General features: G+C 41.5%; 3 protein-coding genes across 3 annotated transcripts; all 3 read left to right on the top strand.

Annotated features, from left to right (window-relative positions):
* Positions 1-340: 340 nt before the first annotated feature.
* On the top strand, positions 341-4,803 carry LOC121989463 (acyl carrier protein 2, mitochondrial-like). The gene is made up of 2 exons (XM_042543538.1): positions 341-627; positions 4,387-4,803. The coding sequence occupies exons 1-2, from the start codon at positions 421-423 to the stop codon at positions 4,561-4,563; spliced, it is 384 nt and encodes a 127-aa protein (XP_042399472.1). The 5' UTR covers positions 341-420; the 3' UTR covers positions 4,564-4,803.
* Positions 4,804-5,437: 634 nt separating this feature from the next.
* LOC121989464 (gibberellin-regulated protein 5-like) lies at positions 5,438-6,296 on the top strand. Its single transcript, XM_042543539.1, has 4 exons — positions 5,438-5,582; positions 5,662-5,739; positions 5,822-5,855; positions 5,945-6,296. The coding sequence occupies exons 1-4, from the start codon at positions 5,517-5,519 to the stop codon at positions 6,124-6,126; spliced, it is 360 nt and encodes a 119-aa protein (XP_042399473.1). The 5' UTR covers positions 5,438-5,516; the 3' UTR covers positions 6,127-6,296.
* A 30,880-nt stretch (positions 6,297-37,176) lies between these two features.
* On the top strand, positions 37,177-40,325 carry LOC121989465 (BTB/POZ domain and ankyrin repeat-containing protein NPR5-like). Its single transcript, XM_042543540.1, has 2 exons — positions 37,177-38,049; positions 38,682-40,325. The coding sequence occupies exons 1-2, from the start codon at positions 37,603-37,605 to the stop codon at positions 39,678-39,680; spliced, it is 1,446 nt and encodes a 481-aa protein (XP_042399474.1). The 5' UTR covers positions 37,177-37,602; the 3' UTR covers positions 39,681-40,325.
* The last annotated feature ends 31,764 nt before the right edge of the window (positions 40,326-72,089 follow it).

Consider the following 72,089-nt stretch of genomic DNA (forward strand, 5'->3'; position numbering starts at 1 on the left):
TCAATAAGTTTCTCAATGTCACCCTCCAATCACATTTTGTATGAGTTTCTCTTAATAGTTTACAAATTTATTTTGATTGAATTCGGGAGATTCACAAATCAATGGCTGTAGAAATAATTTGATAAAAAAGAGACTGAGTGAGATAATAAATAAATATTAAATGAAAGTAACACTAGAAATAAGACAGGTTGTGACCTCTCGCACCCAAAGCGAGAATCATACAACTAGACTAAATGCCCGCTGTTAATTTTATGTAAAGTTATATACTTTATAATATTATTATTGTGAGATTTTGAACAAAAATATTTGAAACGTTAAGGCAAAACATAAATTTGGAAAAAGAAAAAACTATTAACCCTAACTCGATCCAGTTCACTTCCGCTTCCATCCACGCGATCGGAGCTTTCCCTCTCCTTCGAGATGGCGGCCATGCGGAACGCTGTCCTCAGACACCTCCGGGTGAAAGTGGGTTATCCTTTTCCGGCACCGGCGGGGACCGTCTCCTTCGCGGATATCCTTCGCCGCTACTTCTCTCAAGACGCTACGGCCTCATTCCTTGATAAGTCAGAGGTTCTCGATCGAGTCATAACCGTCGTCAAGAGCTTCCAAAAGGTCGATCCCTCCAAGGTACGCTACCTAATCATCATTCAAGCAATGCTCGATTGAATCCTTAACTTTTTTCGTTAATGGAATTGGGATTAATGGAACTGGGATTTGTGAATGAGTTCTGAGCTTTGACGAATTTTCCGCAATATATTCTATTGTTTTATTTTGTTTTGGAACGCCCATTATTTTTAATCATTTATTTCTTAATACTTTGAATAAACAGTCATATTAACATTATTGCCGTTGGAGCAACGTGAAGTCTCAAATCCGCAACTTCCAACTGTAACACTTACTGATAAATACTTAAAAGTTCCATGACTTTTATGATTCTAATAAATTGTCAAAATCTTCCTTGGATAACTTGGAGAGGACAGTCAAAGATGGAAAAAGGAAGTTACTTACAGTTTATTAGCATTCATGGTGGGATACGACAATGAGTCTCTTTCTTGTCTGAATATTCTACCCTTTAAACTGGATTTTTTCACAAGACTTCCTGCCAAAACAATGCATTTTTGAGTATGAAACAAAGTTATATCATGTCTACTTTGATGGTAAAAGAGAGTTAGTAATGTGATAAGGTCAATTCTTGAAGATGAGGGTGTAATATTTAAAGATGGTGGTAGTGCGAGAAATTGCAAAAAATGATTATTTTAAGAAGACATTTTAAAGGTTTTTAATATTTGTATATTCAAGTACATGAATATAAGGTAGAAAAATTGAGCTAGAAAAAGTACAAATTTAATCAGGTTTAATCATATGATAATTTTATGCCAACCTAAGAAATATGGAGGAGAAAACCATATACTGAATTACCAAAGCTCTAAAAGGAAATTAAGATATCGAGGTAATATTAGATCTATAAAGCTATAAAGCTTAAAACCATAGAATATTTGTTGATTTTAAAAAGTTAATATCGAAAGTATTACTTAACTGTTTATCAAGGACTCAACAAAAAAAAAAAGATTTCGAATCAAAATTATGCAAGTTTAGGAATCATATATATGTTTGGAACATTAATTTATCACGATTAAAGAAGCTTTGAAAATGAAGGTATGTACAAGTGTTGATGTAGACATTGTATTGAGGTTCAGAAGAGGCTAGAAGGTTAGTGTATAATTTGAGTAACCAAATTAGGCAATAAAATTTTGAAGCTTAATAAGATGTCTAAAGAATGTTGGGTAGAAAATTTTAGTGTTGAGTTTATGATTGAAAAAACTAATGTTTGAACATTATTCTGATTATAGAGTAATAAGTTGATGTGTTTTAACATTGAATTTTTTGAAGAATCCTTGAAAAAAGGGATGAAACATAAAATTATAATTAATTTATTAATTACTTAGAAGATCAATTATAGAAGACATTTATTTAATAAATCATTAATGGAAAAAAATAATCAAAAGATACCTATTGATCGTATTTTGTATTGAAGCAAGTTGGAATTATGCCCAATATTGTGAGTTTTAATTGTGCCTATTGATCACGTGTGAAAAATTTGGAAACAATCACATTGGACAACTGATGAAGGGTGATATCCCTGCCCCTACCCTCTAACACACATTGACCAAGCAATCTGGTAGGGGTGACCACATGCCCTACTTGTTCTCATTGAAAGCTTGAGCATCGATTCCAACAACTAGGTAAATGGCTTGCCATGTTAGCTGCCAGATCAATAGGTGATGTCTTGATTGGGACACAATAATATAGATAATGTCGCATTGAGATATATGGAAAAGTTCTGTGGTCCAAACACAAACTCAAGGCCTATATAGGTAGTTGGGGAGCAGAGAACAAGATTTTTGTCCTCTGTGAGTAGTGATAATAGAGTTAGACACTTTCTTTCTGCTCTTTTCTCCCAAATTCGACCACTCACCTTGGTCTCTCGCTTGGTCCTACATCCATCTGTCACGACCCTTCTACATTTCTACTTTTGACTCAACCCTATAGCAAACGTGCTTTGATGGTAAGGTTGGAAGGTCCACATGATTTGAGAAACATCACCTTAACCTTAACAGACATAATTGTAACCATCACATGGCATAGCTGAGTCTCAATAATGTAGATTAATTATACCTTTAAGTGGAAAATCAAATGTGATTATTTAAATATATTGGAAGATGACTGAATTCAAGGTGACTGATTTTTTGGCACTAGAAGTGAAAGGTTTGAGGCTTAATTGAGTAAAAACAGAATATATATGGAATTTAAGTTTAACAATATTAGACGTAATGAGATAATTGTTAAGATAGGAGGTGACAATTTGTCTGGAACTCTTTAAGTATGTAGGATCATTTTTGTAAAATGATAGAAGGATTGAGATAGATGTCTTTTTGAAATGGAGGAGGTCGTCAGGTGTTTTATATAATCATAAAGTATCTTTAAAACTTAAAGGAAAATTCTACAAAACGACGACAGTTAGACTTATTATATGACGTTGAATGTTGGGCTATGAGTCTATGACTCGAACACATGAGCAAAAGATGAGAGTTGCAGAGATGAGGATGTTAAAGTGGATGTGTGAACATACGAGGATAGACAGAATAATAAATGAGATCATTAGAGAGAAAGTCGGAGTTGCATCTATTAAAGGAAAACTCACACATTTAAGTAGGTACAAATACGTACTTAGACGGCCAATAAATGCAGTTAGACGATATGAAACTATGACAAATATGTATACTAAACGAGGAAGAGGAAGATCAAAAAAAGACTTAGTTAGTAACAATAAAACAAGATAAAATTTATTTAAGTATAGATGATAATATAGTAGGGGATATAGTCCAATGACGTAGAAGGATCCATATAGCTAACCCTAGCTCGTGGGATAAGGTTTAGTTGTTGTTGTATTGGAAGATGACTGATAGATTATATAATTTGACAACTAAATGCACTATATTGAAGGTGTGGGAGGTAGATGGAGGCTAAAGAAAATTCTTATCTAATATAATTCAAATTGTTTCAAATAATCCAAGTTATTATCAGCAGTATACCCTTACATAAAATTACATCAATGAAATAAGATTCATATAGCATGTAATAAATTTCAAATAGCTGAGACACACTTGTAAGTAAAATTGGATGCTTGAAATTTTACACCTATTGGATGTTACAAAGGGTTTTGGTGCCTATGTTTTATATGCAGCATATTGAATTGAGTATGCCCATCTACAAATACCACCTTTTCTTGGATGCCTTCCATTTTCTTGATTTTTTTTTTCCTGTGGGAATTACCACAAGGCAATAAGTTCAGGTGTATGCAAGGGAAAGATTTAAATTGACTGAATACTGAAGTGAAATGATGTATCTGGTTTGAGAGAATGCTAAGACACTGTATCATTTGAATGTAGATTATAAGAATTGAATTATTTTCCATAATCTAGCACATATCAATTTTATGGATAGAGGTTGACCGAAGAAATCCTTAGTCAATATAATAAAAACTAATTTAATTAACAGAGATAGCTTTGCATACAACTTAATAGAGAGAGAGAGAGAGATGAAATTCATGTAGCTAACCCTAGATATTTAAGACAAAAAAGGTTTAATTATGATGATATTGAATCTCGAACATCCTACTTTGTATTCTCTTTAGGAATCATTTTCATTCAATAATAATTTCATAACATATAATGTCAGGGTTTCTATTAGTACTTTTTGGCCGGTTGATATTCATGGATTTTTTTTCTTGCTTATTTTCAATTGTCAAATGATGAAGGCCTGTGACCTTCAGTACCAACGTAGTATGTTCCTATGCTGATCTATTTTGTTTTTGGGTCTTGGTAGGTCACTCCAACTGCTCATTTTCAAAAGGATCTAGAGCTCGACAGTTTGGACACTGTTGAGGTTGTGATGGCTTTTGAAGAAGAATTCGGGTTTGAGATTCCTGATAACGAAGCAGATAAGATTGACTCGATTAAAGCAGCTGTGGATTTCATTGCTTCCCATCCCCAAGCAAAATGAGATTTTTGATAGTGCGGAATGTTAATATGAACTGTTTTTTTCCTGTTAAACCTGTTGCAACTGGCAAGGCTTGACCTTTTGCCACCAGAAGATGGAATGATTTGGTAATTTCAGCCACATTGGACGTCTGTGTAATCGTACAAACTAAACTCAGAGCCTAGCTTGGAACTTGATGCTCAGTCTACTACAGTTCCAAATAGTCTCTTGAGTTTGGTATAAATGATTAAATTCTCTTATCTGCGTTCACTAGTGGTAGCTTCTGATTTGTTATCTTAGTAGTAACTTTGGTTGTCAAAATTTAATATAATTATCAATCGTTGTCATCTGAGCTTGAGATCGCATTACTAATGCTCTAAACTTGGCGTTCTACGTGGATTTATAATTTGGATTTCAACAAAGTGTAGACTGAATTAGTATGGAATGAGAATTGCCCTCATCCTGCGTGGCGGCTCATCAACATCCACTTGTACGCAATGCAACCTCATTTTGTCGTTTGCCAAAACTTGGCTTGGCGTTTATCAATAAATGATCGCACTAAGTTCCAACACCCGATCACGAGCTACTACAAACAACCCCTGACGATGGCTACACGGAGATCCGAAATTCGAAAACCAAATGTCATATCTATCGCTGCCGAGTGTGGACGATTTTCAGGTTCACGAGACTGCGATAGGAACCATGAGCAGGGGCCGTCCTCCGTTGATAGACTTGTCCTCTTCTCGCTTTTGTGCATCCATTCACGTGCTGTGGAAGCCGCATCCTTTTGATTCCCACTGCACATGGATTTATATCATTGATGGTTGATCTTTGTAGCGTAGTGTGCGATTGATGAAAGTATCTTTTAGCCACAAGCCAATCGGCAAAGGCAGAGGCAACCAACCGCCTATATATGCATGCGAAGGGTGGGAGACTGACCACCTTATCGTTTCCTTTGTCATCGGCACCAACAACCCATGGCAACCAAAGTCTGTCTCCTCCTCTGCATCGCCATGCTGCTTTCTCTGGTCGTCCAAGGCCAGGTCTATATCTCATCCTCTACTCTCAATGCTTTAAAGAACTGCTGCAATTTTGCATAAACCATTAATTCTTTCGGTGCAGCACAAGTCGTCTCCAGCCCCGATTGCACAACCTGGGAATCCACTCGCCCCGACTCCACAGCCAATCAAGTTCCCCATGGTGATCGATAAATCATGCATCACTTCTTCGTAGCTAATCTTATGCACAGATAATCACTGTCATTGTTGTTGTTGGGTTGCAGTATGGAGCCACTCCAGGAAGCCTCCAGCCTCAAGGTAAGTACTGATAAACATGTATAATCCTCGACCATAGAGAGCGAACTGCGCGACTAATGGATGATGAATTCATTGTTAAATGCATGCAGAGTGCTCGGGGGCTTGCTCCGGGCGGTGCTCGGCGACGGCGTACAAGAAGCCGTGCCTGTTCTTCTGCCAAAAGTGCTGCGCCAAGTGCCTGTGCGTGCCGCCGGGAACCTACGGCAACAAGCAGTTCTGTCCCTGCTACAACAACTGGAAGACCAAGAGAGGCGGCCCCAAATGCCCCTGAAATTAAACAATTTGAATATGTATGCACATAGCCCTCCGAATATCAATGTGGCCCATCCAGCCTTTGAATTTTCAATTATTATGTTTCCTTTCTTCGTGTTCTATCTGGAAAACTGCTACCCTTGTAAGATGAGAAATTATCATAGAGCGATTGGGGATTTGGGGGATGTAGCTCAGGCCACATATTTCATGGTGACTATCGACCAACTCGCTTATGGACCAATTCCTCATAATTAGAGCAAAATGCGATAATGTTTATACGGTTCAGTATCGTCAGTTCCCTGGACTAGATGCAGAACATTTTATCCTAACGCCCTTTACCTGAAGAAGACAACAATTCTTCATAGTGAAGCTTGATTAGAACTAGATCCTCATGTTGCCTAACAGCAACTTAGAGCCTCTGGAGGACATACGTAACAGTCTATAGTACTGCTTTTTCGGTGAAGAGATAATCTTTTGAAGCCTTTACTGCTTTCGCCGTGATTGTATTTGTCAGTAGAATAATAAATATAAAGATTCTAAATTTATATAGAATTGAATAAACTACTGGATCAAATTATAACGGAGGAAAATGTGAAATTGTAATCTTGGCGGCTCCTATAGGACGGTTTCATACTTTTTGAAAGAGGATACATTATAATGACATTTGCTCTAGTAGCGATCCTTTATATAAGAAAGATTAAGCACCTAATACAGTATTTTATAATCGTTGGAAATGGATCCCAAATCAAATCACAACTAAGTCATTTAACAAAGTGTTAATCTATTTTGATATTTCAATATGCTTAGTGTCCTAAAAAAAATATTATTTTCAGCAATTTGTATGATTAAAACTTAAAAGCATCCTAGGTAGATAAATCAATAGTTGTCTTGTGGTGAAGATGACTTATATCTGAACTAACACGGGGCACGGTCATATCGGATTTGATGTATGTGTTGAAAAACTTTGTCACATGGTTGTGTCATCAAACATGGTCTAACCGTGTTTGGGTCTATGAGAATGGGCATATTCATGGCACTGCCCAGAAGCTTGGCATGGCCGTGCTTCATCAGGAGTCAAGTTTGTGCGAGATCATTGTTATTGCTTGGTATTTTTGATTTAAAATATCATGTATGACTTGGATTGTATAAATAGAATCATTGTAACCCTAAAACATATAGAGAATTATAATTGAAGCATTCTTTGGTCGTTTTGTGGAGTAGGTACATCACTGAACTACATTAAACTTTTTTGTCTTCTCTCAGTCTCTCTTTTATTCTCTTTGGTTTCTCTTTTGTAATTTTTTTTCACAATTATTGTGGCACAATCTCAACAATTAGTATTAGAGCTCAAGATATCATATATGAAATTTCTTCTGTGAAGTTTGATCTACAAAAACTTCGACAGAATTAGTAATTTTGAATTATGACATATGAGGGTTAAAAATCTACTAGTGCAACAAGGCATGGTAAAGACACTAGGTGAAAAGAAATCAGATGGTATGGAGAAGACAGGTTGGGAGGAACTATAGGCAAAAGTGGTGACAATGATCATACTTTGTCTAACGGATAACGTGATGTATCACGTTATGGACGAGGAATCATCAGTGACAATTTGGTAGAAACTAAAAAGTCGATACATGTCCAAGTCGTTGACAAATAAATTCTATCTTGAATAGAAATTATTTGGGTTTAAGATATCAAAGGGCACATGGTGTTAGTATAGTAAGTTTCATATGTAAGTATAATTGGTTGTCTGATTTATGTCATAGTTTGCACAAAACCTGATTTAGCGCATGTTGTTAGTATAGTAAGCAAGTTTCTTTCAAATCATGATCGATAACATTGGGATGTAATTAAGTGGATTTTTAAATACTTGAGGAATACTATAAATTATGACATTGTGTTCAGTAAACAACAGAGTGATACTTTAGTTACAAAAATATGTGGATGTAGGCTATGCAAGAGATTTGGATGACAGAATGTCTACTACAGAGTATGTGTTCACTATGGCAGAAGGACCTCTTTATTGGAAGTCTATAGTATAATCTATAGTTGTATTGTCCACTACTGAGTCAGAGTACATGGCAGTAGCTGAAGTAGCCAAGGAAGCCTTGTGGCTTATAGGATTAGTTAGCAAACTAGATGTTCAACAAGGTAAGGTCAAGGTGTATTGTGATAGTCAGAGTGCTATCTATTTGGAAAAGAAGCAGGCGCATCATATAAGGATCAATCATATCATATTTCACAATATCAGAGAGCTAATATCTTCCAAGAAAATACTACTCGAGAAGGTCCACACTTCTAAAAATGTTGTAGATATGTTGACAAAGTCAGTTACTGTAGAGAAATTCAAGTGATCCAGGGAGTAATCAGTAGGTGCCACATGGATAAGAGAGAATTGGTGAAAACTACTGAAGTAGCTCCAAACAGGAAATTCTCGGCTTCGTAGCCTTCTCGGACCTCCTAGCTCCACTGCCTTCTCAGGCCTCCTGGCTCCATAATCTCCCGGCCACTCGGGCCTCCCGACTCTACAATCTCCCAGCCACTCGGGCCTCCCAGTTCTAGAGTTTCTCGGTCACTCGAGCCTCTAGTCTGTTGGAACAATTTAGGTGTCTTAGGTTTTGATGTTTGGGTAAAGTTTAAGTTAGGTTTATTGTTATATTTGATATGTATTATGAGTGTGTAAGATGCAAGTACAATAAGGAAATTCTAAGTATGATCTTGGCAAAAGAAAAGTCCAAGTGTGATTTTGGCAATAGTGAAAGTCTAAGGATGAGTCTTGGTTGTATAAGTCCAAGCATGTAGTCTTGGCAATGTAAGCCCAAGTGTGATTTGGCAAAAGTTGAAGTCCTGGAGGCACATCCTCTTGGCAAAAGAAGACCCGATAATAAGGACAAAGCTGAAAAATGCTCTTAAAACTAAAGTGTGAAAGATAGGGAAGCATCTGAGGGGCGCAAGGTTGATGGAGGAGGCTAGAAGGCAAGGTCAAGATTGTGTGAGCGAGGATGAGTGCATGAGAAAATGTGCTCGAGTAAACCTTAGGTTTAGGGTTTACCAGTCGACTGGTGTATGTACTAGTCAACTGGTGGTTAGACTGGGAGAGTATTTCTATTCTTTCAATCGAAGTGGACCAGTCAACTAGTCATGACACCAGTCGACTGACATCAAGTCGTTGGGTTATAACGGTCGAATTCCATAGAGGACCAGTTGACTGGAGATATGACCAATCGATTAGTAACAACAGGAACAACTTTGCTATTATCCCCAAGCTCTATTTAAGAGAGCTCAGAGTGGCTGGTTTGGGTGTCAAAATTAGAGGTGGCTAATTCCTAATTAGAGTCTCCAAGCTCTCTTGTGAACCTCTTGTTCTTGATCAAGTTGTGGTGAGGTTTCTCTACTGACAAGGAGGTTCGAGCTAGCCAGAGTTCTGAGGCATAATCCACCGACAGATTGAGGGATCGTCCACCTTATGGACATCCGTAAAATAGGAGCCCTAATTTTTAAACCAAGTAAATGAATGTGTCAGTGTTTGTATTTCTTCATCATATTTAGCTTTCATACTTGTTATTTTATACTTTCACTATGCTAACAAGTGTAGGAAGCGAACAAAGTGGGCGATCGACTATTCACCCCCCTCTAGCCGGTGTCAAAGGTTCCAATAAGTGGTATCAGAGCGAGGAGCACTCTTGAAAGACTAATCATCAGAAGGAACACGCGCTAGAAGAAGATGGAGTCGGAAAGTCCACTAGGATGGGATATTCGGATCCTACCTCCATACGATTGAGAAGACTTCAAGTATTGGAGGAAGCGTTTGGAGACTTTGTTCCAAATGGATTGAGATCATTGGACCGTGTTGGAAGTTCCTTTCGAATCTCTAATGGACAAGAATGGGAAGCGTTTCCAACCTCAGTATTGGACCGAAGAGCAAAGACAACAATCAGAGACGGATAAAGAGCTAACTAGAATTGTATTGAATTTATTGCCTTCTAATATTGTGTTACATGTAGGTGAGTACAAGTATGCTCATGAGCTATGGAGCAAAGTGATTGCTCTTCATGAAGATCCTACACAAACACAAGAAGTGCAGAAGCCTAAGGAAAAGAGTTCATTGGTCCAAGAGGAGGAGAAGGACTAATCGGATGTGGAGACGAGCTCAAAATCTAAAGAAGATGAAGAAGTGAGACCGTCCACATCTTCAAGTGAGGAAGAAGAGTCCAAGACAAGTGAGAAAGAAATCATGACAGTTCAACTCTCAACCTCAACTACCAAGAAGAGCGGAAAATTACATATCAAGTGCTTTGAATGTGGTGAGATGAGACACTACAAGAGTAAGTGTCCATTGCTCAAGAAGGAAAGGAGATAAATTCTAAATCCATTAAAATTACTTTAAGAACTAATGTGGGTTATAGTGATAGAGTCAAGCAGAAGAAGCACATAGGGTGCTTTATGTGTGGTGAGCGTGCTCACTACTGCATGAAGTACCCAAGGAGAGGAAAGTTCAAGAAGTTGGCACACTTCAAGAAATGGGAGAAGAAGAGAGGCTCATGTCAAGGGAGAGCTTCAAGAGTAAGAGAGGTATACCCTAGTTTAAATTTGAATTCAAATTTAAATTCTTCTATCCATGGTAGGAATAATTTTTATTTACCTATACAAAATCATGATTTTAGATATAATGATAGGAATAGGGTTAATGTATGTGATAACCCTCGGAAATCATTTTCAAATGATAGAACTAGCAAGAAACAACCCACCTTACCTAAGTAGAGGAAGGTGGTTGAAAACCTAGGTATTAATCCTAAAAAAGAGAGACATATGCCTAGGAAGGGTAGGTTTAGGAATGTCTAAAGTGGACATGTTGATTTTAGGATTAGAAACCTAGAATTAGAAAATCAAGTTTTGAGGGAGAAGCTTGATAGGGTAGAAAAAGTCCTAGGTAAATTCATTAATGGATCTAAAGGACTTAATAGGATGTTGGGTAGTCAAAGACCCAATCGTGATATATCCAATTTGGGATATTGGTCTTTATCAAACAAGAGTAAGGAGAATTACCCATGGAGCACTTTGGTGGGTATGCTATAGTAGAGTCCTCTAAGGCTAAAAAATAATTACATGCATTGATTGTAAGTGAAAATGGCAAGGGGAAATCCTCCAAGGCTAGAGAAAAGTCATATGCTAGGGTGTCATATGATTATATCAAGGAAAGTTCAAAAAATGACAAGAGAAAGACATTTAAGGATAAGGAGAAATAAACCAAGGACAATATGTCTAAGGTTAAGAAGGTCAAGTTTGTAGGTCAAGTGTCACCCGAGGTGCGCCAATATAGCCTAGCCATAGTGGATGAGTCACCTAGGGAGGTGGCTAAAGTTAAGAGCTCTAAGGAGAACTCAAGGAGTCAAGTTAGGACCCATGGTCAATAGATCTTAAGTGAACCTTATTTGGGATTCTAGATAGGTCATAAAATGTGCCAAAGTAGTTTAGAGATGGACTTGAGTCTCAAACGTAGGAAATCGACACATATGTGATGTGTTTCATGCATGGAAATATGATATTGGGTTCATATTGTATGAAAATTTATTTTGGATGTATAGATGCTATATAAATTAATGGTCGTGATACATTATGATTTGGTATGAGCAGATGCATCAAGAGGAAGTCAAAACTAGGACTTTAGATCAATGTTCAATTAAACCATTTAAATAGTTTTAGATTTTGTGTCAATCTTGAGATCCAAGACATATATATTTTTAAATATATTTTTTCCAAGTAGATATTGGTAAAATAGATCTCTCCATAAAATTTAGAGATTTTTGGAGGTCTGTGAAATTTTTTGTGTATTTATGAAATTAGGTTTAGAATGTTATTTAGGGCTGAAATAGGTACCCATCGACTGGCTCAGACACCAGTCGACTGGTAACTATGTTCATCAAGCATAGAATAGTTTTGAGAGGTTATTTTGATATGATCAATCGACTAGGGCCTATGACAGTCGACCAATACAGGTTGAAAATGTTTTCAGCAATAGAAAATGACCAAAAGGATGATAAATATTTATATAATCATATGGAGGATTAATACATGATGTTTATGGTCATTAGAGGTTAAAGAGTCCAATAATTGAGATATTATTGGAGCTCTTTTTTATGTGTGGCAAAGGGGAAGAAGTGTTAGATTTAAGTGTGAAATCTATACACTTTTACAAGAAATCCTAGCTCAAGGGAGAGCTTAGGTGGAGGAGGAGCGATAGCTTATGATCCGGTGATAAGGCCGGGGGGCCCTCATGAGGGAAAGGTCAACGACACGTGGAGGTCAATGGTCAAAGGGGGGTCAACCCCATGGGCTCGACGAGCGGGCGGGACAGGCCGATCACTAGGCAATGACCTTCATACGAGAGAACAACCATCTGGCCGTGAGCCCAGATTTACAATGAATAAAATAAGATCATATGGCCGAACGGATAGTCCGCTCGGCCGAGGTGCAAAGAAAGAGTAACGGCCGAGCAGTCTACCCGCTCGGCCAGGGTGTCAGGATATGAGAGCTGAGCAGGCGATGACCCTGAACCCTCCCGGAAGGACGACCACCTACGCCAGACCAAATGTGAATATCCTAGCCGAGCGGTTTGATGGTCGATCCGGGAAGAGGAAGTCAAAAAGTATGGGACAGTGTGGACGTCATCTTAGTAACCTCTGTCGCTGACAACAGGCATGTTCGAGGACCAGGCCATACTCAGTATCGTACGACGAGAGATTCTGCTGTCCCATCAAGGAGACGCTCAGACTGTAACAGTATGGTGTCAGACATGCTCTTCTGACAAGCCCATGCTGCGATATGGTACAGGACACGTGTACACCTCGGGTTGTGTGCACCAAGCTCCCATAGCTCTATATAAGGCCCCTTAGACTTCACCGGAGGTATGAAATCTATGATCCTGGAAGCCACCTTCTTGTTTTTCGTTTGCTTGACTTGAGCGTCGGAGGGTCGTCGCCGGGAACCCCTTCCCGGCTCGACTTCTTTGTAGGTTCGTCGGAAGTCGGTGCAAGTGGTCGGAGATCTACGTCAGCGGCCGGAGAACGCCACGTACTCAGCGTCCGTTGATTCAGCGACTCGGACAGGATCAATTTGGCGCCGTCTGTGGGAACGCTCCTGAATCCGATCGGAAGCAATGGATGAAGCTGGACAACCGCACTCGGTGATGCTCTCGACAGAAGAACTAGACGCTCTGATCGAAACACGAGCAGTTAAGCTTGTGGAACAAATGTAGAAGTCGCAGGCCGAGCGGATTGAGCAGCAAGCAACATCAGCATCAGGAGGCCGAGCGGAAGCACCGCATGCCACGATTCCATTTCATCGGGCCCTATTTCGCACTCCTGAGGCCGCAGCAGTTAATCGTGATCGAGGATCTTCATCAGATGAAGTACCAAGATGAGATAGCAGAAAAGGCAAGGCTCCCCGAACGGATGCCTCGCCCGAACGGATCAACCGTCAATTCTCAGAGGCCATCCTGCGGGACCCTCTGCCGAAGCACTATGTGCCCTCGGCGATCGGTGAATACAACAGTACTACCGACCCGGACGATCATTTGGGTAAGTTCGACAACACCGCTACCCTTCATCAGTACATAGATGGAGTAAAGTGTCGAGTTTTCCTTACCACCCTCTCGGGATCGGCTCAACGGTGGTTTCGGAGGCTTCCGGATGGATCCATCACAAGTTTTAAAGACTTCCGCACAGCCTTCCTTCACCACTTTGCAAGCAGTCGGCGTTATCAGAAGACTAGTGTCAGTCTGTTTGCCATCAAACAAAAAGCCCGCGAATCGCTCCGAACCTATATCCAGCGGTTCAACAGGGTGGCCATGGATATTCCTACGTCCACCTCGGAGACTATGATGAATGCCTTCACACAAGGCTTCGTGGACGGGGATTTCTTCCGATCGCTCATTCGGAAGCTACCCCGAGACTACGACCATATGCTACACCGGGCCAACGAATACATCAACGTGGAGGAAGCCCAAGCGGCCCGAAGAAAGGAAACTCCAACCGAGCGAGCTCCCCCTGCCGAGCGGAAGCCGCACACTGCTTATCAGCCGCCCAGAGGACCGAGGGCCGAAGCAATCCGCTCCCCCCATGCTAGGTCCCATGTACAAGAAGTGGCTACAGAGCGGCCCAGACCGAAGAAAAAGGTATGGACCCCTATGTTTTGCTCATTCCACCGGACGGACACGCACAACACAAGAGATTGCCGTAGTCTTCCCTTGATCGCTCATCCCGTTCCCCGAAGCGGCGGCCGTCGATCGCCATCATCCGACAGGCGACAGAGAACTCATGAAGCCGATCGGACGATATCTAACCGCCGACAAAAGACAGACTCCCGAGCAGCATCATACTCCCAGGCGTGAGAATCTCTGAATGTCTAGGGAGCGGCCTAGGCCGTCCGCTCGGGAAGAAGAAAATCGAAACAACACTTCCCGAGGCGAAATCAACATTATAGCTGGCGGGCTGACCGGAGGAGACTCTAACCGAGCAAGGAAGGCCAGCGTCAGGTAGCTCCAGATCCATGCGGTCGGCTGCAGCCAGGAACGGACGAGCGGACCCGAAATCAGCTTCGGACCCAAGGACTTGGAGGGAGTCGAAGTGCCGCATGACAATGCTCTCCTCATCAAAGCGGTAATAGCCAACTATACCATTCACCGCGTTTTCATTGACACAGGAAGCTCGGTCAATATTATCTTCAAAAAGGCTTTTGACCAACTACAAATTGATCGAGCCGAGCTGCTGCCCATGACAACCCCCCTCTATGGGTTTACGGGCAACGAAGTACTGCCGGTCGGACAGATCCGGTTGGTCACTTCGCTGGGGGAGGAGCCGCTCAGAAGGACGCGGACTGCAAACTTCGTGGTGGTAGATTCTCCATCAGCATACAACATCATCCTGGGACGACCGGCTCTCAGTGAATTCTGAGCGGCCGTCTCCACCTTCCACCAGAAAATCAAGTTCCCAGTCGAAGACAAAGTGGGAGAAGTACGAGGAGATCAACTGGCAGCTCGGCGATGCTACGTCGAGATGGTACGAGTAGAAGCCAATTCTGCTCGGAAGGTGCCCCGGATTGAGGTAAACGCCATAACTGAAAAACCTCCCTCTTTGGTGTATGAAGAAAAAGAGGAAGTGCAGATTCACCTGACCCGACCGGAGGCCACCACGTTCGTTGCGGCCGATCTGGAGGCGAGTCAGAAAGAGGAAGTGATCAAATGCCTCTAGAGAAACTGTGATGTCTTCGTCTGGTCGACGCACGAGCTGCCCGGAATTTCGCCGAGCATAGCGCAGCACGAGCTACATGTCCGACCGGGCGCTCGGCCGGTGAAGCAGAGAAAAAGGGATTTCAGCGCTGAACAGAATGTCATCATTCGAGTGGAGGTTGAGAAACTTTTGCAAGCCGGCCACATACGCGAGGTCCAGTTCCCGAGCTGGCTGGCGAACGTGGTACTAGTCTCCAAGCCGGGGAACAAATGGAGAGTGTGCATCGATTTCCGGGATCTTAACAAGGCGTGCCCAAAAGATTTTTATCCTCTGCCCCGGATCGATCAACTGGTGGACTCTACAGCCGGTTGTGAGTTGATATGCATGCTCGACGCTTATCAGGGCTACCATCAAGTACCGCTCGCCCGAGAAGATCAAGAAAAAGTCAGCTTCGTTACAGCCGACGGCACCTACTGCTATAATGTGATGCCGTTCGGGCTGAAGAACGCGGGAGCCACTTATCAGCGCTTGATAAACAAAGTGTTCAAGGAGCAGATCGGGCGAAATCTGGAAGTATATGTGGATGACATTCTCATCAAGTCCGTCCGAGCGGTCGACCTCTTTAAAGACATGGAGGAAACTTTCCGAACGTTACGGAAATATGGAGTTAAGCTGAACCCTCAGAAGTGTCTGTTCGGAGCAAAAGGCGGGCGTTTCTTGGGATACATAGTGACCGAGCGGGGCATCGAGGCAAATCCCAGCAAAGTGAAAACACTACAAGATATGCCGCCCCCAAGAAATCTGAGGGAAGTGCAGCGCTTGACCGGTCGGATAACTGCTTTGTCCAGATTCATCTCCAAGACTGCCGACCGAACCCTACCTTTTTTCAAAATCTTGCGCAAAGCCACTAAGTTTCACTGGGACGAAGAATGCGATCGGGCGTTCGAAGATCTGAAAACATACTTGAACTCTCTGCTTGTGCTAGCCAAGCCAGTCATGGGTGAGCCACTTTGTATCTATTTATCTTCAACTGAGCAGGCCGTCGGCTCGGCACTAGTAAGGGCGAGCGGAGAAGAACCTGTATATTTTCTAAGCCATATTTTAAAAGATGCTGAATCTCGTTACACTGGACTCGAGAAGCTGGCTTTTGCTTTGGTCCTCGCTGCTCGGCGCCTCCGTCCCTATTTCTTGGCTCATACTATCATCGTCCGGACAAATAGTCCATTGGGAAGAGTGCTGTTGAATCCAGAAGCGTCCGGGCGGCTCATCAAATGGACAACGGAGTTGAGCGAATTCGACATTCAGTACCAACCCCGTTCGGCGATAATGGCGCAGTCCTTGGCATATTTTATAACCGAAGTACAAAAGCCTGAGCCCGAGGCTATGTGGAAAATATTTGTGGACGGATCGTCCACTCGGCTCGGGAGCAGGATTGGCGTACTACTGCTCTCTCCACAAGAAGAAAGGATGCACTTATCCGTCCGGCTGGATTACAAAGCCACAAACAACGAAGCAGAGTATGAAGCCCTTATAGCTGGCTTACAAGCCGCTCGGCATGTTGGGGCAGGTCGGGTGACGCTTCATTCGGATTCTCAGCTGGCCGCTCAGCAGCTCTCTGGTACTTTTGAAATTAACAACGCTCGGCTAAAACTCTATGCGGAGGCCTTCGAAAAGCTCAAGGCCAACTTCAAAGAAGTCATTATCCAGAAGATACCTCGAGCGGAAAACCAGGCAGTGGACGAGTTAGCCAAACTTGCAAGTTCAATATCACCGGTCGTCATCCGACAGCCAATTGAACAAGTATCTCTGGTGGCGCACGTCGATCGGATGGAGGGCCTCACATTTCCAAGTGATTGGAGGACACCCATCATGGAGTTTCTCCGCTCGGGTGCTACACCTTCCGACCAGGTTGAAGCCCAGCTACTGAGGAGGAGAGCCGGTCGGTTCACCCTCATTGGAGATCAACTCTACAAGAAGGCTTTCTCCCGCCCGCTTTTGAAATGCATGAGCTCGGAAGACGCAGCGTACATCTTCCAAGAAGTGCATCAAGGATCGTGCGGAGGGCATCCGGGCGGACGATCGCTGGCTAAGAAGATCCTGCTGGCCGGATACTTTTTGGCCAACCCTGCAAGCAGACGCCGCTCGGACCGTTGCGACGTGCCTTTCTTACCAAAAGTACCATAACTTCTCCCACCGACCGGCGGAGGAAATGAAAGCAACTACCGTGTCCTGTCCGTTCGACCAATGGGGAATGGATATCGTGGGTCTGTTTCCTATGGCGACCGGGCAGCGGAAATTTCTACTAGTGGCGGTCGATTACTTTTCCAAATGGGTGGAGGCCGAGCCGCTAGCCAAGATCACCGAGCAGATGGTCAAGAAGTTTATCTGGCAACACATCATCTGCCGGTTTGGCATCCCTCGTCGACTTGTTTCTGATAACGGGCGGCAATTCGCGGGAAAGTTGCTCGAAGATTGGTGCAAAAGCTATGGCATCGAGCAACACTTCACGTCTGTGGCGTACCCCCAAAGCAATGGTCAAGCCGAAGTATCCAACCGGGAAATTCTTCGCATTCTGCGCGCTCGGCTCGACCATTTGGGAGGAAGCTGGGTGGATGAAGTGTCGGGCCTCCTATGGGCCATCCGAACGACCCCGAAGGAGGGAACGGGCGTGACGCCATTCCAATTAGTCTATGGGGGTGAAGCAGTGATTCCAGTTGAAGTGGGTGTCGAGTCCGCCCGGATCCATAACTATGATAATGACAACGCCGAGCGGAGGAACATGGAGCTGGATTTGGTCGACGAGGAGCGAGCCAAGGCGTCCGTCCGGATGATGGCGTACAGGCAAAGAATGAAGCAGAACTATAACCGGCGCGTGATCCCTAGAGCATTCCAAGTCGGCAATCTCGTCTGGAAAAAAGTAAAGCCGGTTGGCGACGTCGGTAAGCTAGAGGCTCCTTGGGCGGGCCCCTTCAAAGTCACTGAAAAGCTCTGCTCAGGTGCTTATTATTTGGAGGGTGAAGACGATCGGCGGCTAGATCGACCATGGAGCGCGAATCATCTCCAGCCGTATCGAGCTGGGTGAGAGGTGCGCTGATGTAATTTTATATATGTTTTGGTCGCCTATGTCCTTGTAATGCAGGAAGCAGAAATAATTGAAGGATGACAAATAGCTTCGCCGAACGGCAGTGTCAAAATTAGCCTTAATGGCCGTCGAGCTCCGACGTTAAAAATTGAGAGACGAACCGGTGTCTATAAACCCGCCGGTCGGAAGACTGTCGAGCTCTGACGTTAAAAATCGAGAGACGAACCGACGTCTATAAACCCACCGGCCGGAAGACCGTCGAGCTCCGATGTTAAAAATCGAGAGACGAACCGGCGTCTATAAACTCGTCGGCCGGAAGACCGTCGAGCTCCGACGTTAAAAATCGAGAGACGAACCGACGTCTATAAACCCGCCAGCCGGAAGACCGTCGAGCTCCGACGTTAAAAATCGAGAGACGAACCGGCGTCTATAAACCCGTCGGCCGGAAGACCGTCGAGCTCCGACGTTAAAAATCGAGAGACGAACCGGCGTCTATAAACCCGCTGGCCGGAAGACCATCAAGTTCCGACGTTAAAAATCGAGAGACGAACAGGCGTCTATAAACCCGCCGGCCGGAAGACCGTCGAGCTCCGACGTTAAAAATCGAGAGACAAGCCGGCGTCTATAAACCCTCCGAGCGAAAGACCGTCGATCTCCGACGTTAAAAATCGAGAGACGAACCAGCGTCTATAAACCCGCCGGCCGGAAGACCGTCGAGCTCCGACGTTAAAAATCGAGAGACGAACCGGCGTCTATAAACCCGCCGGCCGGAAGACCGTCGAGCTCCGACGTTAAAAATCGAGCGATGAACAGGCGTTTATAAAGCCTCCGTACAGATAGTTGTTCACATGATACGACCCGTTTGTAAGCGCTGACCCATAACCGGTCCCACTACTAAGACAAGAATAAGGCCATCGTACGGTCGAGCGGCTCCCTTATAAAGAATACTTAGCGTGAAAAAATATTATGACTGAAACAAAGGCTAAGGATGAATATTGGTCTAGCAAGCAAATAACAAGCAAAAGAAGATTTCATTTACGCCGAACGACGGACAGACAAAAGTAGTAATAACAAGGGTGTTAGCGCCGAACGACGGGCATACAAAAAATAATTCAAATACTCCTCACTCATCAAAGTTAAAAAGGGCGTCCGGGATAGAGCCCATCATGACTGCCAGATTTTCAGGGGGGACGGACAGCTCGGATGGTAGGTGGCCCTTATTCTTCAAATAATCAACCGCCACCTTGATAGCCTCTTCAAAAGTTAGGGACAGCTTGTCGCTGAACTTTTCTCCAAACTCGTCCAAGCGGACGAAAGCTTTTCGCACTTCAGCCGACCGGCTAGGCTCCCCGTCTTGATATTCTTTGAACGTAGCTTGAGAAGCGTCAAGGGCAGCCTGGAGATCTTTCAAATCCCCTTCAAATTTAGCTTGATCAGCCGAGCGGCCCTCCCGTTCAGTTTTCAGTAAGGCGTCCAAGTCCTTCACGCGCTGTTCCAGCCCCCGGTTTTCCACCTTCATCATGTCCATATCATCGATGGCCTTGAGCTTCTGACTGGTCGCAAGCTTTATTTCCTTGTCACGCTGCTTGACCAGAGCCTTGAGCCGAGTCACTTCACTTGCCAAGTCAGAAGATCTATTCCGTTCGGCTTCCAAGAGCTTCTTGGCTTTCTCCAAAGCAGCCGTGGATTGTCCTCTGCTTTCCCCTGAGGTTTTGACCTTTTTCAGCTCGTCCTCCAACTCGGCCAGGCGGTTGCTGATAGCGATATGCTCCACCCAGTTCTGTGAATGGATGTGATCAAGTTAGAAGCTGAACCAAATTAACCAACAAGACAAAGGATATACCCCAGTTGTCTCCTAGTTGGCTGGGGGTCATAAGCGCGATGTGGAGCCGAGCGTCCTCCCAAGCTTTGGCAAGAGGACCTGTGAGAGTGATTTGCTGTTCGGGAACCGTTGGCCGATCAGCAGCCAATAAGTATTCCTCCGACGGAAATCGCAGAACCGTTTTTATCACCCGCGGGCCGCTCGGATCATCTTGGGGCGCAGCTGCTGTGCCAGACGGCTCGCCAATTGTGGAAGGACGGTCGCCCAATCATCTAAGGTGACGCAGGGTCCGAGGAGGACTAGTAGGCGACACTTCGGAGGCAGCCAGGGGAGAGCCGAGCGACGTAGGGGTGCTCTCTGTGGAAACCGCCCCGGAGACCACGGGAGCATCATCACCCCGCTCGGAACGCTGCTCATCGGATGGAGTCGGCTGAGAGGCTTGCTCTGGCCGTCTGCGTTTCCGAGTCGCTAGAGGAACCTCATCCGCCGAGCGGCCCTCTACCTCGGCTTGAGCAGAGGATACGATATCGCCCCAGCCTCGTTGAGAGAGGCAGAAGCGGTTAGGGCTTCAGGGGCAATCTGAGTCCCCTCATCCCCTCCAAGTGCCGAGCCCGCCAAGATCAACCCTCGTTCGGCGATCTCCTTATTCTTCGCCGCCTCAATCTCAGCAGCTCTCAACTTAAGCCGCTCGGTAGTCTTAGCGCGCCACATGACTTCAGCTGCAGAAACGAAGAATAAATCAGTTAGAACTAAGGAAAAAGGCGAGAAGAATGCTTACTCATGCTGTAGGGCAGGTCGGCTTGGACAGGGGACAAGCTGAATATATATAGCACTTCGGGAAGGAGCAGCTTATCAATGCTGTATCGCTGACTGACCAGCCGGTTGGCTGCATGAAGATAGGCCGGATCGCTCTTAAACTTGCCGAGCTCCGGTTGGGTTGGCACCGCCGTCTGCCATTTGGTTCGGAAAGACGGCAGCTCGGGAAAACGCAAGTAGAAGAAATGTTCTTTCCAGTGCTTGTTGGAGCTCGACATATTATCGAAAAGAACAAAACCTATCCTAGATTGGAAAATGAAAGTGCCCCACTCGGATTGTTTCGGATAGTAGAAGTAGTGGAAAACTTTGGGGTCCAGTGGGATGTCGTTCAGTTTAAAAAGAATTACCACCCTGCTCAGCAGCCTAATGGAGTTCGGAACTAGTTGGCCGAGCGGGATGCGAAAATAGTTGCACACTTGTACGAGGAACCGGTGCGGAGGAAATCGCAACCCGACCAAAAATTGATCTTGGAAAAAGAGAATGGTGTCAGGTGGCGGACCATGAGGCCGGTCGGTGGGGGTGGCTACTACTATATTGTGGTCAGCCGGGAGGTCATATGTTCGAGCGAGACGCAGGGCGTCTTCCTCGTCAAACCGACTCTCCATGGTCGTGTACCAAAGACCAAGAGCGCCTGTGGTCGGCTGAGAAGTGCTAGCCATGGTTGAAAATAAAGAAGAAATGCAAGGCGGAAAGGAAACAATAGAGCAAGCGAGGAAAGATGGCGACAAGAAGGAAAGGACAGCTAATGAAAAGTGCAAAGGAACGACGGAATGAAGGGTGAGGGAGACTTACGAGCGAGAGGATGATCGAAGAAAGAGGCTGAGAAGTCGCTGGAGAGCTGAAAGATGAAGTCGCTGGAGCAGAAAGAGCAGCAAGGCCTCGGAGCACTAGGGAGCATAAATGCGGCGGAGAGAAGAGATCGAAAGCTTTATAGTGTTGGCCCCGAATGACCTCAGCCGTCAGATCCATGTCGCAAAAAACGAAGCTGTCATCGAGCCGTTCATTTCAAACGGCGGCTGTCCCATCGGAGGTAACGCCGCCGCTGTACGCTGACGACAGCGGGAGCGCCACGTGTTAGCAGGACACAAGGTGCATTTAATGAACGCCCCTACCGCGCGCAGCGCGCGTGCTCGGCGTTAATGGAGAAGATTCGGTGCGAATTCCGAGGGGATACCGAGGGCGTCAGCATGATAGCGCCGAACGGGCATGAAGAAGAAGGTAAGCCGAGCGGATGAACCTTCTTGGGCCCAGCATAGTGGTCGTCACTCAGTCAAACCGGCAGTCCAGTCAGTCGGACTTTGACGCCTCTTTCGACTGGACTTAAAGGAAAGGCAAGTGATCCAGTGATAAGGCCGGGGGGCCCTCATGAGGGCAAGGTCAATGACACGTGGAGGTCAACGGTCAAAGGGGGGTCAACCCCATGGGCTCGACGAGCGGGCGGGACAGGCTGATCACTAGGTAATGACCTTCATACGAGAGAACAACCATCTGGCCGTGAGCTCAGATTTACAATTAATAAAAGAAGATCATATGGCCGAACGGATAGTCCGCTCGGCCGAGGTGCAAAGAAAGAGTAACAGCCGAGCAGTCTACCCGCTCGGCCAGGGTGTTAGGCTATGAGAGCCGAGCAGGCGATGACCCTGAACCCTCCCGGACGGGCGACCACCTACGCCAGACCAAATGTGAATATCCTGGCCGAGCGGTTTGATGGTCGATCCGGGAAGAGGAAGTCAAAAAGTATGGGATAGTGTGGACGCCATCTTAGTAACCCCTGTCCCTAACAACAGGTATGTTCGAGGACCAGGCCATACTCAGTATCGTACGATGAGGGATTCTGCTGTCCCATCAAGGAGACGTTCAGACTGTAGCAGTATGGTGTCAGACATGCTCTTCTGACAAGCCCATGCTGTGATATGGTACATGACACGTGTACACCTCGGGTTGTGTGCACCAAGCTCCCATAGCTCTATATAAGGCCCCTTAGACTTCACTGGAGGTATGAAATCTCTGATCCTGGAAGCCACCTTTTTGTTTTTCGTTTGCTTGACTTGAGCGTCGGAGGGTCGTCGCCGGGAACCCCTTCCCGGCTCGACTTCTTTGCAGGTTCGCCGGAAGTCGGTGCAAGTGGTCGGAGATCTACGTCAGCAGCCGGAGAACGCCACGTACCCAGCGTCCGTTGATTCAGCGACTCGGACAGGATCAACTTATTTATTGGGAAAGGAAGAAAAGTTTACCTTTATAGGAAATCATAGGTCAAGCGGGAGTTTAGGTGAAGGGAGAGTCTAGGGTTAGATTCCATGATTTATGCATGTATAGATTGCATGTTTATTTGCATTATTATTGTATTTATGCTTTCCTAACTTAAACGGGTTGTCAAACATCAAAAAGGGAAAAATTGTTGGAGTAATCTAGGTGGCCTAGGTTTTGATGTTTGGACAAAGTTTAAGTTATGTTTATTATTGTATTTGATATGCATTGTAAGTATGTAGGATGCATGTATAACAAGGAAAGTCCAAGTGTGATCTTGGAAAAGTAAAAGTCCAAATGTGATCTTGGTAATGGTGAAAGTCCAAGAGTGAGTCTTGACGGTATAAGTCCAAGCATATAGTCTTGGCAACGTAAGTCCAAGTGTAATTTGGCAAAGGTTGAAGTCCCGGAGGCACACTCTTTTGGCAAAGAAAGACTCGACAATAATAACAAAGCTGAAGGAAGCTCTTGAAGGCAAAGCATGAAGGATATGGAAGCATATGAGGGGCACAAGGCTGATACAGGAGGCTAGAAGGCAAGGTCAAGGTTGTGCAGGTGAGAACGAGTGCATGAGAGAATATACTGAGGTAAATCCTAGGTTTAGGGTTTATCAGTCGACTGATGTATGTACCAGTCGATTGATGGTTAGACTAAGAGTGAACAGAATACTTCTGTTCTCTCAATCGAAGTGGACCAATCGACTGGTATCTAGCCATTGAGTTATAATGGTTGAATTCCATAGAGGATTAATCAAAAAGAATTTAGATATCTCTACAATAGTATGATATTGTCTATTTTGAGCCTAAGCCCTCATGGTTTTGCTCTTGGGCTCTACCCAAAATGCCTCATGCCAATGGAGATATTTTTTTCCTTATAAACCAATGATCTTTCCCATGTGTTTTCAATATGGGACTATGTTTATAACCTTGCAACCCCAACAATCCCCCCTCAAACAGAGGACCACAGGGTCCTCCTCAAGCATTGGGCCACTCTTGGCCTGCTAAGGGCCTCTCCTACTTTGTTCAAGGTTTTCACTCACATGGTTCAATCTTGGATCATGGCTCTGGCTCGTGCTTCTTCCGGTGGTTAGTCCGGTGAAGAGTGACTTTACTTTGATACCAATTGTAGGATCGAAAAGAATTTAGATATCTCCATAATAGTATGATATTGTCTACTTTGGGCTTAAGCCCTCATGATTTTGCTCTTGAGCTCTACCCAAAATGCCTCATGCCAATGAAGATATTTTTTCTTATAAACCAATGATCTTGCCTATGTGTTTTCAATGTGGGACTATATTTGCAACCTTGCAACCCCAACAGGAACAACTTTGGCCATTCTCCCTGAGCTCTATTTAAGAGAGTTTGGGGTGGCTGACTTAGGTGACGAAATCAGAGATGGTTAACCCCTAATTAGAGTCTCTAATCTCTCTTGTGATCTCGTGTTCTTGATTGAGTTATGGTAAGGTTTCTCCACTGACAAAGAAGTTTGAACTAGCCGAAGTTCCAAGGATTAATTCACCGACAGATTGAGGGATCGTCCACCTTATGGACAGTCATGGAGTAGGACCTTGATTGTCGAACTAGGTAAACGAACGCGTTAGCGGCTTGCTTGTATTTCTTCATAGTCTTTATTTTTCATATTTGTTGTTTTGTATTTCTGCTATGCTAACAAGTGTAGGAAGCGAACAACGTGGGTGATCGACTATTCACCCCCTCTAACCGATGTTAAATGTCTCAACATCGACTCCATAGTCTCCCGCCCTCTTGGGTCTCCCGGCCACTCAGGCCTCCCGGCTTCATATCCTCTTGGCCTCTTGAGCCTCCAGACCACTCAGGCCTTCCAGCTTTATAACCTCTTGGTCTCTCGAGTCACTTGGCTTCTAAACAATGCAGAATGAAGGATCATTTCAGGAAAAGAATAATGATCGTGTAAATCTAGGATTATTATGAGAAAAAGGCAGTTAGGGGAATAAATTTTACATTATTTAAGAAATTAAATAATGACAACATGTGGATCAGAACAGAAGGAAAAGGTCTTTTTTTCTCTATAAAAAGTAGTCTTTTCTGGTATCTAAGGTACGCATACACATACCTACATATATTAAAATGCTAAGGCTCATCTTCTTCCTCCTCTAACTTGAGCGTCAGAGTGACTACGCCGGGAACTCCTTGGCCATCATTCTAACTCTCTTCTCTTTCTTGTTTGTCTCTGTCCAAGCTCCCAATTCCATCATCATCCTTGTTGTCATTCGACGATTGACAATTAAGTGGGTAATGGGGCCAACTCACCGATGATTCACTTGTCGATGTTCACAGGCAATATCATCAAGCATTGTTTGAACTTGATTAATTCTTTAGTTGCTAGAGGGGATCGTCCGAACTCGATGTTCCAGGTGAAGTTCTTCTTTGATGCTTGTGTTTCTCCTAAGGGGTGGATATTTGTCAAGTTGGAAATGGTCAAAGATGACTCATATTTGAGTTGACATGGGGCACTAGGGATGATAATTTTTTCCACGGGTTTGAGACTCCATGGGAAAAATCCAAAATGGGGGCAGGTTCCGAGGGGGGGGGGGGGGTCTTTTCATGTATGCGTTCGGAGATTTTTTAAATCCTCACAATTGAATGAAGATAGATATGAGGATATTATCCTCGATAATAATAATAATAATAATAATAATAATAATAATAATAATAATAATAATAATAGAGTTGATATTTTCTACTTATTAAATCATAAATTATTAATGTTATCGTATATGTATTATTTAATTAATATTAGTATTTATATGTCATTAATTCTTATATTAATAATTTTATGAAATATGTTAAAAATTGAAAACTTTTTGACCAAGTAAATGAACAATGAACATTTGAAGCGGGGATAGAGATGAAAATTTAATCCCTATGATCAGGGATGAAGATTCCTCGATTAGACAAAATCAAGAATGGAGATGGGGATGAGGGTGGAGATATAATTCAGGGTGGGGGAGGGGGGATGGGGATGACAAACTCACCCCCACCCCCACCCCATTGTCATCCTTATAGAGAATGACCATGCTCAAAGCAATGTTGAGAAAATTGGACCGGACCGGTCGGTCCGATCGATCGAATCTTGAACCGGTCCTTGATCCGGTTTGGTCAGCCATTAAAGCCGAAAAAAATGCATTGACAGCTCAAAATCGGTCAACAATCGGGAACCGGCGGTTCAACTGATTTCCCCTGCTTTTTGGCTTTTTCGTCTGGAAAGTGGAAACCTAGCGGCGACTTTATTTTATTTTCTTTCTCGACAACTCTCATAGCTGCAACCTCCACTCCAGCGAACTTTTTGCGGAATCTCACGCTCTCCTTTTTTTCTTCCCTTCCAATTCTATAATCTATACATAAGTCTCAACTCTCAAGTCTCAACAGAAGGCTTTAGATTTCAGCTTCTTCAAAGCTTGTTCAAATCCCTAAGGTTAGTTTTTTTTTAATTTCCATTAACTTTTAATTTTTATAAGCTTCCATTCATTTTTTTTCCCAAGCTTAATCTATTTTATACGGCTGATTCGAAGAGGCATTTAGTTATCTGGGCTTGATTCCTTCTTTCTTAAGTCTCTTAAGTAGATGAGTGCTCCAATAGTTCTTGATTGCATTGTCACTTTGTCAGTTTGGCTTGACAATCTTCCTGCTATGAGTGACCAACAATTTATATGTGTTTTTGTTTCCTTATCTTTGTAAACATATGAACTGCAAAGGTTCATATTTTCATTAACATACCCTTTGTTAAATTCTTCCAATGTAATACTTAAAACTAAAGGAAAATGAGAATATTAGGAAATCCAGCCACATTACTTCCAGATCATCTGTTTACTAAATGCTAGAAGATAACCCTTTCAAAGGGGCAAAGAAAAAGAGGAAAAGAAAGGAGAGTAAAAATCTTCTCTAGTAAAACAAAAATATTCATCAAAAACAAAATCAGTATACACTTGAGAATATAAACTAGTGGAAAGTTGTCATTTTTTATTATAGCTCTTTTATGATATTCCAAGGGAAAGTTTTCATTTTTTAATTTTTATTTGCCTTTTGTTGTAACAGTTTGGCTTATGCATTAGCTTAGCCTAATCACGTGCACACTCGTCTTTTAGTTTGTGTATAAGAATGTTATTTTTTTTTCTTATATTCCTACGTTTTCATATTTCAGGATAATGGATAGCAGTAGTGGTACTGGTAGCAATGCAAATTCATCTGCCGGACCATTTACTAGTGAAGAATATGCAAGCCAAAGTCATAGACAGAAAGCGGATATAGCATGGGCTCATGTTTCTGAAGGTGTAAATGCACAAGGAAGAAAAACTATGACATGCATTAATTGTCACAAGACATTTGCGGGTGGGGGCATATTTCGGATGAAGCAACACTTAGCGGGAGCAAGGGGTAGCATTGTTTCCTGTGGAAAGGTTCCACTAGAAGTTAGGCATGCTATTTCAGTAACCTGGAAAGATATTTTTGAGAAGAAAAAAGAAAAAAGAGGAGAATTTGGGGCAGAAAATCCATTTGGTCGATTTGTAGATGAATTTGATGGCGATGAAGTCCAAGAGATTCCCATTATTCACACTAAAGGAATTACAATCAATGAGGCAAGTGCATCATCTGATAAAGGAAAGCGAAAAGCCACTACACCAGGCCTAAGTATACATAATTTCTTTAAAGGTGGACATGATAATTCATAACCCACTATCAAAGTTATTTTGCAAAGTAAAGAAAAGTGACACAACTGTGATATGGCTATTGCCCGTTGGTTTTATGATGCTTGCATTCCTATAAATGCTATTAACTCTCCATTTTTTCAAAAAGGTATTGATCAAATAGCTTCAATGGGTCATGAGTATAAAGCTCCATCTTATTATGATCTGCGAGTGCCTTTGTTGCGAGAAGCTAAGAAAGAATTGGCTTTACTTATTGATTCATTTCGAAGTATTTGGACTGAAACTGGTTGCACTATAATGGGTGATGGGTGGAAAGACAGTAGACGAAGACCATTAATTAATTTTTTGGTTTACTGTTCTAAAGGTATATCTTTCATCAAATCTGTTGATGCATCTGATGTTGAGACAAATGCACAAAATTTGTGTAATTTATTTGCTGAAATTGTTGAAATCGTTGGTCCAAGAAATGTGGTGCATATGGTTACTGATAATGTTAGCAATTATAAGGCTGCTGGAACTTTACTAAGTGAAAAATACCCAACCATTTGTTGGTCTCCATGTGCTGCACATTGCATCAATTTAATTTTAAAGGATATTGGTCAAATGAATGATGTGAAAGCCATAGTATCACTTGCTTCAACTGTGACTGTATTTGTGTATAACCACAAGTACACTTTAAATTAGTTGAGAAAGATAAAAGGGTGGAAGGAGATTATTCGTTCAGGAGAAACTAGATTTGCAACTACTTTTATTGCATTAAAAAGTTTGCATGACCACAAAGATAGTTTGCAAGCTCTAGTCACCCGTGGAGATTACAAAAAGTTCTTGAAAATAGACAAAGAAAAAGAGGTCAAGCAAATTGTTTTAGATGAAAAGTTTTGGAATAATTGTTTGATTACAGTGAGGATTATGGGCCCACTTATTCGTCTTTTGTATGTTTGTGACGCTGATGAAAGACCTTCTTTAGGTTATGTCTATGAGGACATGTATAGAGTAATTAATGGCATCAAGAAGCTCTTTAAAAACAAAGAGAGATTCTACCAGCCTTATACTGACATAATCAATGAAAGATGAGATAAAATGTTGAGAAAGAATCTTCATGCTACTTATTATTTGAATCCTATTTTTTAATATGATCCCACATTTTCTACCCATCCAGAGATCACAAATGGTTTGTTTGATTACATAGAATCAAAGCTAGATTGGTGTAGTTTGGATGTATTAACATATGAGATTGGTATGTTTCGAGATCGCCAAGGGAGTTTTGGGCAAAAATATGCTATTCTTAGCAGCCAAAAAAACCGTCCAGGTAATAATTTTTTATTATATTAAGTCTTTTGAAAAAAAAATATTTATTATTTAGTTTTCTTTATCTAACATTCTAATATTCACTGTGATTGTGGTAGAGAGTTGGTGGAAGTTCTTTGGTTGTGATTCTTAAAATTTACAAAAGCTTGCAATTAGGATTTTGGGTCAAATAACTTTTTCTTCTGGATGTGAACGGAATTGGAGTGTTTTTAAACGTATTTATACAAAAAAAAAAAAGGAATAGATTGGAGCATTAGAGACTTAATGATCTTGTATATGTGCATTATAATTTGCGATTGCAATATAGGTACATCTGAAATTATTCTTTTTTAAAATTAATTTCATTATTTTCTATCAAAAAATTTATTAATGTATTAATAACTCATGAAATGTGTTATAGGAGTAAACAACCAAAGAGAAGTTATGATCCCGTTGATTATAAGTCCATTGATAAGATAGATTTTTGGGTGGTGGAAGAAATGCCAATAGGAGAGCTTGATTATGATGAGTTGGAAGAGGAGCTTGAAGAATTTCCAATACCTATGGAAAGTTCGAATTTTCAACAATTTGAAGGTTGTTTTGATATGATATTATATTATTAACCATAAAGATATAACTATTTTTCTTGAAGTAAATATGATTGTTTTTTTTTCTTTTTAGATGATGAAGATGAAGCTAAGCCCAAGGATGTTAATTTGGACTTATTTCAACATAGAAGTGTTCTTGTTGATGAAGATAATTGGATATGAAAGTGATAATAGAGTTGTAAATTCGTGATGAATTGGTTAGTTTTAATTATGTGTTGCTGTTAGGAATTATTGTATTTGTAATGAATTATTATCTTTTTTTTAAATTGAATTGGACTATTTAGTAGTTATGTTATTGTTTAGTATATATTTATTTGCTAGAGTTATATATTTAGTGAATTTAATGCTATAATTGAAGCAGGTGTTATATGAAATAGGATAAATTATTAGTACAATAGATTTCCTCTTTTTATTTTGAAGCGGAAATTTTTTTAACTATTGAAGCATGATTTATATATATATATATATATATATAACGGTTGAATCATCGGTTCGACCGGTCGAACCTAAAAAATCTCGACCCGATTATCTCACCAATTCAGTGATCGATCCAATTTTCAAAACATTGGCTGAAAGGTACGACCCAGCCGTGTCAGCTACTGTGAGTTTGACGAGCGTGCCGAAAAACTCTATCATATGGTTGTGCTACATGACACAGCCAAGTCATGCTCCAAGGCATATCCATACCATCAACCATGATCTAGTTCTGTTTGGCCATGTGGGAACGAGTAAGCCCGTGGGACAGGCACGCCCAAAAGCACGGTCTTATCGTGCTTCATCTAGAGGCCGGGTTTATACAGGATTTTTGTTATTACTTTATATATATATTTTTAAAATATCATGTATAACTTGGACCGTATAAATAAGATCCATTTAACCTAAAACATATAGAGATTTCTTCTTTGGTCGTAATTAGTGGAGTAAGTATATCTAGAACCATGCTAAAACTCTTTGTTTAATTTTCTCTCGGCCTCTCTGATTCTCTTCGTTTTTTTCTTTTACAAATTTTTCACGATTGTTGCGGTGCCATCTCAACATATTGATTTTGATGCTCTAAACAAAGTCAAGCAGAGCCTGACCGGCTGGGCAACCAGATCCCTCTCCTTTGCTGCCCGCGCCGCCTAAACGGTTTTAGTAGTTTCATCCATTCCATTGCACAACATGCAAATCACTGAAGCTCCACTTCACATTTGCGATGCCATCGAGAAAAGTCGTAGACAGTTCACTCGGCAGTCAGTCGCTGTGGGGCTTCGGATCTAGAGAGCGAAATATACCAGGAACAATTTTAGTATCTTGGCTTTCAAGGCAACCCTATCAGAGTCGCCTCTTCGGCCGCATTTGCAATGCGTGATTACTGTTAAAGGATGCCTTTGCTCAAAGCAGGGATGGCAGATGAATTGGATGAAATTTTAGCATCTTCTTCCCGCTTTTGATGAGGACATCAGGGTTTGGAAATTCTGCAGTTCTGGTCTCTGTGTGTGTGCGCGCGCGCGCGCGCGCTTTCTACCAAAACTGTTCATTCAGTTATTCCTTTCTGAAGCTTGCTCCTAGCAGAAATTTGTCTTCTAATTCCTGCTCTTGGAAGTTAATTTGGCTTCTTTCTGATCAGTCTGTTTGTTGCAAATCGTGCCTCGGTTACTGAAACTTCCCTTCATGCAGTCCGGGATTGCTGAAACAAAAACTGATTTTGATCTGGATTACTGATGTTAGATTGTCATCCTTCTTTATTAAGAAAGATAATGTTATTGGTTGAATTGCATTACGTTATTTTGATGTCTGAATAGCGTCGGTTAAGTTAAATACTTGTTATGATTTAAGGTCTGAATAGCACTTAAAATAGGGCCACAAGAGCTACTAATTATCATCTTTTATCAGTTGAGATCGTTTGAGTACTGCTAAACTAGAATAAATGAATAAAAAAAAAAAGAGATATCTCGAGTATGAATAATTAAGTCTACTGATCCTTTTATGATTGAACAACATATGAGAGTTTTATGAACTATTCCGGCTGCATAAAAGGTCAACAACTTTCTTCCTCTTTTGATGAATGCAAAACAGAAGAGTCAAAAGCCAGAAAGCAAGAGGCTTGATACAAACATCAGTCTAAAAACATGTTTCATGGACAAAAAGGTGTTTCTAATTTTAAACTGAGAACGTACTGATTTTTATAGAGTATTAAAAGATCCTAGAATTTCTCCTCTAAGCGAGAGAACTAGATGATCAATTATTAATAAGCAATGATATATCTAAAGTACTTCCAATCGACAGATTATAAGAGAAACATGCCTTATTTAATAGCCCTAAATCATTTATGAATTTCCAAAACAAGTTGGATTCTAGTCACTACATCTAAGTTTACCAAGACTTCAATCACCTCATTCGGTTGATGCAGAAGTAAACCATCATCATTGATATTTAACTTGCAAATAAACTTTTAAAAACAATTTTGCAACTTCAACAAGTCATTAATTAGTCTTACCAATTACTTATTTGGAACAAAACAATTTCACCATTTGTTAGCCATAGCACTGATTGTCCTTGCATATAGCAGCAATTTCGGTTGTTCAACCAGTTGAAAAGATGTAGATTATTTGGGCCGGAGTTGCAGAAATGGGAAACTTACTGCAGCTTGTCTGAAAAACGATCGACATTAAATAATATTAAACTATTATCTATTTTCTCTTTAGAATTCCTCATCTGTCCATATATTTAGCATTCGCAATCAAATATTTAAGAGGAATCCATTCATGTGGCAGACAGATGATTACTCCATGACTCATCTATTAATCAATTCTGCAACGACTGCCAACAAAATCAGTTAAACTAATCAGTAGTTCTTAGCTTTATTCAATTAGCCTTTGTTTGGTCATGCACATTGTGGAGTATATGCATCACCTAAAGCTTAGAGGGCCTAGCTAGAATTAATATTTACAAATTTAGTCAATACATATATATTAGGCTAGGGTTTGGTGTGATGTCATTTATCATAGGCCAGTGAGTCCCTCTTGCATTAATGAATTAATTAATTCATTAATTAATTCATTCTGTCCCCTCTATTCATGTATATATCAAATTATCAAGCTTGAAACAGTGTTAATAATATTAAGAATGGGGTGTCTTAGCAGATGTGGAATGCTCTTTGTTGTATGGGGGACAACTCCTTGTGCTTCAATAGTCTCAGCATACACACTGATGGCCAGCTGCATAAGACTTTAATCTTGAAGGAAACATCAAGATTTGTTATTACTCTTGATAAAGATGTGCAAAGAAAAGCAATTGTGATCCTTTATCAGCTCTGATCATATGCATGTTCTCCCATAATTGAGACTTTCTGCGGTTTACTTTGTGGCCATTTTGCCAGTTAGTATAATGATTAAGAACATATTTAATTAATTAGCAGGATTCCAGGAATATGTTGTGTTCAGATAACAGTCCTCCTTGCCTAATTATTCCATTGTTTGACTTATTAAACATATTTAAAAAGGAGACTTTTTTTTTGTTTTTTTCTTGAAGCAGTTGGTGATTGGATATGAGATCGAGAGGAGCTTTAATATGAAGCTGATAGAAGTGGAACTGAATGATGCATCTGTAGCTTTCGCTGACAGCAGTTAGTTACTAAGAAAAAGAAAAATCAATGGGAAACTAATTGGAGAGCACTTCAAATAATGCATTTTAAAATGGTAGATGAGGAGGAAGGAGATAAGGCACATGTAGTTAGCCATGACAAGGAACACATGACGAAGAAAACTGATACTAAAGGAGAAGAAGCAAAATAGACATCTAGTTTAGTTTATTTAACTTTGATAGAAAAAGAGTGCTTCCGTACTTAATTGCTTGCAATGATAGTAATGCATTAACATCATGGAGAAAGAAAACTGAAGAAATGTGATAAGGATCTTTTTTCATAGACATATAGAGGCGTTTAAAATGTCGGGTAATTGTGCACAGCACGTAGTTCCCAAGATTATGGTGGGCTCCAAAAATTGTGGTGGGGCCAGGATAACGTGTCGGTAAAAGATACTCTTTTATAAATATCGATATATTTTATAGGTAAAACAATCAAAATAATTAACTTAAGAGATCAAAATTAGAATACCAGATTTATCAATTATGTATTTCAGCTTATTACAACCTCAATTCGAGGAATTAGATGGAAGGTCAATAACGAAGATGAAATATGGTTTACCTAATGAGCTGTGATACTCATCTAGAATTTTCATCTAGAAAATTCATCTAGATAGACACATAAAGATGGGGCCTACCATTTCACTTTTTGTGGGCCCCATCATTTATGTGTCTATCTAGATGAATTTTCTAGATGAAAATTCTAGATGACAATCATTTCTCTTACCTAATTCACAATACTAGAGTAGAGTTGTATGTCCCTTTTGTTTTTTCTGTTTTTTTAGTTACACTTTGGTGATAGAGGATCGTTCCAAGAATATCTCATAAATTTTAAAGAGTCATAATTTTTGACTCAGGTATCAGAACGAGGTATTATTTGATTTAAATCGAAGCTCGTTTATCGAATTAAATTTATTACTGGGTAGAATTCATAACCGTCTAATTTTGAATCCAAAAAATAGCATTTAGTGTCTATTGGGAGACTCCAAACATCTATTTACTATTTTTAATAAATTTTATTTTATTTTTATATATTTAAGATTTTTTTTTTTGATAGTTTTGTATCAAATTTATTTATAAAATATATGTTTAACTGTTTGAATGATTATTGTCTCTTATTAATAAGAACTATGATTTTTCTTTTTATTTATTTCACAAACTCTTCTTCTCATCAATTCATAGGATAATCATTATTCAACCGGGCATCACTTAAGTCGACGAATTCTAGGAGTAACCAACTCGGTCCTATGAAAGTTTTTCACTGGGCACAAGGATAAATCAGAAAGCAGACGGCTCATTCTAGGACTGACCAACTCAGCCTAATGGAAATTTTCAACCTACTATGATGATAAATCAAGAAGCGCTTGCAATGAATGACAACTCATTCTAAGAGTGACTAACTCAGCTCAATGAAAATTTTCAACTTGCTACGAGGATAAATTAAGAAGATCTCGCAATAGATGACGCATCAGTCTAACATGCTTAGATCAACTACTCATTAAAATTTTAAGAAAAATTTATTTATTAATTCGTTAAAATTAAAATTCAATCCTTATATATGTTTGAAAAATTAAAAACACGCCCTCCTACTTACACCATTGTTCCAGGAGCGTAGAATTGTACGTCTCTCTCTTGGTTTTTTTTTTTGTTTGGTAATGTATGTCATTAGTGATATGCTTGGTATTTTCTTGTAGTTATCATCAAGGCATAAACTACCTTTTTATACATGGTGCACCAATTGGTTCTCATATTTGACCGATCGAGCTAACCATGGAAGCCATCCTATTCCTCAAAAGCTTTTTTTGTCGGAGAATCTTAGTTCATTGTGATTGGATCCGATCGCATGGTTTTAATAGTTGATAGTTCCCAATTCATTCGAATGGATCAAGAACAGTGGACACGGACCCATTCTCATGCCTCCATCTATCCATCCTTTTCGATCCACAAAATTACACATCAAACTACAATTCATCCTACCAATTGAATCGGAAACTCCATCTCTTCCCTGGTGTCTGGACCACCATGAACGTTTATGTTCCTAGCTCAACTAGAAAACGCATGTGGTCAGGCTCTGCCAGGAGACATAGCGACGCACGGCATAAAGATGCCATCCTTCAATGTTTCACTGTCTTCTTCTTGACTTCATTAAAGTGGTTGGATCACATGGATAACTGATCAGGGACCATGCATCATGCCAATCAAGGAACTCAATGCCCTGAATTCGATCAACAAGAAGGATAGGAAGGGTTTCCTCATCTCAAGTACAAGTCAGTGATTAACTTGATAGCGATATGCAATGGTATCTAGTGACGGATTTAGGAGCCTCTATGGATGTAATTAATCCAGTTGGTACTAAGTAATAGAATTGCAACGACACAAATTAAAAGCAAGGCATCTGAAAGAGTGTTATCATCTTTTTGGAAATGGATCTGGGAGAGTACAAGCCCGAGCCAATTCTAACTGGCGTACCCTGCCACCGCTGACAAATTTTGTCGTGCACTTGCAAAGTTCTGCTCGTCTGTGCGGTGCCAATGAATCACGGCTAGCTTTTGTTGTACTCACCAGTCCATTAATTCAAATACATGCCTCTTCGTACAACAGTTTTACTAATATAATGAGCTGAGAGTTGGGGTTGATGGCCTAACCTAATCTCTTATAGACTTCTTGTCGTCTTCGATGATATCATACAAAATTAGACTCATTTTATTTTATTCACCTCTTTCTTTATCTTTTCTTTGCATAAAAGTTGGAAGATCGGGCACGTGTATTTCTACCAGTACTCCCGTCTACGCACACAATCTGATGGGCACAGTAGAGACAGAAGCCCGTCCAGGCCCCCAACGAAAAGAAAGAGAAGATACGAAGCAGAGCGCGCAGCAGCCTAAACTCAAGCCAGTCCGGTCCAGTTCAGCCAAGCGAGGCGAAGGGCAGAGCACGGCGTGGCAGGACGGCATGGCATGGCACGAGATGGGATGCGAGATTGCGACTGTAGAAGAAAATCCACACTGACTTGTCAAATGTCACTTGCCCACAACTCAAATCATAAGACTGTCAGCGATATGTCAATCGCGTCCCTCCTCTCCCCCCTCTTTCTCCTCTGCGCAATGCGAGCCACGGCGGTCAAGGCAGCGTGCATGGCTCCTTCCTGCCTGCCTCACTGCAATTACTGCCACTGCCGCTGCACCAGTCCCCATAACTCCAGTCCCAATTAAAACCCATGCCCCGGAAGCAAAGCACGGGACCAGCCCCTACAGCCAGTCCAGTCTCTTTTTAACACGTTTATACGTACGTACACTCGCGCACGTACGAGTATTTCGTAAAAGTAAAATCGATTCCAATCAGTGGGAGGTAGGGGGCCGGTGCGAGGAACGGGATGAATGGATCTGCTCATCTGAGAATATCTACGACCTGTTAGGGTCGTGGGGCAGCCTTGATGTGGACCTCTCGATGGACAGGTTCCCCAATCAACATCTGGCCAGGGATGATCCAATTTTAAGTGTTTTTTTTATTCACCTCCTCTTTGTTGTTTTCTAGCCACTTCCCCAAATCTAAAGAGTAAAGTTAGAACATTATAAAAGAACTAATTAATTGATTAATTAATCGATCCAAGCAATGCAATGATCAGGGTAAGTAACAAAAGGTTAAAAGTCGATATATTTGTGTGCTTGTTTTCTCTTTCTCAGAGCGAACATCTCCATCTAATTTTCCTCATTTTACTTGCCATCTCAATTATTTTATATACCTCAGCCGCCGAGCACATCCATCCAAATTGCTCCTCTCCCTTTCTTGCTAGTTGGCGTTGCCGAAATACTCACACCACTGGAAAAGAGAAAGAGAGGGAGAGAGAAAAGGAAAAATTGTGACCCCTGTGTTCACAGGTATATGCAGATGGAAAAGAAAGAACAACATGAAGCAGGAGGAGCAGAAGAGGGAAAGCATGCACTACTCCAGCTCTCTTAATTTCTGCTGATCTGACAAAGTTTTCGACTTCCAGAAGTAAACCAGCTGCCTCTGTACCTTAAGCGAGTGAAAGGGAGAGATCGGGAGGAGGAGGAGGAAGAGGATAGAATTTTTAATTAAAAGAAGGCGGAGTTCATGGAGGAGACGCTGAAGTGCCTCTCGTTGGACTACCTCAACTTGCTGATCAACGGGCAGGCGTTCAGCGACGTTACCTTCAGCGTGGAGGGCCGCCTCGTCCACGCGCACCGCTGCATCCTCGCCGCGCGCAGCCTCTTCTTCCGCCGCTTCTTCTGCGGCACCGACCCGCCCTCGCCGGGCCTGCTCTCCTCGCCGCGCCGCTCCGGCGCCGTGCCGACCGCCGTCATCCCGGTCAACTCCGTCAGCTACGAGGTCTTCCTTCTCGTCCTCCAGTTCCTCTACAGCGGCCAGGCCTCCGTGGTGCCGCAGAAGCACGAAACCCGGGCCAGCTGCGGCGAGCGCGGCTGCTGGCACGCCCACTGCACCGCCGCCGTCGACCTCGCCCTCGACACCCTCGCCGCCGCCCGATCCTTCGGCGTCAAGCAACTCGAGCAGATCACAGAGGTCGCGACTCTCTCTCTCTCTCAGACCCCACGCTTCGGCGACGACGACTATACGCATCTTCCTATATATAAATCGATCCATCTTCGCCCCCTTGTCCCAATTCAAACAGTTGTATTGTCTCGGTTACAGTTCATTTGTCCTTCTCAATGAAGTGGCTTCCCTTTTCTTTTTCCATCTTCTTCTTTTTTTGGTTTTTGTTTTTTAGGAACATTGAAGGCCAATAATGTGTTTCCTCTTTTTTGGATATGTCCATCGCCTACTGTTGCTCTTCTTCTCCAACCTCCTCCTTTTGCTTCTGTACACAGTGCGAAAGACATCATACTCCCTATTCTCACAGCTAGCTAGCAAATCGTGTTGAGCAGATGTCTCTTTCGCCCATCCGGATATATCATCTTTTACCTATCATAGGCATGCATTTCTAAATCAGGTCTTTTCCATCTCTTGGTTAATTAGATCTTCCACCACTCGTTTCTGTCAAATTTCTTGCATCATTCCCAATTTCTTGAATTGGGAGCACCCACCCTGTTGGCCCCTCACAACTAACCGCCTCTTCTCCTTATATTTCATGCAAAGAATCAAACGTGGATTCCTGATTTTGTTTTTTTTTAAAATTTTTTTTTTTGTTGTTGCAGAAGCAATTGGCGGGCATGGTGGAGAAGGCGTCGATCGAGGACGTGATGAAGGTGCTGCTGGCGTCGCGGCAGCAGGAGACGCAGCAGCTGTGGAGCACCTGCTCCCACCTCGTCGCTAAGTCTGGTCTCCCGGCGGAGGTGCTCGCCAAACACCTCCCCATCGACGTGGTGGCTCAGATCGAGCAGCTCCGCCTCAAGTCCTCCCTCTCCCGCCGCCCCTCTTTCATCCAGCACCACCAGCTCGACCTCGGCGGGCCCTCCGTCGACGTCGAGGACCATCGCCACAAGATCCGCCGCATGCGTCGCGCCCTCGATTCCTCCGACGTCGAGCTCGTCAAGCTGATGGTCATGGGCGAGGGGCTCAACCTCGACGAGGCGCTGGCGCTCCATTACGCGGTCGAGAACTGCAGCCGGGAGGTCGTCAAGGCGCTCCTCGAGCTCGGCGCGGCCGACGTCAACTGCCCCGCCGGCCCCGCCGGGAAGACCCCTCTCCACGTCGCGGCCGAGATGGTCTGCCCCGACATGGTCGCCGTGCTCCTCGACCACCACGCCGACCCCAACGTGCGCACCGTCGACGGCGTCACGCCGCTCGACATCCTCCGCTCCCTCACTTCCGACTTCCTCTTCAAGGGCGCGGTGCCGGGCCTGACCCACATCGAGCCCAACAAGCTCCGCCTCTGCCTCGAGCTCGTTCAGTCAGCGGCGATGGTGATGTCGAGGGAGGAAGCCAATAACTGCGCCGCCGCCGCCGCCGGGAACAACCCCGTGTACCCGCGGCTGAACCATCACGAAACCAGCCCTTGCAACGCGACCTGCTCCAGCCCCAGCATGGTCAACCTCAACCTGGATTCAAGGATGGTGTATCTGAACCTCGGGATCGCAGAGCAATTCGGGTGCAAGATAAATGACGGCGCCGGAGATCAGAGCAGCACCACCACCAGCAGCAGACCTGAAGGCATCGCTCCATCCTCCCTGTACCATTCCCATGGATTCCCCTAACTAGTGGCCTATTAGTCACATCATTCTATAACGCCCAATGTTATCTTTCTAGCAAAGATTACATTGTTACTTTTTGGAACAATTGGGGAAGCAACAACTAGGGCTTGTGGAGTCGTATGAAGTCAGAGCTGGGAGAGATGAAATTTAATATGATTTCGGGTTTTAGATTAATCTGTCTGGATGGATGCCACACTGCATTTGGTTTATTGCCTGTTGGGGATGCACCAGCATGTGATAGAGATTTGAAGAGCTAGGGAGACAACAAGAATCTAAGGATGCTGTGCATGGTGGATGAGAAATTTCTATATATATATATATATATATATATATATATATATATATATATATATATATGCAGGTCAATCTTTTCTCTCTTGGCCTCTCATGCTTGATGTTTTGGTTTCACTTGCTTAATATATTATATATTTGCATCCTCTATATGATCCCAGAAATTGTATATTTAGAGTTGTAATTCTTCTGTTGCATTAATGCTGTACCAGAGCTATACAGTTACAACTTGACACTCTATTTGTAGCATTGTATTGGAGGATCATGGCCAGTCAACAACTACCAAGGTGTGGGAACCATCTGCCCTACTTTTCTTTCTAAAGTATAAAATATTGCATCAGCATACTTTGTAGTTTACTAGTATTCAACTGGTATATATATATATATATATAAACTAGATAATATATATGTGTGTGTTGTTCAGATCATATTATCTTCACTGAAAAGTTCTAAAGTCACAATTCAACTCTGACCTTTTTGTTATAATTTTATGTTTGTTCTTTCTTAAGATACACTTGTGGATTATAATTTGTCAAAGGGAAGATCATGTCTTTTGGAGTAGATGAAGAAAGATGCCACTGGACTTAGATTTTCAGATGAATTTTATTATAAAATATAATGGCAGATTATGAAACTAAAACTTAACATTTACTATCTTTTCAAATGGTTAACTACAAACATAGAATATATGAAAGAAAGTTTAAGGAATAACTTTTATTTTAAATTTTGAAAGGTTTCTAGTTATTATATCCTGGGAGACTTAGAGCTGAAATAAAACAAAGCAATTAAATACTAAGAGAAACACATAAATTAACCATGCATGATGATAACTTAAGCAAGCAACAAGTATAAAACAAGTAACTAAGAACCATGATGGAGCATTTAAAGTGTAGTACCTTAACGAAAAAGTTATTAGGTAATAATTGATACTTTGGGATTGCTGAGCCAAGATAACTATCTTGATTTGTTATATGATCTCCTAAAACTAAACAATTAACCCTATAAAAGGTTACCCTAACTCTCCTTAGAGTTGAGGACCCTATCAAGCCTCTCACAAGGGACACTAAGAACAAAAAAAATTGATATAGCTTTAAAGAGTCCTTAACTCTATTGATATATTTGAATTAAAATATCTCAAAATTTAACCAATCAAACTCTGCAATACAGTCTCTTTCTAAATGATTGCTTAAGCCAATCAAACTCTGCAATACAATTTTTAAAAGCAAGAAGATCACATTTTTCACAAAGTAGGTATCACAGTGTGTGATTAGTCAAGGACGTAATTAAAACCCTTTCTTTGGGTCCACAGAAGACCCAATGAACAAGCCCTTTGCTGACTCACTTTATTTGATCAATCTCTCGAGACAAGTTAAACTTGACCTCTCATTTCATGGGATAAGACTTGATCATTATTATCGATGTTTATTCTTATCGATTAACAAGACAAACTGAAGTGGGGTACGTTAGTGAGCTCTATAAAAAAAGAGGGAGATTCTTCCCCGGCCTCGCGTTGGGATTTCTTGCCGGTCTTAAATTGATGCGGAGATGATGAGGCATCTTGACAAGAACAGGCATTTGCATTTAGTTCTCCACCCACCATCAAGATTCCAATTCAAGGAGGTCAACTCATTTCACATCTTGCTTTAAAGAGCATGTCATGCCTTTAATTGTCTCCTCTAGCCATTAATTTCCATGGAGGAAGGGAGGCCAGTGAAGTTCCATTATGATCATGTGAAGTGATGGAAATGGTAGAAGACATACCTAACCATGAATTTTGTAGAGCCCACGCATTTCCTTTGAGTCGGAATGTTGCAGATTTTTCACTTTGATAGATGGGTTAAGTTAGGTTTGGTATGCCTGCTTAATTAAGTCGATCGAGCAGATTGGATCAGTCGGTATGGGTAGGCATGGTAGATCAATTGAGCCAGTTAGTCAATAAGGGTGGATATATGACATATATGCTTGTGCGAACTAATAGGACAGCCCAACTCAATAGAGCTACTTGGTCCAACAATAAATCAGATGAGCCTAACCAGATAGCTCACCCTAACCTAACCAAGTAACTTGATTGGCCGACTTGGCTCTCTCGATTTAATTGACCTACTTAATCAAGATGCCAACTTATCAACAAAATTGCCTACATTACTCAACCAACTCGCTAGACATGTTGAGTTGCAGTAGTAAAGCATTCAAGTTGTCAGCCAGGTATCTACAGTTCGATCCTCAACTCACTACAAAAAATACAGTATTCTGGAACGAATTCTGGGACGAATTTATAAAAAAAATTCGTTGTAAAATTTTTTGGGATGAATTCTACGACGAAAAAATTTTCGTCCCAAACCCCTTGTTGCCAACTTTTGGAACGAATATTTTTTTGTTGTAAATTTGGCAACGAATTTGGGGACGAAATTGGCGACGAATAATATTTTCGTCCCCAAATTCATCGACAAATTTGCAACAAAAACTTTATTTGTCGCAATATTGTATACAATTTTGGAACGAATATTTGCTTTGTTACAAACTTAGCAACGAATTTGAGGATGAAATCGGTGACGAATTTCTTTTTGTTGTCAATTTTGTCCCTAATTTGACGATAAAATTTGGCAACGAACTAGATTTTCGTTGCCAAATTCATCGCCAATTTTCACCTAACCTTTGCAATGAATATTATTCTTGTTGCAAAATTCGCGACGAATTTGACAACGAAAATACTAATTTAATTTACAACAAATAATCCTTCGTCTCATATTTCGTCCCAGATTCTTCTGCGACGAAATTAGGAACGAAAATGATTTTATCGTGAAATTATTGATGCACAGTAATTACGATAAGTTTGCAACAAATTATTTTCGGTGCCAAATTTGTCCCTAAATAAAAAAAAATCCAAAAAGAATTTATTTCTACATTTCAATTCATACATACATATATACAACAAATTCAAATAATACATTATATACATTCAACACATCCTAATTAATATTATCACATCCTATTTCACATACATCTATTAATAATTGAAATCAAATCACAATACAACAAATTCAAAGGTCTCAACAAGTTATACAAGATCTTTCTTCTTCAAGCTACTCCAAAATATTATACAAATTTCACACTCCAAAAGTTATACAAGTCTAACAATCCAAGAAGTTAAACAAGGATTTAAATTAAAAAAAGAACTAAGATACAACTCATCTTCTTTGTCCGCAAAAGCTTTTTTCCCCATCAAATATTCTGTTCATGCATAAAAACAAACAAATAAAGCAGATCATTTGTAACTAGAAAGATAATTACTTAAATTCTAACAGTCCCATGTAAGTAGATCATTCTAACAGACTATAATGGTAAAGACTTACTCTACAAGGTAGTAATTTAAGATGCTAAAGTGAAAACCTATGATGATAAATAAACTAGAACCAAGAGAAACAAAGATAAACGAGAAAAAAAAATGTAAGGACATAATATACTTAACATTCATAAGTTTACCAATATCATGTACTCCCTTTTAAATTGGAAGAAGAAAGTATGGTAGTATTTATAACACTCCATAATTAGACAATAAGATAACTTTGCAATGAGAAAATAAAAATTCCTATACAATTAATACCAAAATGGTTAATAATCATTTAATCAAAAAAAATATTGAGAGCATTAATCATGATTTTATAGCAACGGTAAATTAAATGGTAAGAAGCACCTTGAAGCTAGTATGAACCATCCATTTCATAGCAATGGTAAATTAAATTATAAGAAGTACCTTGAAGCTAACTACAAGTATCCTAAATATGATACAACATATTTTACCACATCAAATTGTTATGATACAACCTATTTCACCATATCAAACAATAGTTACAAATATCCTAATTTCATATGACATGGAGAGCATGAGATGTATTCTTAAAATTTCTATCATATGAAAATGTCTCAAATGAAGAAAACACAAACTAGTTAAGGTCAATTAGTTGATATTAGTCTTTTAGTACTCATAGTTACTAGGTTGCTAGAAAAATTCTAATCATAATTCAAAATTTGAATTAATAATACTGTAGTAGCAAATTTCAATAAATTTATAAAAAGAATGATAACCTTATTTAACTTTTCAAAGGCAAAAGATAAAAAAATAAATAAATAAAATTAAAAGTATAACATGTTTAACTAAGGGTATTGATCCGGTGGTAAGAGCCCGGGACCCCCTAACGAGGGGTCAACGCCACGTGGAGGTCAAATGGCCACGTAGCCCGCCGGAGAAGGGTGAGCCGACCGGACTTGGAAGAAATGGATAAAATCGATCGGCCGACCAAGGGACATTCGGTAGTAAAAGGCGCCCCGACCGGGTCGGGGTTCCGACGCTCTGTCAAAACAGTAGTTAAGAGCCGAGCGGAAGAACCAGGAGAAAATGACACTGCTAACAGTCTCTACTTAGCGCCTACTGGAAATTTCCCCAGAACACCAATGTCAACGGCAGGCCGGACGCGAGGTGAGTGCCGTCCGGCCAGCGCATAAAAGGAAGAGGGGCCGGCCGGACGGACTCCCTGTCCAGCCGGTCGGACGCCCCGGAGTATGAGCAGTAAAGAAGGGGGAACATCTTCTGACAGCCGTCAAGTCATATGGCTAGGCCATACTCCTAGTCTGACAACTGGGTGTCCTGTTGTCCCATCGAAGGCGCAATGAGACTGTTGCAGTATGGCGTCAGGTAAGCTCTCTGACAGGGGCATACCGGGGTATGAGCTGCAGACACATATGCACCTCAGTGGACGTGCATTAGTTCTTTCACTGCTCTATATAAAGAACCTCTCACTTTGCCGGAGGTACGCACGCTACGAGTTTTGGAGCCCCTTTCTCTCTATTGAGCTTTGCCTGACTTGAGCGTCGGAGGGTCGCCGCCGGGAACCCCTTCCCGGCCCGACTTCTGTGCAGGATCGCCGGAGCTTCGGAGGCCTGCGCCATCGACTAGGAAAGCACCACGTGCCCAGCGTCCTTTGGTTCGGCGATTCGGACAGGATCAGGTATGTTACTTAATACTTACTTTTTTCTGCGACATATATTTCACCTCACCAACCCCGTTAAAATAAATTAACAATATTAATTAAAATAAAAATTAGAAAAGTTAACAAGTCATGGATTAATGTTTAAAACACTAATTATGAGACAAATAATCATCATATATAATTAAAATCATGAACAACCATCACTACCATCATCGTTATCATCGCCGCCATCATCATCATCGTCATGCGGAGGAATTTGACTTAGAGTGGAGCTCAACTGAAGGTGTCACATGATAAAATCTTGCTGTCGGCGCAACTCTCTCATATCTTGCTCCATTTGCGCCCTTTCTAGGTCTCTTTGCGATAACATTTCCTTCATATTGCTAACCTCTTCGGTCAAGTTATTTATTTGGGTCGTAAGTGCTGGTGAGGAGGAAGATGTTCCAACTATTCTTTGGGTTTTGTTTAAGGAACCCATCCCCAATATCCTTCCCCCTTTTGGTCCTCCACTGACCTCCAACCATAAACTCAAATTATTGTCAACAGAGTCCTCAGATCTCTGACTATCGACACCACCAACTTGTGAGCATGTTTGGGCTAGCTCGAGTTCATCATATTTTTCCTATTTTTTAAAAGAGATAAGATATAATAGAAATACATATAATATTAAGACAGTGAAGGTACTTAACTACTGAAATCTAAATCATATATTAAGATCAAATAAATAATAATGTCAACCTCTACTACTTTTGCTCTCGCCCTAATCCAAGTCGTATCTTTTTTCCTAAAAGTGCGGGTGAAAGTATCAATGAAAGAGGGTTCCTTCCCCATCTCCTTGGTCTGAAAAAATATGATTACAAATAATGAAAAAATTTGGTATAGATAAAAAAGTATTGTAAAAGTTAAAAAATTACCAATCACAGTCTATGCTCATCTATGTTAATGGAGCCTCCCGCATATATAGCAGATGAGTCACCAGAATTGTGAGATTGATTCATTCTATTCAGGTTACTCCTTTGCTTACTTTCCTCCGTTGCCCAAAAGTTGGTGATCCTCTCGAATGCATAGAAACTTATTTCATAAAATTCCAAGATCTTTAGGTTCATATTTGGAGCTTCCGAATGATTTTTCTTTTTATATATATATATATTTTAATCTAGGATGAATCTTGGATTCGTCCCAAATTTTGGGGTGAATCCAAGATTCGTCCCAGATTAAAAAAAAGAAAAAAAGAAAAAAAAATTAATCGGAGGAACTAAATATGGATCTAGAGATGTCGAAATTTCATGAAACAAGTTTCTATTGGTTCCTAATTTTGTACTGATCGTAAATATGTTCTCATCCATAATTTTAACCTAATATATTTAGTGTGGTGAGTTTTTAACCCGAATTACGTCAAATTCAGGTTAAAAAATTACCACACTCAAAATATTAGGTCAAAATTATAGTTGAGGATATTTTTACCATAAGGAGAATGATACGAACACATAGAAACTTTTATTATAAAATTTTGATGTCTCTATGTCTATATTTAAGGCCTCCGATTATTTTTCCTTTTTTAAAAAAAAAATATTTCGATTCTGGGACGAATCCAGGATTCATCCCAGAATTGGGGACGAATCCATGGATTCGTCCCTTATAATTTTTTTTAATATTTTTAAAAAATTTTCAATCTGGGATGAATTCTGGATTCGTCCCAGATTTTTGGACGAATTCTGGATTCGTCCTAAATTTTGGGACGAATCCTGGATTCGTTCTAGAATTTCGGACGAATCCAGAATTCGTCCCAGAATCTGGGATGAATTTTGCGGTGAAAATAGTTTTCGTTGGGAATTTGCGACGAAAATATTTTGTTGTAGATTTCGTTCTAATTTGGTCCGAAATTTATTTTTCTCGCCAAACTTGTTGCGATTTTGGGACGAAAAATATTTGTCCCAAATTTTCGTCCCTAAATCATTATTTTTTTAGTGACTATACAGTATTTGTAGGAATTTTTCTTCTAAATAGAGCGCGCAACTAAGCGATGCTGGGCTTTTGGACCGCCCGCCGCGAGTGCTTCTCGATTTACCTTCGTAGTCGATGGAAAATTTTCATAGGACCGAATCGGTCATCTCGAGGGTTAGCTGAGTTTAATTATCATTTCCAAACATGTCTTTTTCTATGCCTTAGTCATTTGTACTAATGGCTAATAGTTATCCATGATTTGTGTCCTCCATATTGATCTAGGATCAGATTGATGGGGACATTGAAATGAACGAATCATCTTTTATCATATGTTTGAGTTGCTTGTCTAACCTATGAAAACCAATCCCCTTGACTTGTCCTTCCCACCTGGACCTATTTAGGTTCGGTTGTGATCTATTTGGATCATCTACCTCGACCGACCTAGTCAGCCTACTTAATAGCCTCCTCATGAATTATTCAACCCGCACTACTCAACCAATTCGATTAATCTGACAAACTTGTATGAATAAGGGTGGATTCATAAATAGAGCGAAGACCTCTATTCATGTCATTTCCCTTGCAAAATATAAATTATTAAAAATATTTTTTGGACAATAATTTTTCTACTATAAGAAAACTCTTGAATAGAGACGGATTTAATGATGATATTTTTTTTCCATCACTAAATTAGCTATCGAAATAATTTTTGATCCTTGTAATGGAATTTAAATTTCGTTACTAATTTACAACGGATATTAAAATCGGTCGTTAATTAACAACGAAAGAATACCATTGCTAACTCTATCTTCGTTTGAATATTTTGAACCGACTTTATATTTATTCTATTTAATTAGTCATGAAAATAAATCTTTGTTAGTGACGGAAAATTTATTTGGTCGATATTTAGCAACGGAAGAAAAATGTTATCGTTAAAAGAGTGACGGAAGTTTATATCTATCGTTAAACTTGCGACGGAATTAAGTTTCCATTAGTCGGGCTGCCAACCACGTATGCACTCGTGGTCGGGCTGTCAGGCGCATGCGCACCCCTGTCCGGGAGGCCGGGCTACTGAGCACGTGACACCCCTGGTCGGGTGGCTGGGCACACGACACCCTTGGCCAGCGGCCGAGCACGCGCACACTTGGTCAGGCGGCCTGCCGCACGCGCAATCCTAGCTGGGCGTTGGACGGCCTTGAACTCACCCACGTCCTCAGTTCTAGTCGTGAGCTGGATCGACTGCAAGCTGGACCGACCTTTACAGTATGGGAAATCAGTGATTGGATTGTGTTCTAATTTTGGAACTTAAGTTGCTAAAAGTTGTTAGTTAGGTGATTAACATACTAATGAATTAATTTGATAAACAAGGAATGGTGGTCAGAAGTGTAGAATTTGAATGACATAGCTGAGCCCTTGAATCTGAATTATTAATTTTGAAATGGAATGTCTGTTTTGTGTCAATTCTGAATGCTATCTTTGGACGACAACAATTAGGGTTTGATTTTTTGTTGTTTCAATGCTCAATGGGATTTCTTGTTAAACTAAATTCTGCATGAGTCAACCTAAAACTTAGGAGTAAATTTTAGATTGTAATGTTAATGATTTATTGTAAGAGATAACTTTAACGTAGATTGTAATTTCGACCTAAATTTAGGTCTAAGAGGATAAGTGGTACATTGAAAGAGCTTCATTGTTTGTTTTTAAGACATTATGTTATATGATTGGTTTTAACTAATTTTTCGTTATTTTTTGTTATCGTTTGCTATCTTCTCTTTCAATGCTACTACGCTTCTTTTGAGGTTTCAAACTTAATGTTTAGTTTAATTTTAAGTGCTATAGATAGTATTAGGTTTTAATGATTCACTTAAGATTAAGTTTAAATTATAAGTATAATTTGATTATTATTTGGAATGTGTATGTGTTATAATATTATTTTACATATGTAATCATGTTAGATATTGTAGTTGATGCGACGATAAGGAAGAGTCTACCTGGTACGAATTAATTGTCATGGTGTAGGTCAAAATTAAGGCGATTAACACTAGGAAAGCGGATCATTGGCCGATCGGAGAGACCCTTGTCCGATCAGCCATCTGAGTAAACAAATATAATTAGTCCGGTCGACAGGAGAAGAAGCTACGTGGGTCGGGAGCTCGAGCCGAGCGGACCACCCGTATGACTCGAAGAATGGCGTTGGCATTATACACTTAATGAAGCAATAAAATGATAAAAGAGAAAAAGACGGATAATTAATAAAGAGAAAACCAAATAGAACACTCCATCTATCATTAAATGAGAAGAAATCAAGACAAAGACATACAGGTAATCAATATCATTAAACAGGTAAAGATGGAGGGTCACCAGAAAAGGTATAAAAAGGGTACGCCAGGTATGAAGAAAGGAAAAAAAATCTTTATCCTTGGTATACACTTTTTTCCTCTCCTGTTTCTGACTTGAGCGTCGGAGGGCCAACGTCAGGGACCCCTTCCCTGATTTTGGTTTTGTTTTGCAGAGAGCGAGATCTTCATCCAGTCAGCGACACTGCCACCTCCCCGACTTTCCAACTTCGCGCCCTCGGACAGAATCATTTTGGCGCCGTCTATGGGAACATAGCATGCATCCGAGTAAGAAGATGGAAGACGCTGGACGACTCACCACGGTAACGCTGACACGAGAAGATCTCGACGCATTAATACAAGCTCAAGTGGTGAAGATATTGGAGCAACAACAACAATAGATGCTGGTTGAACGGAGAATACAGGAGCCTACAGCTTCCGCGGAGGGTCGCCGAGCTGAGCGAGAAGACCAAACGGAATATCTTTCTATTCGGAACCCGAATATAAAGAGGTCGATCGGCACCTATGGGGAAGAACCTCATGTGTCGGCCCCCTACGTCGAGCGTCGTTTTGGACCCTAGCAGAAGAGAGGGGTCGGGCTGACAGAGATCGAGGATCATCCTCTAATGAGGCACACGTTCGAAACACAAGAAGAAGGAAACCAAGGGATGACGACTCGCCCGAATAGGTCAACCAGCAGTTTTCAGTGGGGATTCTAAATGTCCCTCTGCCGAAGCATTACACCCCATTGACGCTTGGGGAATATAATGGGACGACTGACCCTGACGGCCACCTGGCCAAGTTTGACAACGCGGCCGCACTGCACCAATACATGGATGGAATAAAATGTCGAGTCTTCCTTACCACATTATCTGGATTGGCACAACGATGGTTCAAACGTTTGCTGAGCGACTCGATCCACAGCTTCAAAGACTTCTGAGTGGCCTTCCTGCATCACTTTGCTAGCAATCGCCGCCATCAGAAGACGAGTGTGAATTTATTCTCACTGAAGCAAGGGTCACGAGAGGCCTTAAGGGCATATATCCAACACTTCAATCAGGTGGCGATGGACATCCGGGAGGTCTCCTTGGATGTATTGGTAAACGCTTTCACTCAGGGGCTCACTGAAGGAGAATTCTTCCGAAAACTCATTTGGAAGCCGCCAAAGGACTTTGGCCATCTACAAAAAAGGGTCAATGAATACATCAATGTAGAAGAAGCCCAAGCGATTAGGAAAAAGGAGGCACTCGCCGAACCAACGACGATGTCCGAGTGGCGTCAACTGAGCAACCATCATCTTCCTAAAGGGTCTCGATCGGGAGGAACCTAATCAAAACACGAGCCTAGGATGCATGTCGTGCAGAACGTGGGGGTCGGATGCCCAAAAGCCTCTAGGGGCAAAATATCAATGCTGATGTTTTGCTCCTTCCATCAGTTGGTGACTCATAATACACAGGACTGCTACCTAGCTAGCAGACCGGCCCCAAAAGGATAGTATCATTAATCACCATCGCCTGACCAGAGATATAGGCGCTGATCAGCTGGGCAAAGGGAAGACAAAAAGACAGCATTCGAACCACGCCGTCATCAATCTCAACGACAGAATAGTCCAAGTCCTATTCGGGAGCAGGCTGAACAGAGACGACACTAAGTTCAAGAGGAATAAAATAGGAGCAATGTCGCCCGGGGTGAAATAGGAATGATCGTCGGAGGGCCAACCAACGGTGATTCCAATTGAGTGAGAAAGTTGCACGCGCGACGGCTTGAAACTCATGCAGTCAGTTGCAACAAAGAGAAGGTCGAGGAACCTGAGATCAGCTTCGGTCTGAAGGATTTGGAGGGAGTAGAGATGGCCGTCTCGCTCGGGGAAGAGCCACGGAAGAGGACACGGATGACCAATTTTATTGTGGCGGATGCGCCGTCAGCCTACAATGTCATTCTAGGCCGACTGGTGCTAAATGAGTTCCGAATGGTGGTATCCACTTTCCGCTAGAAAATCAAGTTCCCGATGGAGGATAAGGTGGGCGAGGTCAGAGGCGATCAGTTGGTCGCTTAGCGTTTTATGTCGAGATGGTCAGAACGGAAGCACGAATCGATCGAAAGACACCTCGCTTAAAGGTGAGTGTTATAATGGAGAAGCCTCCTGCTCTGGTCTACGATGAAAAGGAGGAGGTCCAGATCCATCCAAACCTATCGGAGGCAACGACCTTTATCGCCACTGATTTAGAAAGCGAGAAGAAAACAGAGTTGGTCACCTGCCTCAGACGAAACTATGACGTGTTCACTTGGTTGTCGCACGAATTGTCTTGCATTTCCCCAAACGTGGCTCAACACGAGCTACATGTCCGATCGGACTCCCGATCAGTTAAACAGAAGAACAGAGACTTCAACCCGAAGTAGAATTTGATCATCCGGGTGGAAATAGAGAAATTACTAGAGGCAGACCATTTACGGGAAGTCCAATTCCCAAGTTGGCTCGCTAACATGGTACTGGTCTCCAAGCCAGGCAATAAATGACGGGTTTGTATAGACTTCCGTGACTTAAATAAAGCATGCCCGAAGGACTTCTATTCTCTGCCTCGGATAGACCAAATGGTGGATTCCACAACAAATTGTGAATTAATTTACATGCTCGAAGCATACCAGGGCTACAACCAAATGTTGCTCGCCCAAGAAGATCAAGAGAAGGTTAACTTCATCACGGTCGACGGAACCTATTGCAACAATGTCATGCTGTTCGGACTGAAGAATGTCAGAGCAACCTACCAAAGGCTGATGAATAAAGTGTTCTGTAGGCAGATCGGTCGAAACATAGAGGTCTATGTCGATGACATACTAATAAAATTCCTCCGAGCGGTCGACATCTGTATGGACATTGAGGAAACATGTCAAACTTTAAGAACCTATGGAATGAAGATGAACCCTAGCAAGTGCCTGTTCGGCACAAGGAGCGATCATTTTCTTGGGTATATCATGACAGAGCGGGGGATCGAGGTAAATCCAAGTAAGGTGAAGGCCCTGCAAGACATGCCTCCGCCTTGCAATTTGAAGGAGGCCCAACAGTTGACTGGACGGATCACCGTGCTTTCAAAGTTCATCTCTAAGATGTCCGATCGAAGTCTGCCATTCTTCAAAGTACTGCGCCAAGCTACAAGATTCCAATGGGACGCAGAATGAGACCGGGCTTTGGAAGAGCTCAAGAAGTATCTTAACCCTTTGCCTGTGCTAGCTAAGCCAAGCATCGAAGAGCCTCTCTGGATCTATCTGTCATCCACCGAGCTTGCGGTCGGCTAGGCATTAGTCAAGCAGAACGACCATGAATAGCAGTCTATGTATTTTTTAAGCCACATATCGAAAGATACTAAATCTCGCTACACTGGTCTAAAAAAGTTAGCTTACGCTCTGGTGCTTGCCGCTCAGAGACTCCGCCCTTACTTTCTTGCTCACCCGATCATCGTCATGACCAACAGTACCCTGGGAAAAGCCCTCCTCAACCCAGAGACATCCGAGCGGTTGATCAAATGGATAACTGAATTAAGCGAGTTTGATATTCAATATCAACCCCGAACGACGGTCAAAGCACAGGCCTTAGCTGATGTTGTCACAGAAGTCCAGAACGCGGAGCCAGAAGCAACCTAGAGAGTATTTGTATATGGTTCTTCCACTCGATCGACATACTACTGATCTCACCAAGGGAAGATCGAATACATCTCTCCGTTCGACTGGAATATCGAACCACCAATAATGAAGCCGAGTATGAAGCGTTAATTGTCGGCTTGTAGGCAGCGCAATACGTAAATAGCTCCCGACTCAAGCTCTACGCAGAAGCCTTCGAAAAACTGAAGGAAGGTTTTTAAGAAGTCATTATACAGAAGATCCCCCGATCAGACAATCATTCGGTAGACTACTTAGCCAAATTCGCTAGCTCGTTAACGTCGATTCTGATTAAATGCCCAATCAAGCATGTTTTACTAGTGGCACACATTGATTGGATGGAAGGTCTCACCTTCCCAAGCGACTGGAGGACGTCATTCATCGAATTTCTCTAATTAGGTGTAACATCGTCTGATCAGGAGGCCAATCATCTACTGAAGAAAAGGGTCGGACGATTTACGCTGATCGGAGATCAACTCTACAAGTGAGCCTTTTCTAGGCCCCTGTTCAAGTGTGTCGGATCGGAAGACATAGAGTGCATCCTCCAAGAAGTACACCAAGGCTCCTATGGGAATCATTCGGGCGGTCGTTCATTAGCCCAGAAAACCCTTCTCACCGGATATTTCTGGCCCACTCTCCAAGAAGATATCGCTCGGAAAGTGGCCAACTGCCTGTCATGCCAGAAATATCACAACATCCAACACCGGCCAACCAAAGAGATGAGAACATTCATGGTGTCCTGTCCATTCGACCAATGGGGCATGGATATCGTTGCGCCATTTCCGATGGCGATAGCTCAACGGAGGTTCCTGCTCATCGCTGTGGACAACTTCTCAAAATGGATGGAGGCTGAACCATTGGCAAAGATAAGTGAATAGATGTGTTGGTACCCCAAAGTAGTTTTGATGTGATCAAACAAGTTAAGTTAGGTAATGTTGTGTTTAATCTTGTATCTAAGTGTGCAGGAACTTAGGAGCACAGGAAGTCGAGCAAAAGACGCAGTTGGCGAGAAGGACGACATGGGAGAGAGCCGACAGACTCGGTGCGTCTGAGGGACGAGGTGCTGTGGAAGAGTACACCGGCAGACGAGAAGGGAGTGTGTGGTGTTTCCAAGGGATGAGAAGGCATTGTGGAAGATTGCTCGAGGAGCAAAAGATGCAGCTATCTGAGGGACAAAAAGCTGTGGAAGAGTACACTAGCGGACGAGAAGGAAGCAAGCAGTGATTCTGAGGGACGAGAAGCCGGAGCGAAAGTTTGCTCAAGAAGGCCGGAAGTTGGGTTCGAGTGAGCCTTATTCCGGATGACCAAAATCACCCAAGCGAACGGAGCCGGAGCGGAAGACTTGGACCGATACGAGGAGAACCAGAGTAGGAGACCGGGACCAAAAATCAACAAAAGCTGATTTTTGGCCCCGGGGCGCCCGGACTGGGGGTGCTCGAACCAGTCTGGGGCGCCCGGACTCCGGGCGACCGAAACCCAATTCTTAGCCAATTCGTCATGGTGTTTGAAAGTTGTGTCAGGGATAAAGTTTTATCCCATTCAGGTGCCTCTTGCAGGGCTATATAAGCAGCCCTGCTCCCAGAAGCTAACTACAACAAGAAATTGTGAAACAACATTTGTACGCTTTTTTTCTTTAGCTTTCTGATTATGTGCGTTCATTGTTGTAAGAGGTTTCTCCGTCCGGAGGAGATTTGTAGTGCGCTTTTTATTTGTCTTGGATTAACAAACTTCCCGGTTGTAACCAAGTAAATTCGCTGAGCCCGATTTTCTGATTCATTATTTCTTTCTATGTTTATGCAAGTGTTTTAATTAAGTTATAAGTTCGAGAAAGGTCTTTTTCTTCTATTTTTGTGCAGGAGTTATTTATTAGGAAATAATTGTTATAAGTAAATAGTTATTTGTTTCCTAGTTATTAGGGAATAATTATTATTAGAAAATAATTATTTGTTTCCTAGTTATTATAGAATAATTATTATTAGGAAATACTTATTATTTTCCTAATTTATGTATTTTACTATTTTCACTTGTAATGGTATTTATATATACCATATGCTATCATTAATAATATGTGTGAATTCTATCGTCAATATGGTATCAGAGCTCTAAGCTTAACAACAACACTTTTTTTCTTCTCTTTCTTTCTTTTTTTTCTCCACAATACCTACCAGCCGCCTTCTACAATGGCTTTTGTCGACGACATCAATCGTCGGCTCCAGCCGCCTTCTACAATGGCTGCCACCAACGACATTCCCCGCCAGCTATCTCTCACAAATACTCCTGATTCTCTAGCCACCTCTCTTGTGGTTCTTAATGTCAATACTTAGGCACCGTTGAAACTTACAACCTCCAATTATTCTGCCTGACGCTTGCAGTTCACGTCTCTTCTATTAGGATATGACTTACTGGGTTTTGTTGATGGCTTACGTCCCTGCCCTCCTGCGCAAATAACGCCTACAGATGCCACGCTCCCTCAAGCGAATCCTGATCATATTCTCTGGCTCCGTCAAGATCAACTTCTCCTCAACGTTATTATAGGTTCGATGTCTCCTACTCTTGTGCAATTTATTTCTTCATCAACTTCATCTAGAGACGCATGGCAGATGCTAGAGAGAACCTACGTCGCTCCCTCATGTGGCAGGATTATAACTCATCGTCAAAATCTTGCCAGCCCTCAACAGGATAACAGGTCTATCACTGATTATATGCAGGACATCAAAAGAAATATTGACGCTCTTGCGCTTATGAATGTCAAAGATGACTTTGATGAGCTCTCTATTCGTGTCCTGAATGGTCTTAGCCAAGATTACTGCAATATCTCACATGCTCTGTAAGTTCGTGACGCCCCTATTACCTTTGATGAGCTATTTGAGCAGTTCCTCAGCTATGAAGCCCAGTTAAAAGTCTCAACACCATCTCCATCTTCGACGCCAATGACTGCTCTTGTGGCTCCAACAAATAATTTTCATATTTGGTATTCAAACTATCGTGGTGGTCGCCAGTAGGTTCCGCCTATATCCCATCAGCCACGCATGTCTACTCCTGGGCTATCTGCGCGTCCTCCTGCACATCCAGCTGTGTCCAGTCCCAATCGTTATCTTGGGCGCTGTCAGATTTGTGGTGTCCAAGGTCACTCTGCTCGCTAGTGCTGTCATATGACTGCCTCGATGCTTGCTCTGCTTTCGTCAGCTCCTTCGCGTGCTCCGCGTCCCACGTATGTGTCGTTTGCGCACACTGCCGTTTATTATACACCTTTGTTTGATTCTCGAGAATAGGTTGTTGACTCTGGTGCCTCTCATCATGTCACCACTGATCTCGCTACTCTCTCGTTGCATGAACCTTACTCTGGGAATAATAGCGTCATCATGGTGATAGTTCTAGACTACCTATTACACACACTGGCTCTTTCTCTACTTCATCTTTCCCTTTAGTTTTTTCCAATGTTTTATTTGTATCATCTATGTCAAAAAATTTGATTTCTATTGCAGCACTTTGTGCTACTAATCCCGTTGCATTTCTTTTCTTTGATTCCTATTTCAGGTGTTGGATTGTCGTACGGGAGTGACACTGGTTAGCGGGGTCCATAGAGATGGTGTCTATTACTGGCTAAAATTTATGTCTGTCTCGTCATCTATTTCCTTATGACATAGTCATCCGTCATTAGATATTTTGCAACATTTTTTTTATCCTTGGGTCTTTCGTTTCCTACAAATATTTTGTCTAATTTTTCATGCACTTCATGCAATATTAATAAGAGTCATAAATTGCTCTTTCATAAATCTAGTATTTCGTCTCGTGCTCCTTTGAATATTATCTTTTCTGATGTTTAGACATCTCCTATATCATCATTTGATGGACTCAAATATTATGTTATCTTTATTGATCATTTTACAAAGTATTTATAGCTTTATCCTTTACGCAATAAATCGGATGTATACTCTACCTTTATTGTATTCAAAACTCTTATTGAAAATTGGTTCTCGATGACTATCAAAATACTATTAACTGATAATGGAGGTGAATTCTTAGCCCTTCGCTCGTTTCTTACTACTTATGGTATTAGTCATCTTACCACTCCTCCACACACTCCTGAACACAATGGATACTCTGAACGTCGTCATCGCCATATAATCAAAACTGGTCTCACTTTGTTGCACAAAGCATTTATTCCACTCACTTTCTGGCCTTATGCCTTTGCTACGGCAGTCTATTTGATTAACCGCATGCCTAAGGTCGGTCTCTCCCATATGTCCTCTTTTGAAAAATTGTTCACCACCGTTCCTAATTTTTCTAAGCTTCGAGTTTTCGGATGTCTATGCTTTCCTTGGTTGCGCCCCTACTCTCACCACAAGCTTGATCCCAAGTCAACCTCTTGTATCTTCCTTGGCTATTCTCTCACATGGAGTGTCTTCCTGTGCTATGATGTAGCTCTCAAAACAGTCTTTGTATCTCGTCATGTTAAGTTTGTGGAGCATGTTTTTCCATTTGCCATCACCTCCTCCTTGGATTCCACAATAATAGACACTAACTCTGAGCTCTCTGCTGCACCAGTTCTCTCGTGGGACCCTCCAACAATGATGTCGCAACCTGCCACTAACCGTAGCCGTCTACAAGTGACTTCTTCACAGCTGTCATCATCGCCACCATCATCACCTCTTGTTGTTGGGTCGTCCACGCTACCAGGTGGCAACCTACCCTCTAGCCCACCGACTCTTTCTCCCTCTCTCAGTTCTTTAAACCAACATCCTATGTAAACTCGCTCCAAAAATGTCATCTACAAACCCAATCCAAAGTATCTTCTTCATACTAGTCTTCCACAGCTTTATGAACCCTCCTCTATCAAGCAGGCGCTCAAAGATCCGAATTGGGTACAGGCCATGCATGAAGAGTATGATGCTCTTCTCTGTAATCAGACTTGGACTCTTGTCCCACTTTCACCAGACAAAAATCTTATGGGTAATAAGTGGGTGTTTCACATTAAGCATAATTCTGATGGCTCAATTGATCGGTATAAGGCTCGTTTTGTTGCCAAGGATTTTCATCAGTGCCCTAGTGTTGAATTTCATGATACATTCAACCCTGTTATTAATCCAATAATAATGCGCATTGTTCTTAGTTTGGCTGTGAATCGGAGGTGGTGTCTTCTCCAACATGATGTAAACAATGCGTTTCTTAATGGTCATCTTGCAGAAGAGGTTTATATAGCGCTACCTTCGGGTATGCGCAGTGCTGAGTTTTCAGATCATGTGTGTCGTTTGCATAAGGCACTTTATGGCCTGAAGCAGGCTCCGTGCACCTGGTATTTGGAGCTTCGCGTTTTCTTGGTCTCTCTTGGCTTTATCGCATCTCGAGCTGACACCTCTTTATTTGTTTATTCTCGGGATGATACTATTATCTATTTCCTTGTATATGTTGATGATCTAATCATTACAGGGAGTGATGCTTCTTCTGTTGACGTCATAGTATGTAAACTTCATGCAAAATTTGCGATTAAAGATCTTGGGGCTCTTTCTCTCTTCTGTGGTATTGAAGTTCGCCCAACCTCAAATGGTCTTCTCTTATCTCAACAAAAGTATGTCATTGATCTTCTCTCCAAACACAACATGCTTGATTCCAAGCTGGTCTTCACTTCTATTGCTGCTAGCTCTCATCTTACTTTACATGATGGGTCTTTATCTTTTGATACATCTAAGTTCTGACAAGTAGTTGGAAGCTTACAATATCTCCGTATGACTCGTCCTGATATTTCCTTTGCGGTCAACAAGATTTCACAGTTTATGCATGCTCCTTCAGAGACGCATTGGGGTGTTGTGAAGCGTCTACTTCGGCATCTCAAAGGTACTAGGGATCTTGGCATTCATCTTCTTGCGGATAAACCTTTTACTCTGCATGGTTTCTCCGATGCAGACTGGGCAGGAGATCCAGATAATCGATATTCTACGGGTGCATTTATTATTTTTCTAGGTGCTAATTCAATTTCCTGGAAATCTACCAAACAACGCACGGTTGCACGCTCTTCGACTGAGCCTGAATATCGTGTCATTGCCTCTGTAGCAATTGAGATCCAATGGATTAAGTCACTTTTGACAGATCCGCTTCTTCCGATTACCACACCTGCTGTACTTTTTACTGATACTTTGGGTGCCACGTATCTTTCAGCTAATCCTATTTTTCACTCTCGGATGAAGCATCTGGCTATTAACTATCACTTTGTTCATGATCTGGTGCAGACCTCGGAACTACGAGTTACTCATATTCCTGCTGAGGATCAGTTGGTTGATGCACTTATAAAGTCACTTTCTCGACCTCGGTTGTTTGCTATTTGCACCAAGATTGATGTCATTTTTGGGATATCATCTTGAGAGAACGTATTAGGAAATAATTATTATAAATAAATAGTTATTTGTTTCCTAATTATTAGGGAATAATTATTATTAGAAAATAGTTATTTGTTTCCTAATTGTTAAAGAATAATTATTATTAGGAAATACTTATTATTTTCCTAATTTATGTATTTTCCTATTTTCACTTGTAATGGTATTTATATATACTATATGCTATCATTAATAATATGTGTGAATTCTATCGTCAATATTATTCACCCCTTCTAGCCGGTCGCCAAGGGTCCTAACAAGTGGTATTAGAGTAAGGACGTCTCAAAAGGACTAATCGTCGACTGAAGCAACGAGACGATGGCCGGACCGAGCATATACCCTCCTAAGTATGAGGGGGAATTTGCGAGCTGGAAAAAGAAAATGAAGGTATTTTTTAAAATCGACTTTAAATTTCTTTTAATAATGAAGTTCGATTTTGTAGCACCCGAAAGTAAGGCAGAATACCAGTGGACAAAGAAGGAGCAGGCCGACTTCGTGGTAAACGGTAAAGCAGAGTTCCATCTACTGAGTGTCCTACCGCCACAAGAAGTCAACCGGATCGACGTCTGTAACTCAGCAAAAGAGTTTTCGGAGAAGTTCCTTGAGCTTCACAAAGGGACGTCTGAAGCCAAGCTCATGAGACGGGATCTGCTAAGGAACCAGCTGAGTAACATAAAATTGGAAGCAGAAGAAACCGTTGCACATCTTCACTCGAGAATGAAGGAACTAATTACCAGACTCACGAATCTTGAAGAAAAGGTAAGCAACCGAGATTTGCTAAGGTACGCGCTTAATGCATTTTCTAGAACTACCGAGTGGGCATCATTAGTAGATGCTTACTATATATCTAAAGGTTTAGAATTTATCACCTTAGAAGAAATGTTTTCAACATTTGAAGTCCATGAAACAAGATGTGCAAATTCGAAGGAACCGAAGCACAATATTGTCCTCAAGGCGAAGATAAATGAACTAGATTCAAAATCCTCTCTCAACGATGATGACGAAACGACAATGATGGTAAGGTAATTTAAAAATTATTTAAATCTAGAAAAACTAACCATCTACAGGGTTGAAAGAAAAGAAAAATTAAATGCTACCACTGCAATGAAGAAAGATATGTTAAAGACAACTGCCCTAAGTTGAAGAACAAGGACAAGGGCAAGAACAAAAAACTTGTCCAATCTAACAAGTACAAAACGCTAAAGGCAACATATGATGAAACGTCATCCGAATCGGAAATTGAAGTCATCGCTGGACTTGCGTTAGTGGCAAGTCATCAAGAAGATGAAAACGAAGCAAACTCGTCCGAAATGAGTATTGAGAGCATCGATGATGGAGAAGCGACATCTTAAGAAAGCAGCAGTTCAGGGGGAGCTACGGACAACGAGATCGACAAGGTAAGTCAGGTATGATCTCTGTCTCCTAATAAATTATTCAAGTTTGTTAAATTATTGTTAAAGGATTGTTGTAAGCTAGAAAAAGAAAACCAAGAGTTAAAATTAATTCTAGCCAAATCTTGTCCATTAGAAGAATTTGACAAAATAAAATTGGAAAATGATAATTTACAAAAAAAATAAAGAACTTGAAAAGTCATACATGCTCATATAATACAAGTATTAGAAAATTTAATACTCTAAATTGATACCTTAATTACCATAAGAGACAAATTAGGAAAATTTCTCAAAAATATATTCCTAAAAGATTTTTAATCAACCCAGTTGGAAGGAACCTATATTGGGTTCCAAAATCATTCTTGAATTAAAACTTTAAAGTTAGGGCTTTCAGAAAGTAAATTAAATGTTTGATTTCCTTAAGAGACTTTGTCTAGAAAGTGGTTGTTGCTCCAATAACCAAGAAGGCCTAGTGCCTCGCCACAGCTTAGAAGTCAATTAATGAAATAAAATGTTTAATTGACAAATTGATAAAGCATTTAATTATAATTAATGCTTTAAATAGTTACTTAAATATTTTTTTCCTTAGAAAATTATTTTTGGAAAAACTTAAAGTTTCTAAAATTACTGTAAATTTTTTAAGTGATATCAAAGTTATTTTCAAAGTTTTCTAAAACTTGATAAGTTTTTCAAAATATTGGAAAATCAGAGTTTTTTTTACTAAAAACTTTCTTATTTTTGAAAAGTTACCCTTAAATTTTTTTTTGAGATACTCCATTTTTTATGTGATCAAAGGGGGGGGGGGGGGGGGGGAGAAGGGAAGATTAAGTCTACAGGGAGGTAGCTTAATTTTTTTCAATTTTTGTACTTTATTGCAAAATTTATTGCTTTTAATTTATGTTAGTTTACCCTAACTTAACCTGGGTTGCTCACATAAAAAAGGGGGAGATTATTGGTACCCCAAAATATTTTTGATGTGATTAAACAAGTTAAGTTAGGTTCTGTTGTGTTTAACCTTGTATCTAAGTATGCAGAAACTTAGGAGCATAGGAAGTCGAGCAAAAGACGCAGCTAGCGAGAAGGATGGCATGGGAGAGAGTCGACAGTGTTGGTGCAACATCCCTCAGGTCAAGGTTGACCTGGTTGACCAAGCTGAGTCTTGGTTTGAGTTTAGATGTTTGACAATAAGAAATTGATTGAAGGAGGTCCAAGTAGGTCAAGGTTGACCGGATACTTGACTGGGAAGTCCTAACTGGGATGTTAGGTAGAATGGAAGTCCTGGTAAGTGAAGCCAGGCAGAAGGAAAGTCCTAGTGAGTGAAGCTAGGCAGATTGAAAACCCTAGTGAGTGAAGCTAGGTGAAAATCCTGGTGAGTGAAGCCAGGTGAAAGCCCTAGTGAGTGAAGCTAGGCAGATGGAAAACCCTAGTGAGTGAAGCTAGGTGAAAGCCCTAGTGAGTGAAGCTAGGTGAAAGTCCTGGTGAGTGAAACCAGGCAAGGGAAAATCCAGATGGATCAAGGATGATCGGACATCTGGTGTTGGGAGGTCCAAGTAGGTCAAAGGATTGACTGGATACTTGGCACGAGGAAATACAGATAGGTCAAAGGGATTGACCAGACATCTGATGGAAGTCCAAGTAGGTCAAAGGGAGTGACCAGATACTTGGCATGAATAGAAAAGTCCAAGTGGGTCAAAGGGATTGACCAGACACTTGGTGGGAAGTCCTAGCAGGTCAAAGGAGTGACCAGATGCTAGGCATGGTGTACCAACAGGTCAAGGTTGACCGGGTGTTGGTTTGGTAGGCTTGGGACTTGGTTTTGGGCAAAAACCAAGTACTGGATCGATCAGTGGATCGATCCAAGCCTTTCCTAGCGAACAGAGAGCCTCTGGATCGATCCGTGGATCGATCCAGATGTCCCAATCGATCAGTGGATCGATTGGGACGCGGCTGCTTCGCGCGATAAGCGCTGGATCGATCCATGGATCGATCCAGGCGTTTTTCCCAGAGCACAGAGGCGCTCTGGATCGATCCGTGGATCGATCCAAAGCCTCCCCGATCGATTGGGAACATTCGAATCGATCGGGATCCGACCGTTGGCGTCGATAAAGGCCGCAGGCGCACGATTCCTTCGGCATCTCTTCTCCGATTCACTCCAGATCTCTCGCCAGCTCCTCCACAGCACTCTCAAGCTCAAGATCGCCAGTTCTTGAAGGTTCTTGGAGGCTCTTCCAAGTCAAGAGGCGGATCAAAGCAAGAAGAAGAAACTAGGGTTAGGGTTTGTGCTTTCATTGTAAGCTTGTAAGCTTGTATTTCTTTACTACCCTTTCTTCTTCTTGTATTGAGAGTCTTGTAGGGCTTCTCCGCCCTTGGTAGTTACCATAAAGGAGAGTTTCATTAGTGGAGGGTGTGTGCGTTGGTGTGGATCCTTGGACTAGTCACCTCTTGTGAGGTGGATACCAAGTAAACCAACCGTGTTAGCGTTGTGTGAGTGTTTCTTTGTATTTCCGCTGCATATCCTTGAAGAAACAAGCAACGCCGAACAACGAGCGAAAGCGACGAGCTATTCACCCCCCCTCTAGCTACTTTTGGTCCTAACAAGTGGTATCAGAGCAAGGCCGCTCTTCACCGGAATCATCGCCGGAAGGGTCAAGCATAACAAGAAAAGCTAGAGGGTAAAGAAGTTGAAGCAAATTCATCAAAAGTCAAAGATTTCAACAAGCTCAACCTCAAGATGCAATTCCAAGATGGACTTGGATTTGACACAAGGGTGGCTCCACCGTATACATCCACAAGCTTCGATTCTTGGAAATCAAGAATCGAAAATTTTCTTATGATGGAGATAGAGCAATGGTTTGCTCTAATGGAAGGCTTCAAGGCTCCAAGAAATTCAAAGGGCAAAGTTCTCAAGAGGAGCAAGTGGAGCCAAGAGCAAGTTCAAAGGTGCGATGCAAATGACAAAGTGACCAAGCTTTTGGTCAATTTATTACCAAGCACCATCCTTTGCAAAATTGGAGAATTTGAAGATGCAAAGGAATTATGGAGCAAATTGGCCAAGCTTCATGAAGAGATCCCCTCCACTGTACAAGAGCAAGAAGTATCCATAGAGGGTGACTCTTTGGAGCAAGACCAAGAGGAGGACTCCGAGGTTGAGAGATGCTCAACCTCCAAAGAAGAGGAAATTCAAGAAGCTTCATCCTCAAGGAAATGCAACGAAGGGAACAAGGAGGGAGCATACTCCTTGTTTCATATTCAAGAAGATGAAGCCTCCACCTCTAGGATTGAGGGGGAGCAATCCTTGGTGACGCCGGATCAAGAAGAAGGAGAAGCTTCTACATCCGGGTCAAGAGACGAAGAGGAGGAAGAAGATTCTACCTCCACAAGTCAAGAAAAATCAATTGGAGGAGAATCAAGGTCCGATCAAGAGGAAGCTTCTACCTCCGGATCCAAAGGAAAAGATGCCACCCCTACAAGCAAAGGTATAAATATTTCAATTAATAATAAAAATCATATTATATGCTTTGAGTGTAGGGAACACGGGCACTACAAGAGCAAGTGCCCTAAATTGGCCAAGAAGAAGGGCCAAGTGGCACAAAAAGGCAAGGTGAAGCCCAAGGAGATCATCCCCAACACAAAGAAGAGCAAGGAGCATATTATATGCTTCTCTTGCAATCAAAAGGGGCATTACCGAAGTCAATGCCCCAAGGGGAAGAAGGTGGTCAAGGCTCAAGGAGGCACTAGTCAAGGGGGAGCCTCCAAGGTAAAGAAGAAGGTATCTTTTATTGAGCCTAACCCTTTACATTATGGTAAAAAGCATGATAGTTCTAATTTTTATCATTTTAATGCAATTTACCATAAGAATAGGAAGCATGAGGGCTTTAAGGAAAAGTATGTGGCCCTACATGCCAAAACTACCCAACCTAAGGTTAGGAAGGTAGATGGACACTTGGGCAAGAACACTAAGGATAATAGATACAAGCCCAAAAACAAAAATGCTCATGGGTGTAATGAAAAATCAAAATATAAGGATTTAATGATAGAAAATCAAGTCTTGAGATCAAGACTTGATAAAATGGAAAAGACCCTAAAAAGGATGGAAAATATCCTAAAAGGGCAAAATGAGCATAACCTAGGTTTAGGGGTACAAAAGCCATCAAATGGCCATAGAGGTTTGGGATACAAACCCAAAGCAAAAAGGGATGTGCCTAGTTATCATAGGGTTCCATATAGCTATGGAACAAACCCTAAGTCTAGAGGTCAAGTCAAAGATACAAGGGAAAATATCCCTAGAAGTATCTTTGCAACCAAAGTGACTAAGACTTCTAAGAAGTCTAAGAAAGTCACTAACAAGGTCACAAGGGAGGCTATCCCTAGAGTTGACCTAGAAAATGTGACCAAGGCTTCTAAGAAGCCCAACAAGGTCACTAGGCAGGTATCTAGGGAAGTTATCCCTAGTGAGTACCTAGAGCATCCAAGGAGCACCAATAGGTGTTGGGTTCCTAGGAGCATTTTCTCTACCCCATAAATGGGTTAGAGAGTGTCAACTCCGATTAGTAGGGTAGTTAACCCAACTTTGAGGAAATTGACACTCAAGGAGCATTTTCAAGGTTTTGTTAATCTTTGAAAATGAAATGGAATTATTATTTACTCCTTGAACGAGTAAAATGTGCCTAATGGTGGAAGAATTGATTTTAATCTTAAATGGCACATATTGGAAAATTCATAAGGAATACCAAGTTGGGATTTTGGTATGTTCTTAGGAAATTTAAGGCAATCCGGGCCTTAATTTAAAGGTGCTACTCTTGTGAAAAATGAAATATGCCAACATTTGAGGATATGCTTATTTTCATTTGGCATACATTAATCAAGGGAATTAGAAATGCCAATTTAGGCTTTGGCACTTTCTTGAAGCACTTTAGGGCAATCTAGGTTTAAGTTGTAAGTTTAGCTAAGATTTTAAGGATACTTAGATAGTTAATCTAGGTATATTTTATTTAGGCTAAATCTTGCCATGATTGTTTGCCTATCATATGCCATGACATCATGTCTATTTTTGCATTCATGTTTTATTATGCAAAATTCAAAAATACCATGTCATGACATTCATACATCATGTAGTTATAGGAATCTTTCTTTTGAAAGTTATTTTATTTTGATGTATGCCATAACATTATCATGCATTAGTTTAATTCCTTGTAATTAAGGACAAATGACATTTAACAACACTTATTAACGGGTGACATCCTGGTGGATGTCTAATATCTCTAAAATGCCTAGATAGATATGCATGATCCCTAGTTTAGGGCAAAATCAAAATCTACATCTCGCAAAGACTATAAGGTGACTTGTATGTGTTTTAGTGCACATTAGATACAAGTGAGATGTTAGGATGATGAACAAAGCTCAAGATGTTGATTCAGTGCATTCTTTTGAGTTTTTAGGATCATCAAAACACATAGTTATGTGTTTTCCCATCATTGGGAAAGCTAATGTACAAGTCATGTGCATTATGCCCAAGGAACATGATGGGATATTGGTTTTGAAAATGTTTTCAAAGTGATTTTGGAAAACCTTGGTGAAGGCTATCTTTTGATAGTAATCACCATTGAATAATTAGACACAAACTTGAAGAAAACGCTAAAGTTTTAGCAAGTTTTCAAGCTTGTGTCAATCTTTGAAAATATGATGTATTTTCATAGAAAACTATTTTTCCATGATTAAGTATGCCCTAAATAATGTCTACACGAAATTTCATGATTTTTGAATTTTTGTAGAATTTTCTAGGGGTTTCTGAAGTTGACTGAAATGGAATTTCAGCAACTATCAGAGCTCCGATCGATCCATGGATCGATTGGAGTGCCTGAATTGATCCGTGGATCGATTCGGAAGGCATGTCTCCCACGAGCAGAAGCTCGCTGGATCGATCAGCCGATCGATCCAGGGAGTCTGAATCGATCAGTGGATCGATTCAGAAAGGTTCAATCGATTGGAACCCAACTCCAATCGATCCAAGTTGCTGATTTTTGGCTGGGAAGGCCTGATTTCAGCATCTTTGAACCTCTTTGAGTCTAGGTAACCATTCCAAACCCCCCAAAATACATTTGTATACATACAAAGGGTGTTTTCATGTGAAAACAAGGATGGATTGGTTAAGGAAGACTTCATTGAAGTTTTAGGTTGAGGTTTGTTTCAAATTTTGAGTATTTGAACCTCAAAACTTCTAAATTTGGGTTTCCTAAAGGTTTAGGGATTCCAAGTCATTGTTGGTGCAATGACAGAAGTTACCACCATATCTTTAGGGGGAGGGACTCTTTAAAGACATGAAAAAATTATTTTTCATGAACCTTGGAAGGTGGTTAACCTTCTTTAAAGAAAATGCTCATGTATGAACTTTTGAACTTGAAATGGGGAGTGGATATCCTCATTATTTCAAGTGGGAACTCAAGTGGTTAGAAAATGCTCAAGGTTGGGTATTTGTCTACATTGAGGGAGAAGTTAAGGATAAATGAAGGGTATGGGACCTTCATTATCGTGTTGATCACGACGAGTGATGTTGTGAACAACGATGAGCAACTCTTCAGGGGGAGAGTCGTCAACAAATGGATTTGTTGATGTGTACCCAAAATTGGGGCAAGGGTTGATGTGTGCCCAAAGATGGGTTGATGTGTGCCAATAGGGGGAGAATGAAAGGACCTGTGCATGGGTGTAAGTTAGGCTTTCATTACCTTGAGGGAGTGTGCCCTCTTAGGGGGAGAATGAAGAGCTTAATTTATGTGTTCATTACCTAGTGGCATGAAGATTGAGGCTATAGGATTAGCCTAACTTACATGTGGTATTGTAAGTGTTATTGTGGTATTGTCAAACATCAAAAAGGGGGAGATTGTTGGTGCAACATCCCTCAGGTCAAGGTTGACCTAGTTGACCAAGCTGAGTCTTGGTTTGAGTTTAGATGTTTGACAATAAGAAATTGATTGAAGGAGGTCCAAGTAGATCAAGGTTGACCGGATACTTGACTGGGAAGTCCTAACTGGGATGTTAGGTAGAATGGAAGTCCTGGTAAGTGAAGCCAGGTAGAAGGAAAGTCCTAGTGAGTGAAGCTAGGCAGATTGAAAACCCTAGTGAGTGAAGCTAGGTGAAAATCCTGGTGAGTGAAGCCAGGTGAAAGCCCTAGTGAGTGAAGCTAGGCAGATGGAAAACCCTAGTGAGTGAAGCTAGGTGAAAGCCCTAGTGAGTGAAGCTAGGTGAAAGTCCTGGTGAGTGAAACTAGGCAAGGGAAAATCCAGATGGATCAAGGATGATCGGACATCTGGTGTTGGGAGGTCCAAGTAGGTCAAAGGATTGACTGGATACTTGGCACGAGGAAATACAGATAGGTCAAAGGGATTGACCAGACATCTGATGGAAGTCCAAGTAGGTCAAAGGGAGTGACCAGATACTTGGCATGAATAGAAAAGTCCAAGTGGGTCAAAGGGATTGACCAGACACTTGGTGGGAAATCCTAGCAGGTCAAAGGAGTGACCAGATGCTAGGCATGGTGTACCAACAGGTCAAGGTTGACCGAGTGTTGGTTTGGTAGGCTTGGGACTTGGTTTTGGGCAAAAACCAAGTACTGGATCGATCAGTGGATCGATCCAAGCCTTTCCTAGTGAACAGAGAGCCTCTGGATCGATCCGTGGATCGATCCAGATGTCCCAATCGATCAGTGGATCGATTGGGACGCGGCTGCTTCGCGCGATAAGCGCTGGATCGATCCAGGCGTTTTTTCCAGAGCACAGAGGCGCTCTGAATCGATCCGTGGACCGATACAAAGCCTCCCCGATCGATTGGGAACATTCGAATCGATCGGGATCCGACCGTTGGCGTCGATAAAGGCCGCAGGCGCACGATTCCTTCGGCATCTCTTCTCCGATTCACTCCAGATCTCTCGCCAGCTCCTCCACAGCACTCTCAAGCTCAAGATCGCCAGTTCTTGAAGGTTCTTGGAGGCTCTTCCAAGTCAAGAGGCGGATCAAAGCAAGAAGAAGAAACTAGGGTTAGGGTTTGTGCTTTCATTGTAAGCTTGTATTTCTTTACTACCCTTTCTTCTTCTTGTATTGAGAGTCTTGTAGGGCTTCTCCGCCCTTGGTAGTTACCATAAAGGAGAGTTTCATTAGTGGAGGGTGTGTGCGTTGGTGTGGATCCTTGGACTAGTCACCTCTTGTGAGGTGGATACCAAGTAAACCAACCGTGTTAGCGTTGTGTGAGTGTTTCTTTATATTTCCGCTGCATATCCTTGAAGAAACAAGCAACGCCGAACAACGAGCGAAAGCGACGAGCTATTCACCCCCCCTCTAGCTACTTTTGGTCCTAACAGACAGGCTCGGTGCGTCTGAGGGGCGAGGTGCTGCGGAAGAGTACACCGGCGGATGAGAAGGGAGCGTGCGGTGTTTCCGAGGGACGAGAAGTTGAAGCGGAAGATTGCTTGAGGAGCAAAAGACGTAGATGCCCTAGGGACCAAAATCAGCAAAAGCTTATTTTTGGCCCCGGGGTGCCCGGACCTGGTCGGGGCGCCCAGACCAGTCCAGGGCCCCCGGATTGGGGGCGCCCGGACGAGTCCGGGGTACCCGGACTCCGAGCGCCCGGGACCCAATTCTTAGCAAATTTGACGTGGCAGGTGTTAGAGTGTATACTAAAAGCCTAGCTTTTGTAAATATTTATTTGTTGAAATAAAAGAATCACATTGGTCAATATCTGTATTTATTTATTAAATGTAATTGTTCAATTAATTTATATAGTAGACAACATGGAGTGTGGTGTCACACTCAGAAGATCATGTTGTCGGTTCTCTATAAATTATAAACAGTTGCTCGCGACTAAGATGGAAAGGAACAAACCATCAGAATAGTCGTAGTGTAATTAAATATTAGTTTATCTTGACTAATAAATTACACTGATACACTTTAAGTGTATTGAGTAAGATCATTTAGGTAAGTTCTTTTTGTATTGACTTAGTAAAAGAACTAAACCTTAGTTATTATGGAAGTGTGTGCTCTTAATCCTAATATAATAACAAGCACATATATTTAATATTTATTTCTTTGACTTATCAAAGGGTGAGGTTTAGCTCGATAAATCAATATGCCCGATAAGTTGGGAAATGATATTACTTATAGTGTGTGTTGTTGATTATAGAAGGAATCTGTGTCCTAGTTATCTAGGTTGAGAATATCCCCAAGAGAAGCTCATAAGGATTGCCATGTTAAATCCTGCAGGTGGACCTAGTCCGACATGACAATAAAGTTGAGTGGTACTACTCTTGGAGCTAGATATTAATTAAGTGAGTTGTCAGTAACTTACTTAATTAGTGAGTATTCGTAATCTTAAACACAGGGAGACTAACACACTCATGATAAGAAGGAGCCCATAATGTAATTTGGGATTGGTGCGGTAGTGCGGTAGTGCGGTAATAACTCTCTAGTGGAATGAGTTATTATCGATGAACTTGAGTTGTGTGTTCTGAGCGAACACGGGATACTCAAGCTCATCGGAAGGACAAAACTAATTTCTCCTCTAGGTCCCTGTCGTAGCCTCATTATAGCCTCAAGTCCATCCAAATGTAAGGCTCTTCTTGGTGTCCAAGAAGTGGGCCGGTCCAATGCTTGGTGACCAAGCAAGGGCCGGCCACATCCTCTCCTATAGGGGCCGGCCCTTTGCTTGGTGACCAAGCATGAAGGGGTCGGCCACAATATTCAAACAAGGAGGTTTGTTTTTGAATTTTTAAAATCTTCTCTTTGTAGAAAACTATAAGTTTTAAAAGAGAGATTTTAATTTTTTTTAAAATTTTCCTTATTTGAATTTGACCACATGTTTTAATAGAGAGTTTTAAAAGTTTTAAAACTTTCCTTTTTTAACCATCCTCATGGTTTAAGAAAAAAGGGAGATAAGTTTTAAAATTAAAATTTTCTATCATCATGTTAAAAAAGGAAATTTTATAAGAGAGTTTTTAAATTTAAAACATGATGTTAATTTTTAGAAACTTTCCTTTTTTAACTCCTACTTTAGGAAAGAGAGCTTGTAAAATTTTATAAGAGTTTTTTCTTGTAAAATTTTATAAAAAAATTATTATTCCTTTCCTAAATATGGTGGTCGGCCACCTTGCTTGGTGCTCAAGCAAGGGGCCATCCAAACTTAATCCTAAACCATATAGGATTGATCACAACCATTGATTGGTGATTGATTCAATCAAGAGGAAAGAAAAGGAAAAATAAAAAGGAAAAGGAAAAACTCTTGGATGATTTTATTTTTTGTAAAAGGTTTTTCCTTATTTGCCTTGGGCAAGTAATATAAAAGAAGGGGTGAGGGGGCTTCATGAGTGACAACTCTTATTCTATTGCTTGGAGGTCTTTTGGTGGCCGACCCTCTCCTTTCTCCCTTTCTCTTTGCTCTCTTCTCCTTGGTGGTGGTGGTGGCCGAATCTTAGAGGAAGAGGAAGGATTCTTTTGGGTGGTGTTCATCTTGGAGGATCGTCGCTCACACGACGTCCAAGGCGAGGCGAGGAATACTGCAGAAGATCTCGAGGTCATTAGCTTACAAAGAGAAGGTATAACTAGTAATTTTCTTCCGCATCATACTAGTTATTTTCTTTGTAAGAATTCTAAATACAAGAGGCAATTTGATCTAGTTTTTCGAATTTATTTTTCGAGTTTGTGTTTTCTTCTTTTTCGAACTTGTGATTCGATTGTTCCTTTTAGTTAACCTAGAGTTATTTAAGGAAATAAATATTAGCTTTCCTTAAAAGGCTTTGCCTAGGCGGTGGTGGTTGCTCCCATATCCAAGAAGGTCATGTGCCTCGCCATGCAGTCCTGGAAGCCAATTTTGGAAATTAATATTTATGGAATTAATAACCTAGGTAGATTTGAATCAATAGTGTTAAGTTCCTCTTGCGATTCAAATCTAAACCATTAAGAACAGATAAGTTAAATTTGGAATCAATGATGTTAAGTTTCGTCTGTGATTCCTAATTTAACTTTTAAAGAACACAATAGATTATTTAAGGAAAGGTTCGACACTTGTACAAAAATTTTTGTACAGTGGAACCGATACGTTTTCCTAGGATTAACCAACAATTGGTATCAGAGCTAGGGTTTACCTCTGTGTGTTTAGAATTCAAATAGGTTATGCACATGTCATACATAATTTAGGCAAGAAAATAGTAGGATGTGCTAACTCTTTGGTTGTAGGCTCCAACTATTATGGCTTATTGATATTGTGTGTGATTGGACCCTTGGACATGTCAAGGGCATTATTTGTATGCATGATTGTATGTATAAAATACAGCAGGAGCTGTATTATTTTTTAGAATTTTATTTTTGTTCGATCTAGAATACATGTACATTCCCTTGTGGAATATAGGATCGATATATGTAAAATTCTATTTTTGTTGCGGATCGGATTCTTGTGAGGC

Source organism: Zingiber officinale, chromosome 6B (assembly GCF_018446385.1).
Source record: "Zingiber officinale cultivar Zhangliang chromosome 6B, Zo_v1.1, whole genome shotgun sequence".
NCBI classification, from domain to species: Eukaryota; Viridiplantae; Streptophyta; class Magnoliopsida; order Zingiberales; family Zingiberaceae; genus Zingiber; species Zingiber officinale.

Excerpts from the sequence above, each read along its gene's own strand:
- LOC121989463 (XM_042543538.1), top strand. The coding sequence starts at position 421 with ATGGCGGCCATGCGGAACGCTGTCCTCAGACACCTCCGGGTGAAAGTG. Across the intron at positions 628-4,386 it reads AAAAGGTCGATCCCTCCAAG|GTCACTCCAACTGCTCATTT; the intron begins GTACGCTACCTA and ends GGGTCTTGGTAG.
- LOC121989464 (XM_042543539.1), top strand. The coding sequence starts at position 5,517 with ATGGCAACCAAAGTCTGTCTCCTCCTCTGCATCGCCATGCTGCTTTCT. Across the intron at positions 5,583-5,661 it reads CTCTGGTCGTCCAAGGCCAG|CACAAGTCGTCTCCAGCCCC; the intron begins GTCTATATCTCA and ends CTTTCGGTGCAG. Across the intron at positions 5,740-5,821 it reads AGCCAATCAAGTTCCCCATG|TATGGAGCCACTCCAGGAAG; the intron begins GTGATCGATAAA and ends GTTGGGTTGCAG.
- LOC121989465 (XM_042543540.1), top strand. The coding sequence starts at position 37,603 with ATGGAGGAGACGCTGAAGTGCCTCTCGTTGGACTACCTCAACTTGCTG. Across the intron at positions 38,050-38,681 it reads AACTCGAGCAGATCACAGAG|AAGCAATTGGCGGGCATGGT; the intron begins GTCGCGACTCTC and ends TTGTTGTTGCAG.